General features: G+C 44.5%; 1 protein-coding gene across 1 annotated transcript; it reads right to left on the reverse strand.

Annotated features, from left to right (window-relative positions):
• Positions 1-26,050: 26,050 nt before the first annotated feature.
• On the reverse strand, positions 26,051-53,405 carry ZNF217 (zinc finger protein 217). The gene is given in 7 exon segments (XM_032461403.1): positions 26,051-28,222; positions 30,046-30,178; positions 31,662-33,209; positions 33,954-34,070; positions 37,362-37,638; positions 37,640-39,125; positions 53,306-53,405. Coding segments are annotated over 5 exon segments (3,165 nt in total). The 5' UTR covers positions 38,753-39,125; positions 53,306-53,405; the 3' UTR covers positions 26,051-28,222; positions 30,046-30,068.
• Positions 53,406-72,089: the final 18,684 nt, after the last annotated feature.

A 72,089-nucleotide genomic window follows, 5' to 3' on the forward strand; every position in this document is an offset into this window, starting at 1 on the left:
CTCTCACCACCTAATTGAAGCAGCCCGTGTAATCCTTTCAAAACATAAAGAATCGGATCACATCAACCTCTGCTCAAAACCCTCCGTGGCCTTCATCTCACTCAGAGTAAAATCCAAAGACCGTACCAAGGCTGCCTGAGCCATCCTCCTCTGCTGCCTCCCCTCCCCCCACACCCACCTCTCCTCCCCCGCCTTTCCTCCCTCACACCCAGGTCTTCCCACCACAGGGCCTTTGCACTGGCAGTGCTCATTGCCCAGAACATTCTTTCCCCAGGACATGCCTGTTCCCAGACTTCATTCCCATTTCTGCTTAAATGACAGCTTGTCAGTGATGCCTTCCCCTGTTCTCCCCTTAACCCATTTTCCATGTTTCTTCATAGGACATCTCACCACCGGATGTGATATTATATTGTTATTTGTTTACATTGATGACAATTCGGCCCTCATGCCAGAAGACACTGGGTAATCTCCAGAGACATTTTTGATGGTCAGGACTGGGGAGTGTTGCTACCGGCATCTGATGGATGGAGGTCAAGGATGCTGCTAACCACCCTGCAGTGCACAGGACAGCCCCCCACGGAGAATGGCCCAGCCTCAGGTGTCAACAGCGCCGAGGCTGAGAACCGTGGTTCACATGTTGGTTGTCTCCGTGCAGGAAGGGACGGTGCTTGCCGCATAGTGGATGCTCAAGAGTATTTGTTGGGTGGATGGACTGATGGATGGACGGATGGATGGATGAACATTGGTGGTTCAGTCTGAGAGCTCATCCCTCACCTCCTCGCCCCCAGTTTCATCCATTCTTCAGATCTCTAGTTATATGGTCCTTCTCTGATCCACACACACACGCACGCACGTACGCACGCGCATACGCACTCAGTGAGCTCCTCCTGGATGAACCTTCTGACCGCGCTGCTACTTTCCCCGGTAGCACTCATCCGGAAGGTGATGATTATTCGTTTGGATGTCTGCCCCACGCAGCCTCCCCTGCTCAAGTGTAAATTCCTTGAGAAGAGGGGCAGTGTCTGCCTTTTCACCAATTAATCCCCCAAAGGCCCAGCACAGTAACCACTCTCTACATTTGTTGAAGAAATGAAGATAATTTAGGGAAAAGAGCTTTGAGGTATGGCAGTAAATATATCTGTTGAACACACGAGTTTGTGGAAGGATTATTTATTGAAATATTAATTTGTCTTGTTCATCCTGGTTACAGAGAATAGCAGAAGGCACTTCCGGTGTCCCAGACTCTGAAGGCAGCCTGGCCTCCGTGTCTCGGTATTTAGCTGTGTCGCTGCTGGTTGTTGGGTTGCACCGTGGCCTTACCAGAAAACACACTGAAGTTCTGACCCCTCAGTCCTTGTAAATGTGATCTTACTTAGCAAGAGGGTCTTTGCCAGCGCACTCAAGGTAAGATGAGGTCATTCAGTGGACCCTAATCCAGTATGGCTGGGACCGTTATTAAAAAAGGGAAATTTGGACACAGAGACAGACAAACACAAAGAGAAGATTATGTGAGGAGACACAGAAAGAAGGTGGTCATCTATCAACCAAGGAACACCTGAGGCTACCCGAAGCCAGGAGAAAGGGCATGAACAGACCTTCCCTAGTGCCTCCAGAGGGAGGGTTGACCTGCTGGCATTCTGAGGTTGGCCCTCTGGCCTCCAGCACCATGAGAAGATAAATGTCTGTGGTTCTAAACCACCCAGTTTCTGGTACTTTGTTATGGCAGCCCTCGCAAACCAATACACCACGTAAAGGTAGGATGTATTTGCCCAATTTAGAAGAATAATGAATTATAGACCTCAAACCCAACTGCTGGAAAGCACATGCCTACCTGCTTAAATAGACAGATGGATGGGTGGGTGGATGGGTGGGTGGATGGATGGATGGATGGATGGGTGGAAGGGTGGATGGATTTGAATCTATGAGACATGCCCACCAGCCCTATCCTCTCATCTGCCCAACAACCCTTAATAGCAAGGTCATGATAACATCAAACTCCCTATTTCAGTTGCGTTTCTTGGTTTCCTCTGCCTGAAGCAGAATGGCAAGAGCGGATGAGTGTATGCGAGTGTGTGCATGTGTGCGTGCACATCTTGTTTTTTGCATTTATTGGCTTTCTTAGGGATTCTGAAATTAACCAGGCCTGCTAAGGGACATTAGTAAATATTTGGTCATAAAATATCTTCAGAGAACCATTTTCTGAGTTAACCACACCTGATAAAATCCTCTTGCATCACTGAAAGCCTTGTCTGGCTGTCAGGCAATGAGATCGTTTTATTGAAAAGCCTCATGATGTAGTGAACAAAAGCTTAGGAAATAAACTCTAATCCCCAAAGGAACACTCGCTACAACTCTGCTCACACTAAAATATTCAATTTATGGCCGATATTGAATCCTATGTCTATAATTTACTGCCCTAACTACAAGGGAGTTTTTTTTTTTAATACAAACCAATTTCAATATATTTTACTATTTTCCTTGCCTCTGTTAAAGCAGAAATAACAAATGTAGCTGAAAGATCAGGAGACAAATGCAGACACTTCCAGGAATGCGTCTTCCAATCACCCGGCTTTCATCAGACTCGGAGTACCCAGGACTGTGTTGGATGCCCTGGGCACCCACAGGGGCAGGCTTGTTTTTAGCTGGCTTCCTGGATAATTCTGATAAACGCCAAGGACAATAGCCCTTAGGAAAACTACAAAGTGCTTATTCAATAAATATTTATAGGGCACCAACTATGCACAAGAATCATTCTAGGTGCTGGGGACACGACGGTCAACAAACTAGACAACAAAGTCCCTTTCTTTAAGGAGCTGTCGTTTTAGAAGAGAGAGAAAGTAAACAGATAAGTGAACATACACACTCTAGGGGCTGCTCAGGAGTCAGGAAAGTCCTCCCTAAGAAGGTGAGATTTGGGCAAAGGGCTACAGAACACGAAAGGAGGGAAGCCACTCATAGATCTCGAAGGAAGAGCAACCATGAGGGGTTTGGAGCAGAGGAACTGATGGTCCGGCTTATCTTTCAAAAGGCTCCTCTGGCTACTGCGTGTAGAACTGACTCGAGGAAGATGACAGGTGGAGGGAACTTGGGCAGATAGCAACTGCAACCCTCCCAGCGAGAGGAGAAGGACGTGGACCAGGGTGGTAACTGAGGACATGGGAGGGCATGATTGGATCTGGGATACAGTTTCAAGTTAGAACAATGGGAATTTCTCTTACGTTGGATTTGGGATGTAAAATGAAGACAGGTTTTAAGGATGTATTCAATGTTTTATAGCCTTAGTAACAAGAACCATGACACTGCCGTTTCCCGAATAGAGAAGACAGAGGGAAAATCACATTTGCAGAATGAAGATTAGGAGTTCAGTTTTTCACGTGTCATGTTTGAGATGCTGTATTAATTATCCATTGCTGCATAATAAACTTACCCCAAATTTAGCGTCCCCCTATGACAACAGTTATTACCTCCCAGCGTCTGTGAGTCAGGAATTCAGGAGCAGCTTAGCAGGGTGGTTCTGGCTCAGGGTCTCTCCTGAGGTGGCTGTCACACTGCCATCTGGGGCTGCAGTCATCTGAAGGCTTGGCCGGGGCCAGAGGACCCAGTTTCAAGGTGGTGCGCTCAACACAGCTGCAGGCAGGAGGCTTCAGTTTCTTGCCGACTGTTGGCAGGGACCTCACTTCCTCACCACATGGGTCTCTCCACTGGACTTGCTGCGTGTTCTCCCATCACGGCAGCTGGCTGCCCCCCAGAGTGAGCGACCCAGGAGAGCAAGACAGAAGACACCGTGCCTTGTATGACCTGGCCTTGGGAATCACAGACAGTCATTTCCATGAAATTCTGTTTGAAGAAAGTCGTCAATTCAACTCACCCTCAAAGAGAGATAAATTAAGCTTTGCTCCTTGAGGATGTTGCATCAAGAAGTCATGAACATGTTTTTAAACCATCACAGGTGCCTGGTAGACGGTCCAGTGGAGATATTGTCTGTGCAGTTGGTTATTCAATTCTGGAGCTCAGTGGGGAGGTCTAGGATGGAGATGCAGCCCAGGGGTTGGGGGTGATGGTGTAGGGCTGTTACCATGATTATTACGTTCTTACACCATCGTGGCTGTGAGCACGAGCAGGTGTTAGACCTGAGCTCCAATTCCAGGTCACGCACTCACTGGTTGTTTGACCTCGACTGCCATCTGCAACCTCTTGTGGTCTTGCTCTCCTCTATAAAACGAGGGTAATAACACCTCCCTAGGGGGAGGGTATAGCCCAGAAGTAGAGTGCACGTCTAGCACGCACAAGGTCCTGGGTTCGATCCCCAGTACCTCCATCAAAATAAATAAATAAATAAATAAATAAATAAATAAACAAACAAACAAACAAACAAACCTCATTACCTCTCCCCCCAAAAAAAATTTTAAAAATAAAATAAACAATGTAAATTAATACCTCCATAGACTTGTCGCCACGGAGCTCTGGAAGTCCACCCCGAAACCTGAAGGTGAGGGAGTGAGGGAGGCCAGCTTCCCAAAGGAAAGACAAAAGGCAGCACCAAGACGAGGAAGGAGGCGACCAGGCGAGCCAGCCCTGCAGGGGTCCTGCGGACACTTCAAGCAGAGCAACGTGCTGACCGATCCCTTTAAAGTGTGTTTGCACGTTGGTGTGCAGAACGCTTCTCTGTTTGTCCTAAGAAACGGTCGTTAGTGTCCTTGGTCTCTATTAAGTAATGGAGCGGAGTGGACTTTTGTAGTTTAAAATGCAGGAAAGAAAATATGAAAACGAATGTACGTGTGTATATGCATGACTGGGACACTGCGCTGTGCACCAGAGATTGACACGGTGTAATTGACTGTACTTCAATTTAAAAAATTTTTTTAATAAAATGGAGGAAAGACAGAGTTTCAGGAAGGCAGGGAGGAAGAAGAGGCGGCCCGCTCAGAAACCAGAGACGGAGACGGAGAAGACCCCAGACTCCCTAAATCCCCCACAGGAATCAGCGGACGTCTTTGGGGCAGCTGCGGAGCTGTACAAGCTCAGAGAACGAGGATTTCAAGGCGTTTTCACCTGGATAACAAGGGGCTGGGGGCTCTCTGGCTGCCATCCAAGCTGTCATAACAATGATCACGCTTACCACCCTGTCTCCACCACCACACCCCACAGAGATGAGGAAAACGCACCTGAGTTATGAGCCCCCCCAAACTTCCGAACTATGGTACTTGGATCCAAAGGGTGGGAAATAGGAAAAACAAAAGTCCGAACAATAACCAGGTCCAAGAACTCAAAGAAGCTAGTAGGATGCAAGACAGATGAAATGCAGTTTCAGAGAAGTTTAGGATCACTAAATATGTAGACACAGAGCTATTCTAAAAGAGGTTGGTTCATTTTTTAATAATGATTTTATGAATGTCTGGGTATTTTTAATGACATGTTTCAGATGTATAAAAAGGTGTTGGAGGCTAATAAAGCAAACACCTTTGTTCCTACCGCTCAGTTAAAAAAAAAGAGGAAAAAACTTAATATAGTTAAGAAATTGTGTAAGAATGGTTTGAGTCTTTACAGCTGTGATAAGCATAAAAAAATGAAAACAAGTTTTTAAAAAATTAAACAAATAGTAGACAGAGCAATAGAAGAAAATTTAACTATAAAATTAGTGGCAGTGCCTTATGCGCTCATAATGGACTGGTCTTTAAGCAGCTGTTTTTCTTTAATGAATGAATAATTACATCCAAGCACTTTTTACCGTAGCCCCTGTGAACCTCTCGCCTCTCTGATCGTATTTCCCTCCTTCTCCCCTAAGATAACCACCATCCTGAATTTGGTGTTTTCCCTTCCTTGCATATCTTTATCTTTGTTACATTTTTGTCCCTGTATGACATACAGTGTTCTGAATGCTTTTTAAACTTCATACCAATGGATAACCCTGCACGTATCCTGCACCTTGATTTCTCACTCCACGCTAGTCTTTGAAATGCATCCACACTGATGAGGGCAGCTCCGGCTCCTCCCTTCCTGCAATGACATGACTTTCCAATCTTGGAGGACGACACGACTTATTTATTCGGTCTCTGAACGTTGGACCTTTTGTTTGTTTCTGATGTTGGACGACACAGACACTTTTGCAGTTGACGCCTTTTCCACACGTGTGAGTTTTTCTAGGTAAACGCCCATGGGTGAAACTGCGGAGTCTTGGCATGTGCGCATGAAAATCTCCTTTGCTGCCATCCCTACCAACTTGTGCTTAAAAAATTACATTAAAAATTTGCCAGAGGTGTTTTTTTTCCAGACCTGGGACAAAATCTCATCAAATTCATTCTTAGCAGGAAGTCCAAATCTCTGCCGTCTCCCCAGACTCATTCACTCTCTCACCCCATCAGTAATGCCCTCTTTTCCTGACACCACTGGCACGTGGCTCTTTCTAGAAGCCCCCAGCACCTGTATTTCTTCTTGCTCTTCCTCCTTCTTGGTTCCTCTGCACTGTTGGACCTTGTTGGCCTGGGGTCCAGGAGGAATAAGGCCTCAGCAATCGAAGACGTATTTCCTTACCCACAGGGAGCCTACATTTGAGATTAGCCTCATCCAAGAGAACTGTGTGAGCTGCGCATGTCCTTTGAAATTTCTAGTAGCCCCATATCAAAAAACAAGAAGAACCAGGTGGATGGGTTTTAAGAATATAGTTCATTTAATCTGATATATCTAAAGTATTATCATTTCAACCTGTAATAAATACGAAAATTATAAAATATAGTTTACAGGGTTTTTTAAAATAAATCTTCAAGAATCTGGTGTGTGTTTTGCACTTACAGCACATCGAGTGCTGATAAGCCACGCTGCAAATCCCTGGTAGCCACGTGTGGCCGGTGACTACCGCGGGGGCACAGATCCAGCCAGACTTTATTTCTCCGAGTGTGATTCTGGAAACAGCAGCGTCAACATGACCTAGAAACGTGTTAGAAATCCAGAATCTCAGAACACCCCCCAGAGCTGCCGAATCTGAATCTGCGTTTCCACGAGATCCCAGTGACTGGTGTGCACATCAGAGTCTGAAAAGTGGTCCCTAGGGACCTGACGATCTAGGACGTGTCCCTGCACCCACAGCATTCTTGTTTCCCTCTCTCATTCACTCATCAAACGCTTGTGGGGTCCTGACTCTGTGCCAAGCAGCCGGGATGGGTCACGAGGTGAAACTGGACAGTGGTCCACATGTGGTTCGTGCCTTCGGGGAGGTTACTCTCTGCTGAAAATGGTAGAAAAATCCAATCCAAACTGGTTCAAGCAAAAATGCAGGTGACTGGGTGATGGTGACCAGCACAGGGTCTGAAACGAGCTGACGACTCTTGGGCAACTTTCTTCATCTCTCTTCCTGGGTTCCATATGCTCTGAAAATGAGAAAACTGTTGTGCTGGGCATGGTTGGTTATTGGCCCAGCACCCACTGCACTGTCCTCTCGAGCAGGAGAACTCTGGCTTCGGTTCAGGGTTCATTCCTCTCCTACACTGTCCAGGGGCCCAGGGAAAACCGAGGTTAACCCCAGCTGCCCAGGGCGTGGCATTTCCTGTCCATCGTTCCCGCGATGCCCCTCCCCACCTCGCAGTCCTGGGCACCACGTGGGGGGAAGCCACGGACGGATTGGGATGAGGGGGGCGGGTGCTGCCGAGCCTCCGCCTTTCACGTCGTTTCCTCACTTGCAGACCCAGCAGGGGCCCAGTCTCATCGAAAGGGAGCATTCAGCCCGTGTCTCTTGAGGGAGCCAATGGTCCACACCATTGTCAAGTCACCCACACCTGCTGTATCAACTTCAGTCTAGAAAACTCTACAGGCTCATGGTGAAGCCCACCAGCCCTCCGCCTAGTTGACAGGCTCAGATTCCAGCTCTGCTAAGTATGAGAGATGCGATCTCAGAGGAGCGCTCTGTTCCTCAGTTTCCTCATCTGTCAAATGGGTCGTCAAATCACAGTGCCTTCCTCCCAGGGCTGGGAGAAGTGACTGGAGCGCTGGCCCCAGGGCGGAGACGGTGAGGTTAGTTACCATGGCTCTGGCTCCTCTTCAGACCATCCCACCGAAGGGCAAACAGCTTTAGCTGCTCCAGCCTCTCCACTCAAAGGCCTAGGGGACCGAGAAGCAGCTCTGGTTGTCAAGGCTGATGCACTCAGCAGCATCTTCCCCTCCACAACTGCTAAACTGGACACAATTTCAGAATAATAATAACAATAATAATAATAATACAAACTGCTGCCAAAAAGTGAAAACCTAATGTGTTCCAGCCACGGCTCACAGCGCCCCCCAGGCAAGCGCATGGACGTGCTGTAACAGGCAGTGCGATCGTGGTTCCCTTTTAAAGAGAAGGCAGTGGACCTCATTGAGGTCACGTGATTCGGTAGCATCTTTAGAAGTAAGTGACAGATTCAGGACCTCAGCTCTCCCTGACCCCAAAGGCCACATTTTTCATTGTCAGCTAGATAAGAAGCCCAGCCGTCAGATTGGAAATAATTTATAAGACTAAGGATATTCAACTTCAGCGAGAATTTGGAGAACGTGGTATCGCCGGACCCTGCTGGTGGGCATATAAATGAGTGCATCTATGTTGGAAGTGAATTTAAAAATTCAAATTGGATATGCACGTATCCAGTAACCTGGCAATTCCACCTCTTGGTACCAACCCGAGAGAAACACTGTCATGTGTACACTAGTGAACGAAGCGAGGCCGTGTACAGCACACGTGTGCAGGAGTGGAGAGCTGGACACGACCTCCAGGTACATCAGTGGAAGAAGGAGCACGTGGTACGAATACAGCCACTGGCCGGCTTCCACGAGGCTGTGTGTAAACACGGAGTAAGTCTGGGGAGCTGACACGACACAGCCTCCTATGCGTCACGTTAAAAGCGAAAAATAAGCAAATCACAGAAGAAATGTAAGGAGAACGGGGCGATCTGCATTTTTAAAAGCCCTACACTTCTACGTAATGCGAGGGAAACAGCATGGAAGATACACATCAAATTGCCAGCAGGGGTTATCTCTGAGGAGGGGGGTGGGTGGGGGAGGGCAGAGGATTCAAGAGTGGCTCTTTTTTTCTGCATTATTTGAATAGCTTACAAGACTATTCATGTTTTCTTGGGGAAATTTTGCAGAGCAGCAGGATTAGATGAGGCTGGGCAAAAGGGGGAGACCACCATGCACTGATGCATAATCCTCCTGACAGCTCAGCTCACTGGAAAAAAATGCACATTTGGCAAATCTGTCCGAAACTGCATTCAGGGGTTTTACTGAAAGTGTCCGTGAGACCTGCTGACCCCTGGACTGACACACCGGCAGTGGCAAGGAGCATCGTGGGGGACGAACAGGTGCCACAGGTTCTTCCTGCTCTCCCTCCTCCGCCACGGGGATGAGGGCTCTGATTCCACCCCCTTGGATCCGAGCAGCCTTGGCGATTTGCTTGACCGATGCAACGCAACACAAGGGCTGCTCTGGGCCTTCCAAGGCTACTTGGAAGAAGCCTTGCTTGGAGCTCTGCCCTTGGGACACTGGCTGCGGGGGAACCCAGCCTCTGTGTGAGGATGCTGGCTCCCTGACATCCCTGACCATGGGGCAGAGGCCACGTGGAGCACAGCCTTGCAGCCGTCTTGGCCAAGACACCAGACACGGAGTGAAGCTACCCTGTACCCTGTCCGTCCACCAGCCTCCAAATGATCACATTCAATCCCAAGAGGAGCAGAAAACCTGCCCAGGGGAGCCCCACCCAAACTCCTGCCACCCTCAAATCAAGAGGTACAATGTACTGCTGTGGCTTTAAGCCACTAAGTTGTTTGTTTTGGGGGGGGGTAGTGGGGAGGACACAATAATTCCACCCACACATCCTCTCATTTCAGTTTGGATCATCCAGGCTGCAGGGCCCCTGGACTGTGTCACCCCAGCCCTCCCAGGTCTCCTGTTCCCCCTAGAGTTTAGAGCACAGTCCTGGGGCCTTAGGCCAAGGGGTGGCATGAGGGAGGGAGAATCTGGTCCCCAGCCCTCAGTCAGCACAGGAGAGCACAGACGCTGTCCTTGTCCTTACCTGCACAGGACCCCCAAAGTCACCACGCGACAAAGGTCTGTGGTTGCCAGGCCACCACACTGTCCACCTTCTGGGGCACTGTTCCTCAAAGGCCTTGAAGCGCATGCCTGCTGCAGGGCAGCCGCACACCCCCAGTCCTGGGCAGGAGGCTTCGGGGCTGCATCTGAGAGCAGGGAGCTTAGGTTCAGATCTCCACTTGGCCATTTCCTCGCTGTGCAACTTTGGGTCACTTCCTTAACCACTCTGTACAGTTTCCTCAGCTAAAGAATAGGGACAACAGTGGTGCTGACCTCATAGGAGCGTTGTAAGGACTGAATGTCTGCCTGGTGCACAGCAGTGCCCTGTGTGCGTCTGACACCATCACCACCACCATCTTCATCCTCACATTATCTGAGCTGCCTAGACCAGCACACACATTTGGAAGCCGGCCGAGATGTTTCGTCTGTCCGACGTGTGCCTTTTAAATTTTGAACCAATATATTTTATAAAGGGAGATTTCACATAAATACCCAGGTTTCTGATATCTTTTTGAAAATCTGAAGATTTGACAACGTCGGACATGCTTTCCCAGCTGGCACCGGTCAGGTCTAGCCCAGTAGCCGCTGTTTCGGCTGAGCGGGTCCGGTCCCAGACTGCCCCCGCCCATCCACAGGTGCCCGTGTCCATGCACACCTGAGCCACCTGACTGGCCCTGATGGCCTCGGAGTTTGTCACCTCTGCTCTAATCAATCCCTTCATTTCCCTAGTGAGGAAACTGACGCCCAGAGAGGCTGTGTGGCCCACCCAAAGTCACACAGCAAGTTGCGATGGAACTGGGACTAGACCCCAGGCTTCCTGGCTTCCAACTTTCTTGTTGTCACTAACATACTTATGAATGTGGGACTTCCAGTTCTCCAGAACTGCAGGAAATAACTGTCTGGTGTCTAGGCCACCCAGTCTGTGGTGTTCTTGCTATTTTGTTAGCCCAAACAAGCTAAGACAATCATGTCTTGGAATGCTGGGGCCTTGAGGAATAAGCCTCCTTCTCTCCACATTCAGATTCTTTTCCCCAAAATGAAATGTAATTTTAAAAAGATACTTCTGATTAGAAATGACTAAATAGAGATACTGTATCTTCCCTCATAAGAAAATTTATAGATATATTTCCACATATATTAGATTAAATCATATGTCCTTTTATTGTGACATTTAAAAATTTATGTTCTGCCTCGTTTCACAAAGGACTTAAAAACAGAAATTTGGCCATATTTTATGGAAATAATTATTTAACTCAGGCACTGCTTTGTTACCGTAATATTCAAAGTTCTTTGAGAATTACATTTTTAGGGGAGCCCCCAAAGGTAATCTAAAAAGATGCTAGATATATCTGAAGAAAACAAAAACACTAATTTGAAAAGGCACATGCACCCCAATGCTCATGGCATCACTAGTCACAACAGCCACGATAGGGAAGTAACCTAAGTGTCCATCAACAGATGGATGGATGAAGCGATGTGGTACATTTATAAAATGGACTACTACTCAGCCATAAACACAGTGAGATTTTGCCATTTGCAACAACATGGTTGGACCTGGAGGGCACCCAGCTTAGTGAAATATCAGACAGAGAAAGACAAATATGGAATGTGTGTTATCACTTATATGTGGAATCTTAAAAATAAAACAAACCAACGAATAGAACAGAACAGAAACAGACTCACAGATACAGAGAACAAAGTAGCGGTTATAAGTGGGGAGAGGGGAGGGGAAGAGGGGTGGGGGAGGGGGGAGACAGGGAGGGGACTAAGAGATGCAACTGCTGTGTATAAAATAAGCCACAAGGACGTACTGTGCAGCACAGGGAACACCACTAATATTTTGTAACAACTGTAAATGAAGTCTAATCTAAAATTTTGCATCATGATGTTGTACACCTGACGCTATATGGCACGTCAACTATGGCTCAGCAGAAGTCAATGAGTAAATAAAATAAAGAGATGCTAGGCCGGCATCAGCAGACTTTTTCTGTGAAGGGCCGGCTAGTAGATGTTTTGGGCTTTGTGGATCGTGCGGTCCGGGTCACCACTGCCCAGCTCTGCCACAGACAGCGGGTAAACACATGAGAGTGCCATGTTCTCGTGAAACCTGACTGTGTCTGTAGAAGGTGGATGTTAGCCAAACCTACCGTGTAACCATTCCACAATTTATGCAGATCAAACCAGCATGCTGCACCCCTTAAACTTACACAGTGACGCATGTCAGTTGTTTTTCAATTGTTTTAATAAATAAATAAAATAGTCTAGCCTTGGACCCAGTAATTCTGCTTCTGAGAAATCTAACCACAAGGAACTCTGAAATGTGTAAAAAGCTAAATGCACGAAGATGTCTGGTACAGTGTTTTATACTGTATACAAACACTGAGCACTTGCAGACAGCTCCGTGTAGGTGCTGTGCTCTGTCTGTCTGTGTCCGTCCCAGAGTCCTGTGTGGGAATCCTAGTGCCCAGTGTGATGGTATCAGAAGGTGGGGGGCTTTGGGGTGATTGGGGGGCCCTCATCAGCAAAAGCCCGCCTTATAAAGGAGACCCCACAGATCTCCCTAGTTCCTTCCACACGAGGACACAGAAGTCTGCAGCCCCGAAGAGGGCCCTCACCCTGCCACACTGGACCCCTGATCTCACGCAGGCCTCCAACCTCCAGAGCCGTGGGGAGTAAATTTCTGCTGTTTATAAGCCACCCAGTCTGTGGCACCGGCCAGCTCTGTCTTGTTATAGCGGCCGAGCCGACCCAGACACGAAGTGCAGGGTGGTAAGTACCGTCCAAGTACACATCTCTGCATCAGTGGGCGGTACTACAACCTTCAGATCTGATGACTCCAGAGGATATTGTCAACTGGGGAAAATGCTTTATTTTGTACTGTTAAGTGAGCCAAGGAGGATGCAAACTTGTTTATAACGTTAACCTCAAAAAAACAACCCTTTAAAAAAGAAACAATGAAAAGAACCACGCTCACACATTAGCTGCCTGGAGCCTGGGAGACCACAGGTGATTTTCTTCTTGGCTGGTCTGGTGCGGTGATGGTCGTTCTTTAATTTATCAGGAAACCCATGTCTTTTCTTTCCAGAGTAACCCGGAGCAAGCAGAGAACAGCAGAGCCGAGCTGGGTGGGAGGCCCCGTGGGGGGGGGGGGCGGGGGGAGGGTTGCTGTCACCGCTCTCTGAGTTCAGATATCTGCACCACATCCTCACCAGCTGTCTGCAAGTTACATATGCTCTTCAAGGTCTGGTGTCCTCCCTGTAAAATGGGAATGATAACAGGTTCCCATTTCAAAGGGGAGTCATGAGAATTACATGAGTTGGTGCATAGAATATAAAAGTACAGAATTCCCAGGGGAGGGGACAGCTCACGTGGTAGAGCGCGCGCTTAGCATACGCAGGTCCTGAGCTCAACCCCCAGTCCCTCCTCTAAATAAATAAATAAACAAACCTAATTACCTGCCCCCCCAACAAAAAAAAAAAAAAGTTTAAAAAAATATATAGAATTACCATGTTGTATACCTGAATCTAATACAATATTGTAAGTCAAGTGTACTTCAGTTTGAAGGAGAAAGAGGAAGGAAGAAGGAAAGGAGAAGTCTCCTCCAGTCTGGTGGAAACAGGCAATGCGTTTAGGGAAACGCAGATAAGCTGCTTGCCCTTTGCTGCCTTGTTTCCTGAGCAAGTTTCTCCCAAACGGAAAGAATCAACACCTTTAGAATAAGGTAATGCCTTTCGGAGTGGGTGGGGCAGAGGCGGTGTAGCTCGAGCAGCTCAAGCGTACGTACAGAGCATGCTTAGCATGTGTGAGGTCCTCGGTTCGATCCCCAGTAACCCCTTCAAAAATAAATAAACCTAATTACCTACCTCCCCCTAAAAATAAAATAAATAAAAAAATTTTTAAAGAAGAATAACGCCTCCCCAGTCTTAATGTAGTTTTTGCCAATTTGTTTTTCATGAAAATTTCCTTTTTTGGTCAATTTAAAGGATTTCCCTTTAGTCTTCAGTTGTATTTCTCCACCTGTCTTGCCCTGTCGTGTATGAAAAGATGGTGATTAGTAAATGCCTACTGTATTTTTTCACTCCCTTAACCGGCAAGATCAAAGCTTGGTACCCACTCCCATGATGACACCGTCTTTTCAATGTTATTGGTTAATGAATTCCAAAAATCTGAGCACCCTGCCCCGCACCCATAGGGAAGGTCTTCCTGGACGGTTGCTTTCAGCTGCTTTTGAGACGTTCGTCCTGCACTTGGCTGCCCTCTCGGGAGAAAGACGAGCGAAATCTCTTCCTGCGAAGCGGTGCCCTTTCTTTGGGTCCTCATCTGTCTGTGACAATAAGGACTCGGGGCGCAAACCCGGGCCGCGTCTGGGCGGAGCTGCAGTTGTCCCGTGGGCAGCTGGGAGCGTGTGCTGTGGGCCCTTTCCCTCCCGCGGAAGAGGTGAGAATCCTCGCTGTGATTTTCGGAGCTGATGCCTGGTCTGTGCTGTATCTGTTTACCCAGCGTTCTGCAGTTGCTGATTAATTTCCTAAACTTGGCCTGGACACCCAGCAGCCAGCCTGGCGGCGGGTGACTGCGGCCTTTGTTCCGCAGCCATCGCTATTCTTAGCGAATACTGCCCCCGTGTGGACAGAGGCTGGCATTACCATTGCCTGCAGAAAACCTTTCCTGGGGTGCATTTAAGAAAGTCGCTCTAACGGGCTTTCCTTTATAAAACACAAGCGCCTTCTCTACCTGTGTCTGGGTTCTTCCCAGAGAAAGTAATCCAATTAAGTAGAGACTGCTCTAAGCTGTGGGCGTGAATCTAGGCCCTTCACGGCCTCAGTTTTCTAATCAATTAAATGGAAGAGTAGCCCCCACACCCCACATAATTTGTGAGATTGAGGTAGAAAAACTAAAAACAAAATACAGCCTAAGCTCCTTGGCATGACTCAGGGGTCAATAAACATTCACTATAATTCAGTCCTTGTAGACAGTTATTTGCTCAGAATATATATTACATATATAACAATATATCACATGTCATTAACAAGATTCACCGACAAGCACTGGTAGAAGTCTTGGCGGTGTTTGTCATGAAGGGTTGTCTTGGTGGCTGTCATTCATTCATTTACTTAAAATATATTTATTTAGCACCTCTTGTTTATCACAGTTCCAGGCAATAGAGACTCAATAGTAAAAAAAAAAAAAAAAAAAAAAAGGAGCAATTACCATCATTTAGACTAAAAGTCTGGGGGAGCGTAACACACTAAAAATGGGCTTTCATATTGAAAAAGAAAAGCAAAGCAATGTGTGACACTGTGACCCACAATGACTAAACAATTCTGATCCTAGGTAATATACCCCAAAGAGCTGAAAACAGATATGCACACAAAAACTTGTACATGCAACTTCACAGCAGCACGATTCACAACAGCCAAAAGGTGGAAACAACCCAGATGCCCAACAGCTGATGGAAGATAAACAAATGGGCTCTGGCCATGCTCTGGAATATTATTCAGCCATAAAAAAGGAACAAAGCACTGATTCTTGCTACTACATGGATGAACTTTGAGAATAGGATCCTAAGTGATTGTGTGATTCCATTTGCATGAAATACCCAGAATAAGTAAGTCCATAAAGACATTTACATAGTTGTAACTACTGATTTTTCAGCATTTAGAATCAAGCTACAAAACAACAAGGATTTCTTGTATAACACAGAGAATTATATTCAATATATTGTAATAAACTATAGCGGAAAAGAATAGAAAAAAGAATGTAGATATAGAGTATAACTGAATCACTTTGCTGTATACCTGAAACTAACACAATATTGTAAACCATCCATACTTTGATTTAAAAAAAAGAATCAATCAATTTGACACAACATTGTAAAATGACTATAACTCAATAAAAAAAAAATGTTTAAAAAAAAAAAGAATCAATCTATGTAAGTATGGACAATGTTCTTATGGTTCCAGAACCCAAATCAAGTCTCAGACGTGAAACAGAAGTACGAAGGACGTAAGTAGAGAAGTGGAAGCAGAGATGTGATGAGATGGGGCGGGTACCATCATCACCATCGTTGTACAAGGTGGGGAGGCCAGAAATACTAAGTATAGGGAAATAAAGTCAGACAGCACTAGTTAGAGTTCTGAAGGTCAGCAGGAGAGCAGGGGTTTTCAACTGAAGGAGGTACCACCCACTCAAAGGACAGATCCTCCAGGGGCCGGGGGCAGGAATACTAACGTTCCATCTTGCAGTAAATGGACAGTCCTGCACAACACAACGTTGTCCCACCCAAAATGCCAGCAGCACCTGCCTTTGAGGACCACGGCCACGGCCTAACTAAACTCCCTGGCATAACAGAATGAAGAGGGTTTGAGACACGAGAGCTGGTGGTCCTGTCGCTGGAGGGGCCAGAAGCTTGGCGAAATGGTCGAGCAGCAGAAGAGCAGGACTAGGGCGAGGAGAGGGCGTGCAAGGCCCTCGTTCTCATGAGAAATACTATGTGGTCATTTTTAACCACTTGCATAAATGATATGGTTCATTTTTACATAAATGGCAATTTCAACCATATAGAAAAGGCTATGATACAGGTAAACGCTATCAGCTACAATCTTTCACTTGAATTTTTTAATGTTTTCTAATGCCACATGGTCTTTGGTTTCAAAGGCATATCCAGCTTAGAACTAGAGAGCAGCTGCATGGTTTTCAAGGGAAGAAAACACATCGTTTGAAGCCAGATAATTCACATCTCATCTCAACAAAGGATGGCCGGCATTTCTGTTACCTGACCTCGGGCGCCACCGTGTGGCCATGACGTTTCCCCACTCCTCAGTCCACACTGCCTGAAGTATGTATAAGTCTTGGAGAATTTCAAATTTTGTGGGATTCACACTACTGCAGACTTGGTGAGTGCAATGGAACTCTATCTAAATTTTAGATCTGCATAATTCAAATTTGCATAAAATAAGACCTTGCTGTGTCAGACAGGGGTCCAGTCAGACTGATGTGCTTCTGAAAACCTGCAAACTTCTGAACTCCAGGCCTCGCTTGTATTGTAGGTGAAAGGAGACCATCGAGCTGGCCGTGATTTGTGATTCTTTGCTTTAGATTAATGATCAGCAAAAAGCTATAAAAAGACTCATTAGAGGATTCCATTTTCCAACTCGCTACACTTGCCCGCTCACCTTCAAAATCTAACCGATAATAATAAGGGAGCGTTAACACAAGTTCAACCAAAAGTTCAAGTCTCGAGTTTAACATTGCCTTTCTGCCTCTGGTCGATAAAACTGTGGACCCTGTTGTTCTGCAGCTTTGCACTCTGCAGTGTCTTTCTGTTGGCCACAGGATGATGTGAGACTCCCCAGTCAGCTAACCAGCACCTGTTCAGCCTCTTCAAACCCTGCCCTGGCAGAAAACTCTCTAATCAAGTGGATCCCACCTACTGATGATCCCTGAAGTGGGCCTTGCTGCCTTCAACCTCCAGAGGGAAGCTCAGAAGGAACAGCAAGTGCAAACCCTCCCAGCTCTAAGTGCAAGTCTCAGGTTAGATGGCACTTCTTCCAGGAAGCCCTCCTGATCCTCTTCAGGGGGATCAGATGCGCCAACAAGTAGGGTCTTCCAGGAATGGGAGTCAAGTTCAGCACGGTGGGGTGAGCAGCCCCACAGGGTCTCGGCTGCATGAATGCTCAACTTCACTGGGAGGTGACATCAGTGATTCAGTGACCATGTCCCGGCAAGGTCAGACACCAGCTAGGAGCTGGGGATACAGCTGTGACTAAGTTCAATCATGTTAAGCCCCAAAGTCCCCAATGGCTCCCCATCACACTCAGAGCAAAAGCCAAATCCTTCCAACAGTCCGGCAGGACCCCATCTCCTCTCCCCTCAGAAACCTGGCCAGCCAGCCACCTGCACCTTCTCACTCTTCTTGAGTAATCTAGCCACACTAAGCAAGATCTACTTCCAGAAGTTCTTGACGGAGTCACCTTAGACGGGTGGAAGGAAGAGACGTGGGGAGACGGGAAGGCAGGAGGGGTGCATAGAGAAAGAGGAAGAGGGCAGGTCACAGGCTCAATCAGTTCTCCCTGGAGCCTGAGAGGCCGCCTTCCTCCAAGACTAGATTTCCTTTAATGTTAGGACTTCATTGCCCGCCCTGTCAGGATCATTGCTTTAAACCTTCTGCCCTACCCACATCCTTCCTGCAAACCAGAGGAGGCACCTCCATCCTGCCCTGGCTCTCTCTCAGAAGCCAGCATTTGAGGCAAAGTGGAGAAGATGATGGTGACCAGTTTCTTTCTTCCTTTTTTAAAGATTAAACTGGGTTTTGTTTATTCCTGAAAATCAACACCAAAATAGAAGCAGTGTCGTTCTGCTCCGTGTTACAATCCCTAAGTACAAGGACCAACCAGGTGATGACCATAAAGGTGAGCTCATGGGACGCTGAACTACAAAAACGTTAAATACCCCCCCCCCCAGATCGCGTTAATGGAGTCTCGTATTTCCTGCAGCATTTGAAGTGGCACAAATCATTATTGTTCTGTCTTTGAAACTTTGTCCCAAATAGTTGAACAGCAAAGCTGGCTGGCCGAGTGAAGGCAGTTTGTTTACAACAGCGCCACCTGGTGGCAAAGTTTATTTAACACATCCCCGTGTCAAAATGTCTAGGGTCTCGGTCACTTAGCTCTATGGGGGAAATCGCCTTGAATTATTCAGTGTTCGATTATTGACCGTCTTCAAGAACACACCACTCGCATACCATCTGGCGGCAGTGTATCGTGCTCATCACCTTCCTCATGACTAGAGACCTGTTTGGTGCCAAATGTCATCAAATCCAAGGAACTGCTTCAGCTTAATTCACAGAAATATTCACACTTTTACCAAACTCACGTATAAACTATAGCCAGCTACCCAGCTCTATGTCAAAAGCACAGGCTTAGCTCAACTGCTTTACCAGCCATCGGCAAGTTACTTAACTTCTCTGGGCCTCCGCTTTCTCAGTCAAGTGGTAAGAATAAATCCACCACCTTAAGACAATGCATGTAAAGTACACCCCCCCCCCCCCAGTGCCGTCTCTGACACAGAGTAAATGCTCAGGGCTCTTCTATTAAGCAGACGGGGAAAGAGAAATGTTCCAAAGGTTATCCCATCTCTGGCCCCAGTAATAAATAAACCGTAGCGTGGGCATAAGGAGGAATCAGCAGACATCGGGTCTGAACTATTGAAAGTGGTTGTCTTTACAGGAGGGACGTTTCACTTCCTACACTACAGATGTACGTGATGGTGCTGTTTTATAAAGACACGTCACGCTGGCGTAGTTTTCAGATTAGGAGATGCTGGTGTTGCAGCAAAAATATGCATAGCTCAAAACTGACCACTTTTAAGTGTACAGTTCAGTGGATTAGCACATGCACATTGCCATGCTTCTGTGACCGCCGTCTCCAGAACGTTTTCATCTTCCCAGACTGCAACTCTGTCCCCATTAAACTCTCCTCCTCCTCTGCCCCTCGTTCCTAGTGGCAACACCAGCCTACTTTCTGTCCCTATGGATTCAACTACTCCAAGTGGACTCATACAGTGTCTGGCCTTTTGTACAAAATTAGGTTTTTTAATGGAGCACTGAGGAGGTGCTTGAGCAACACCTCTGTCCCCTGTAAAGCCCTCAGTCACTGTGTTTGTTATTCCGGAAGTCCTAACAGTGTGGTCCAGGGACCTCAGAGGGTCCCCAAGACCCCTTGGGGGTCCACAGGGGTCAAAAGATCTAATACTAGGAAGTTATTCAATTTTCACAGTTTCTCATGAGTGGAGTTTTCCAGAGGCCACATGATGTGTGATGTCCCAAAAGACCGGATGCTGGGCAGTAAGATGCTAGTGAGTAACAAAATAAAAAAAGTGAAACAATGCTGCTTTTCTCATAAAATGCTTTAGCCTTGGAACTCTGCTATTTACCATGAAAAGATATGTTATTTATATTAACATGCAGTGGGTTTATTGTTTTTCCTCTTGAATTGAAGTTTTAATTCTGTTTTAAATTTGAATATGGTAAATATCAATACGCATAACCTGCAGAAACAAAATCTTGTGAGGCCCCTGAAGAAGTTTTAAGAGTCTAAAGCGATTCTGAAGACAAAAGTCTTAAGAATGACCATAGTCTGTCAACCTTTCCAACAACAAATGATGCTTGGGTTGGCACAGACCAAGGAAAGCTTTTTCTAGACACAGGGGACTTGTGAATGGCTAAACTTCTGAGATGGGAATAACCCCGTTTTCCAAGCACTATCCCTGATCTCCAGTCATCTGATCAAAGTCTCCCCCCCCCCGGCCACCCCCACCACTCTCACCCCCTCCCACACACACACCCGGTGAAAAGCCACCATTCTGGTACCCAGACCGACGCTCTCCCTGAGCCTGGCTACCTTTTATTCCCCTAAAATTCCTGTCCCACGAATGCTCCTCTCTGTAAAACTCCCCTCGCTTGGCAGGATGATCTCTAAGAAACAATAATAATAACTACATAACTAAGTAACAACTAACCAGTGGTGACAAAATCAAGTTCATACTGTGTAGCACAGGGAACTGTATTCAAACCTTGTAGTAACTTCTGGTGAAAAAGAATATGAAAAAAAAATACATATGTTCATGTATGGCTGAAGCATTATGCTGTACAGCAGAAATTGACACAACATTGTAAACTCACTATACTTCAATATATATATAGATACACACACACATATATACATATAAAGTAAGAAAAAGTAACCAGTGGTGAGTGTGCTTTACATTTGTTACCATGGATAGATAGAAATGCTCATGTCACGTAACTCAGTAAATCATTTCAAAGGTATGAGGCTATTCTGAGATAATTCTAGACAACCCCTTCTCCATATTTAAAGAATTGGCGGGTTAGGATAAAGCACATATATTATCTATCCATCCATCCATCCATCCATCCATCCATCCAACCTACCGACAAATATTAAGAGTGCCAAGCTCTGCTTGGGCCCCGGGGACACACTGGTAACAAATTTCTGCCCTCGGGGCAGTCACCTTCCCCACTTCAAGGTGATGAAACAAGCACACATAAGACCACAGATAGTGCCGAGTGCTGTGAAGAAAAATGTCCGAGCCAGAGGCTGGGGGGAGGGCTGGGACGGCTGGGGGCGCAGGTGACGTAGGAGTGCTTGAATGCGGATTATCCGAGGTCAACGTGGTGCCAGGTGTGAAACAGCAATGGCACCGCTGGTGAAAGGAAGGCTCCTGGAAGGTTCCAGCGGGAAAAGCGAGTCCTGGGGGGCTGCTGTCATCAGTGAGAAGGGGGACGGGGAACGATGGTCAGGCCCAGTGAGCAGAGCCGTGGCCGGCACCGGGTTTTAGTCTCTGAGTCATACAGGCCATTGGAGGGCTTGAGCGCGGACGGGGTAAAATCCTGTCTACTGTAAGAGGTAGTGCAGGCAGCCACATGGAGGTTAGATGGAAGAAAAAGAAGCCACAGAGGGAAGAGGGGAGACTGGGGAGGCGACGGCTGTCGTCCGGGTGAAGTTGCGTCTTGGTCTAGGGTGTTGTCGGCGGGGGTGATTGAAGACGGCCCTGCGTCTGCGGGTGTTTTGAAGGAACAGAGGGAACGGGTTTGCTCTTAGACTGGATGAGAAATGAGAAAGAGGAGTCCAGGGTGACCACAAGGATTTGGTCCACTCATCGGAGTGAGGAAGACGGGCCGTGACAGGAGGCCGTCCATTCGGGGCATGTTGAGCTCAGGTGCCAGGTGGGGACCCAGGTGCAGATGCGGAAGAGGCAGCTGTGAGCAACACGTCTGGGCTCAGGGGCGGGGACGGGGCTTGAGACAGTCCTGAGTTTGGATGAAGGTGGACAGAGCCCTGACCCCTGGGGTCCTGCCCTGTCAGAGAGCAGGGAAGGTAAAGACCCACTTGTTCCTAAAATCCCCGCGGGGGCCGATGGTGGCCAAGGTGAAAATCCCTGGGCCGCGGACGGCAGTAAGTGGTCCGCTGACCATGATCCCTGCGAGCCGTGAAGCTCAGGGCGTTTAAGTAATCATGATGGTGAGATTACAGCTGCCAGCGTGGAGCTATTTCAGGTCACTTAGAATTCCAAATAGAATGTCTAGGAAGCTTAGGTAATTTCCCGGCCATTGGAGTAAATAAGAAGCCCCCTGGCGTGCTTTGTCAGCATTCAGATTTCTCAGCCCCACTCCAGACCCGGCAGCCAGAACCCGGGGGAGGTCAGGCTGGGAGATGTGCCCGGTGACCGGACGGCTACAGCCTGTAAGGGCCACAGACGTTCTAGAGTTGGATGTGTGTTTAAGGGCAGATAAGAAATGGGATTTTTGTTTTCTTCCTTTGTGCCTTGTCTTAAACTCACAGGTTGGAAATCTTTGTCACGTGAATATGTCCTGTTCGTACTAGAAGGTAGAATCTCACTGAAAGGACGTATAATTGGATTAACATCAGGTCCGCAAGTCCCGAGCACTGGCACAGAGATGTCACCCAGGCGCCATAAAACTGCCTAAGGGAAGGCAAGGCTTAGGTCTAACAAAGTCTGAAAATGAACCTGAGATTCTGCGTGTTCTCTCTGACCCTCGGAAAGAAAGCCAAGGGTTAACGGAAGATTCACCAAAAGATCCAAGCCCGTCCGTCACAGCGCCCCGCAATGTTGTCTGGCCTTGGAGACACATGTGGCCTTCTAGGAACCTCGGGCTCCTCATCCGTCCAACTATAGTCGAGTTCAGCCTCTGGAAGCTCAGCTCTCTCACCTTGACGATGCACCGCCACGAGGGCTCTTGCCTTATTTCTTTTTCAGCACTTGCCCAACTTGAGCTAAGATCCGGTCAGCCTATCCATGCAAAAATTTTGAACTTTAGCTATTTGGGAAATGGTGCAGAAAAAAAAGTCTTCACTGCATAGAAGTAATTAACAGTCACAATTTTTCTGGCTTCTTTTAATCACTTGAGTAACTAAGCACTAAGGAAAGAGGGCACCTAGTTTCACCCCTGCCCTTCTGGTCTGCTCTCCAGTTATCCTAAAACGTAACTCCGAACATTTACAAAACTCCCACTGTGCTTAGTTCAACCTTGAGTCGTTACCCACATTTAATGTGACTTCCTGACTTGCCCAAACTCGTCCTCAGCAGTGGTTCACCCCAGGGGATATTTGGATTGCCTGAGGCATTTTTGGTTGTCAGCATGGAGTGGGGGAGGAGGGGTACCACTGGGATCTGCTGGACCAGAGATGCTGCCACACGTCCTACAGCGCACAGGACAGCCCCACAACAGCAACCTGGTCCCGAAATACAGTACTGCCGAGGCCGAGCCCTGCAGTCTGCAGCCACGCTGGCCTCTGTTCAGATCTTCAAACACATAGAGGCTTCCCGCCCGCAGAGCCCTCCCTGCCTCTAGCCTTATTACAGGCCGCTGTATCAAAGGCTCACACCGCATGGCCAACAACTTTTATGTTTTGGGGTCTCAGCTTGGAACCTGGCCTCACCACCCGGCTCACCTCCATTCTCCAGGTGACTCTCTCCTGGGTTCCCCCACCACTGCAGCACGTCAGAAGTGGGCCTGCGCACCGGCTTCCAGTCCGTATGCAGCACTCCCGCGGAGAGGGTCAGCCCCGAGGGGAGACAACTCATGAGTTCAACTTGGATTCCTGGGTCACACATCCCTAGCACTAAGCACCTAGCACTAAGCACCGAGCTCTGAGCAAAAGGTTGGTCAAGATGTGCCGAGTAATTAAAAACAGGCAGAGGCCACCAACTTCCACCTCTCCAAATTAAGATTTTTTTCTTTGAGTCATTTGATTTTTAGGAGGAAAAGTGTACTCTTTCATTCTTAAGAAAACATTAATGAAACAGCCCTGAAATCAGCCTGTACTAATGTGCACTGTACGCTCCTTTTTGCAGAAGGAAATGTGAATACACTGCCTGGGTGCCTATCTTTTCAAAAAGAAACAATGGAAGGATAAATCAAAAACTAATTTTTAAATAGTGTCACTTTTGAGACAGGAGGGAACAGGGTGAATGGGATGAAAAGCTAGACTTCTCCGAACATACCTGGTTTTATAGCTTTGACTATGGAATTGCATGTTTTGCATAATAAAACAATTTAAAACAAAAAAGCCAAAGCAGTGTCTAAAGACGGAAAACACTGACTCTAACAGCGGGGAGGTTGCGGCTGTGCCCACAGGTTAAGTAATTCCATTCCAGAGCACGTGGCACATCCCTTGAGTGGAAGTTACTCGGTAGAGACCCTGGAAGACTTGACGGCTGGCCCCACCCGCAAAGTTCCTGATTCAGCAGGTCTGGGGTGAATTTCTAATAATTTCTAACAATTCTAACAATTCCCCAATGTGCTATAAGTAAAACTATTTTTTTTTTCTTAACTGAAAGCTTCACTTGGTAATCATGCTGTTAGTGACAATATTGGCATCATGATTTGTTAGTGGAATAAAGTAGGTAGGTCGTATCATCAGGGATCCAGGTGTTCAGAGAACTAAATATAAAGTAGTGAAAATGCTATCTTAAATTTGCATTAAAAGCAGCAGGACAGCTTGTTGATTTTTTCCCCCTTAAAAAAAAGTGTGGGGACAGGGGGATAGCTCAGTGGTAGAGTGCCTGCCTAGCATGCACAAGGTCCTGGGTTCAATCCCCAGTACCTCCACTTAAAAAGTAAATAAACCTAATTACCTCTACCCCTAAAAAAAAAAAAAAGTATTTCCTTGTCCCCTACATCAAAGAGGCCCAGGAGCTGAAGCAACCCAGCTGTAATGAGTACCCCTTACCCCAAATCACCATCCCTAATTGCCACCTCCCATAAGAGGACCCCAGGGTCCTTGGGGAGACCACTGCCTCCAGGGCTGGGGCAGGTAATCTGCAAGATGAGCTCAGAACTCGTTGTCGTGGCAAAAAGCTAAGGGGCTGCTTCAGGCTGTGCCCAAAACATGCTGCGCCAACTTGAAGGAGACCCTGAGCATCAAAGCGACTCTGCAATTGCTTAAAATACGTCAAATGCACGATGACTTCATGACGTGACACTTTCGTGCTCACTCACCAGTCAGGCCTGGAAAACGCAGGGCACAGACTCCCTGTTCTCAAAGCTGGTTCATCAAAGGGGGAATCAAGCTTTATAAACTTTTTTATTCAAACTGTGTATCAGGGTAACCAACCCAGCACAAGGGCGACCTTCTTTACAGAATTCCAACTAGTAAGTGCAGAAGGAATGATAGAACCTCTTCAAAAATCACCTTTTGCAATATTCCTCATGTTCATCAATGATGCTAAAATCCAGACGAGAAAGGTTGGTGGGGAACTGGCTGTTTAGCCCGACATCTGAACCCACCGTCACTTCGGACTGGAAAACCAAACACTACACGTCCAGAGTGATACAAAAGTCCGATGGGAGGAAGAAGCATGCCCTCCCCCAAAACTGAGGCAAATCTGCTTTAAAGCTCTAGACTGGATTCACCCTGTGGAGCCAGAGAAATGGTTAGGTGAAGCCACAAATACGCAGTCAATCCAGACAAGAAGGTGAGAGCTTCTGTGTGACAATGACTCTGTTTCTTCAATGAAATGCCACAAAGTGTGTGGGTGTGTGTGGGCGGGGATGGGGGTTAGATTAAAATAGGCTTAAGGAACCATCAGCTAACCCAAGAAAGTGGACCTTGTTTGGATCCTGACTGCAACTTACCAACGTCCCTGCGACTACCAGGAAGGGCAGGCACGGAGGCTGGTCATGCAAAGTCACTGTGCATCTAGTTAGATGTGATCAGGAAAAGCACTTACCCGTGAGACACACTGAAGTATTTTAGGGATGAAATTAAATCATCTTAAGATTTGCTTTAAAATACTCGGGAAAGGGCAGGGGTCACCAAAAAAAGTGACAGATGTTGCCAGCAAGCACATGGGGATTCATGATACTAATCTCTCTACTATTGTAGACGTTTAAAATTGTATTTATAAAAAATTAAAACAAAATTAGAAACCAGGGACACAATAACGACCAGAGCCCAAGACTGCAAAACACCAAATCTATATTTACATCCACATATAATAACATAACTTTAAGCTGAAATATATCATAAATAAAACAAGTAATGTCTACAGTTTGACAACTTAAGTATCAACAATTAAAATAAATCAAACTGGAATGAAATAAATACATAAACAAAAAATCCAAAGGATTGTACCTCTATTATATGTACTGTTGTCTCAAAGGAAAAAAAAAATACACAAAACCAGTAGTATCCCAATAGTTAATACTGATGGACCAAAAAACATATTTTGGAGTACAAGGGCTGTAGGGGAAAAAAAAAACTGACATCTGTATGCATTCAGAAACGTAGTTAAAAAGGAGAAATTTAAAAGCCCCCAAATTTCAGCAAAACACAAATTGACTTGTTTTCAAATAGATTTGGTGATTTTTTTTTTTAAATACAGATTTAAATTTCAGCCCTCTATTATCATGTATCCACTTTTAGGATTTGTATTTATAGTCACAGCAAGCTGTCTGGAACACTCATTGCATTAGGTCAAGATCAGGTCAATTATCTTGTAAATGTGTTAATCTTCAAAAATAGGCTATAAAAGTGCAAAACTATGAAAACAAACATCTAGATTATGTACATATGGCTCAGCTTGTGGACAGGAAAAAAGTAAATAGTGTACACTTTCCTGATACAAAGCACTTCATCGCGATGCCAGAAGACTGTTCTCCAATTAGGCCTCCCTTTGCCCACGGGAGTTAAGACTTCTCTATCAAGTAGGCGTCATGTTGCATAATGAAAACAAACAAAAAAAATCAGGATTCTTTTAGGACATTACCCTTCCTCTGATGGAGAAGGGCCGGGCAAGACAAATTAACAGTGCAAATTTATTTTGATACAGTTTCTTCATAAAGTATATTTTGTGGTCGCTAAACCCAGGTACTGCTGAATACACTCAGCCGTGGACAGAGGATTAAAGGAACAAAAGTTTAAAACATTTAGTAAGCCAGCTGGTGGCTATCCTCTCTTTAAAAACCCAAATTGCTTGTACACTGAGAAAAACGCTGCTTCAAACCAGCCAACCCTGGGAAGACAACTGAGGTCTCAGAACAGAGTCCCTCTTCCCCGGGCACCACTCCTGGTGCAGAACTGACGTGCCCGTGATTTACTTGAGTGTGTCCACAGTTAACCCGAATGCCAGGTGCACCAAGCCCTCCAAATACAAACCTAAAATTCACCCTCGTTTCCTTTAAAATTGCTTCCAATGTATGTAATTCACCTGTATAGTTTAACGTTTATATTTTTTAATGTACTAATTTAGGCAAACGCCAAAAAAACCCCAAAAAAACCCCACGAATTTTCCAACAGAAATGATTAATTTGATAGAAAACAAATTTAAGTAACTCTACACACAATGTGGTATGTTTACTGAACGTGCAGCTGGCCTACAGAGGGAATACTTCTCTGCAGATACACGCACTTAAAAGTCCCACAAACCACCCATTCACTCAGAAGAGGACGGTGGATCAAGGTCCTTCTCGGACGATGCCCTGAAATTTGCAGTGAAGGGCACCCAGTTCAGAACAGCTGACCTCGGTCACACAGCACGTATCATAGGTCGATGCTTCAGTTAACAATTTTGTCAAAGACAATAGACTGTGGAGGATTTAACATTATACAAATCATTGAATTTTTTTTTTTAGAAACATACATTTTAAATGAAGTAGGACAAACAGCAGAAACTTGCTCAAAGCGATGAGCCACACGCGCGAAAAAGAATACACACAGTATTTAAACAAGCAGGTCTACAACGTATATTTACAGATTTTTACCTGAGGTGCAAGCGTTATATACTTTCTCCCCATCCCACCCCCCCCAACCCAAATGATTTCTTTTCAGCAGCGCTCAAGTATGCAAAAAATTCCATTTCTTATTTGGTCAATTCTAAAAAAAAATATTATTTGGGGCAAAATAGAGATGTCTGGTCTCCATCTGTGTACAACCCAACTGTTTCAACTATAGTTTTTATTGCTATTTGGTACAAAAATTAACAGAACAACTTTACAAAACCGTAGTGTTCCTTATATGTTATATTTACAGTACAATCACAGCTTATTTCAGTAGCTTTCACCATTTGCTTTTTCAAAAGATGAACTAATTTAATTTCATGGAGAGTACACACTTACATCCATCAAGACCTACAGAGGAAAAAGGTATAAAAATGATTAGAATAAAACTGAATACAGTTCAGAAAAATCTTTTAACAAAAAGTATAACAAATAAATAGAACTATATAGAGACCCAGAAATGCAACAGATTCAATTTAAGCTTAAATTTTGCAAAGTCTCAGAAGACTAAAAAAATAGATCAGCTACATTATTTAGGAGATGCTAATATCTACGTAACTGTGATTTACTGAAGATGATTTAACCAAGAACCAGAATTACATCAGTTACAGTTGCCAAAGACAACTGCCACCTCTAAGAAACCCTACAAGTTTACACCTGATGAAAGGAAAACACATGACGTGGACTTAACACAACAAATGACTCAGAAGAGCCTCCTGCATGGGAAGGCTGGTGCATGAGACCCGTGTAACGCGTTCAGTCAGCATCTGTTCGGGAACAGGTACGAAGCACAGCGCAGAGGGAACACAAACAGGCAAGCGCCAGCCCCCAGCCAATATTCTGCAGAAATGATATGTGAGCTGGTCCTGAAGCATCCAAATATAAGAAGGAGGTTGTTTGCCAAGAAGGTGCAGGAAGGATGTTTCCAGGTAGAGGGATACACAAGCAGAGAAGCCCAGAGGCTGCAGGAAGAGGCCTGAGCTGGACAAACAGGGCCGTTCCCATTTGCCGTTATCGACTGGCTGGGACACATAGCGCAAATGACCTGCTGCTTCTAACCCATAAGCTGTTTTCACGTTTCAAGGCAGAGTGGATTTAATCTCATCCCTGTGATGACACCACTCTTGTACTAATGATGTCATCAGAACTGCACCGGCTGACATGCCCCGTGAGCCTCGGGGAAAAATTCTACCCTGGACCTTGAGAGTGTCTCATCTCCATACCAAAAACCAGCAGGCCCTCAGTCAAGAGACTGCTCCATGAGGACGCTGTGGTGGTTTAACAGGACAAGAGTCATCTGAGAGGGAACTGAATCTGTCCAGGAGCCCCAATCTTTCCAACCAATTTAACTTTAAAAGCATCCCAGTGTTAACTCTCACACAGACACCATGCCCTCTGCCCAAACTTGGAATTAACTAAACTAACGTGTGTATGCCTCCCAGGACACTACTGAGACTATTAGGTATCTCTAGTTAGATACCTCTGCGATGTGAACCAAAAAGTCAAAATAAACCTACGTGCTCTGTCCCACTCCCCTCAGATAAGGTTTTATAAAGGCTTTGAACAAGCTCTTAAACTGGAGGGTTGGAGCACAGGCCTTGGACGGTGCAGACCTAGGATCAAAACTAGGCAGAATAAGGCCTTGGACAAGTTACATAATGCAAGGCTCAGTCTCCACATCTGTAAAGTGGGCCCAGAACCTCCTAATCCAGGGGTCAGCAAACTTTTTATGTAAAGGACCAGACAGTTAATATTCTCAGCTTTGCAGGCCATGAAATCCGTCAGAACCTGCTGTTGTGGCACAAAGCAACCACAGACAGACAGTATGTAAAGGAATGGCTGTGGTTGCGTGCCAATAAAACTTTATTGACAAAACGAGGTGGTGGGCAGTTGGCTAACCTCTGCCCTAGAGTCCCCTGCTATAAGAAGAGTAAATGAGTTCACAACGAGCAGTCACTTCATTCAATGCCCGGCACGAAATAAATGCTTAGTAAATTCCAATTGCTATTACTGTTTTGACCATTATCATCACCACTGAGATCCAGACACCCTAAGGACTCTTTTAAAACACCTCAACATTCACATTAAAAGCAATTTTACTTCAGATTATTATGTTGGATAAGCTAGATGGTTTGCTTTCAATTAAATAAAATCAGTATATTACATATGCTCACCTTTCATCCCCAAAATAGAAAAATCAAGTTTTTTTGTCATTTGGTCGATAATGTGCATTCCCAATAAAATTCTCATAGTTCCGCTTTTGTAGCATGCTGCTAGATAAGTGTTGATAAGACACTGGCCTTTTTCCTGATTGAAAAACAAAAAGTGTAAAAGGGCATTTAGAATTAAGTTCAACAATTAGGTGAGAGTGCATGGGTTGTCAGAAGTCAATTTGCAAAATTCCTAACTGATAAAATGATCAGAACACATAAGACAGACACATGTTGAAAAGTTACAGGTGACATATTTTTAAGTCCCATGAGGACATTTCTTAGCACAGCATTTTAAGTCACTAAAGCTAAAATTATCTAAGTTCTAGTCAGTCATTAGTAAGAATTAAAAAGCCAAAAGAAAACAGGAGCATAAAAATTTTAAACCTTCGTGCACCATGAACCAAAACTGGGTGGAAGAAGGAGGGAAAAGACCAATTTACTTGCAATATAAAGCTTTTTCTCCTCAAGCAGACAGTTATGACTCATGTCCATTTTAAGCATCAAGGGGGGAAAGAATGGACGCTTTTAATCAAAAGGCAGCAAAAATTAACTTTTCATCACAATTTTTATAAAAGTCACTGGAGTGTGTGAAAGCAATTGTTTTGTAATTTGCTATCCCTACCAGATCAACTGGTATCAAGCCATCCTTGATAAGACTATCACCACACAGAATCCTTAATTTGAAATTAATACAAACTGAGGAGTTTAAAGTGGATTTGTCCCTTTGGGGCAGACAAACCTGCAGAGCTTCTATCTGGCAAAGGCAGGCATGCTGGTTGAATCCAGTTTGCCAAGTAGGACAGGTGCCGAGGATACTCTGCTCTACCTTTTCACATGCACAGGTAACACCTCTACGAACCGCTGCCGTGAGGGAGCAGGGGTTTTAAGAACACCTCCACGAGGAGACAGAACAGTAACAATGGACAATTCTGAGAAAAACTTCCCTTATAAAATTCACTTACTATTTAACCAAGGCTAAATAAGGCAACATAATTCTGTAGGTCCTAACATCAAAGCTGTTCAAAAGATTGTTTAACCAGCAGTGCTTACACCTTCGGCTCTGGTAGATCAAGGGTCCTCATGGGTATTTACCGAGGACCCCTCGCACCCCCTTGTGTAGGGCAAGTGACAGGGCTCCACATCAAATGTCCATAAAATGCGTTTTCTGCCCTGAATGAGTTCACAGTCCAGTCAGGGTGGAAAGGCATGGACGGAAGTGCCCCACACCTCCCACCTCCCTGGCTGGGCTGGGCTGGGGTGCTGGGCACTGTCTTAACGTGCAAAGGAGAAACGAGACTAGGATGAGGTGAGGTGAGCAGGGTAGAAATGACACCTGAAATTTCAACAGCAAGGAAAGGATCAGGCACCTGGTCCCCAGCCACTCTCCATGACCCCCACCCACCAACCCAAGGAAGGGAGAAAATGAAATTAAAAGGGAGAAATGAAACACTGAGGAATAAGCTTTCTCCTGCGGGGCTGATTCTTGGCGTCCCAGACCACTGTCACATCTAAGAATGTCTGGCCCCTTCAGAAGTCCCCCACCGCACCCCCTCCCCCCGGACGCCCGCCGGGGGTACCTTCCAGCGCTGGGCCGGCCGCGGGGCCCGCGGGGCCGCAGGTGTACAGGGTTCCGGCCCCGCCGTAGGGCTTCTGCACGCTCAGCACGCCGGCCGCGTCGGCCTCCCCGGACCCCAGGAACCTGGGCTTGGGGGGCAGCACCGTGGGCGGAGGGCACACGCACTCCTGGGGCAGCAGCGACGTGATCCCGCGGACCACGTGGTACTTGGGGAGGTCGAAGCCCCTGCGGTAATTGGGGCCGGGCTGGTCCACGTCCAGGGCCGGCGCCCCCGACCTCAGCCTTTTGGGGTGCGGCTCCCCCAGCTCGGCGCCGCTGCTCCGGCCGCAGAAGTAGTCTCTGACCGGGGGCACCCAGGGGCCGTCGTTCTTGGGGGGGTGGTCGGCACAGCCGTTGACGGCGCTGCTGCCCGCGGAGGGCTGGGCCGGGGCCCCCACTGGAGGCTTGAGTTTGGGCTCGGGCCTCTTGGTTTTGTCCGGAGCCTGAGAAATGCTGGTTTTAACGAGTATCTCGGAAGACTGCTGCCTGGTGGCTGTGGCCCCCTGCCCCGTGACACCCTGCTGCGGCCGGTGGGACTTCAGGTTACTCGGGGCTAAAGTGCTGGCGTCGATCCCGGAAGTGAGGGGGGCCCTGCCGGGCCCGGCGGGGCGGGGCTTCGCCTTCTCGGACGGCAGGGCTTTGGGCTGCGCTGGGAGGGCGGGCTTGGGCTTGGGCTTGTAGGAGTCAGACAGCGGGGGCACGTCTTTTCCCAGTAAAGCTGGTGGGCATCCGGTCCGTCTACTTTGAAGTAAAGACTTGTTTCTATAGCTTTTCTGGATGTTGGGGTTGTATTTATGCACCAGTCTCTGGTGCATCGTTAAAACTTCTGGGTAACATGTCTTGAAGGTACAAAACGGGCAGGTGTTACTTGTGGTTGCACTTTTACCCAGAGGAACCGCCGGGCACCCGTGGAGAGCCCCGAGGGATAAGTTCAGCGGCTTTTCTTGACAGTCCACGCCTGGCCTGTACTTGCAGTCCGCGGCGGCCTCCGCTCGCTTCTCCTTGTGGCCGACTTCCACGCCGTGGGCCGCACTGCCATCTGGGTGCGGGGTGACGTCCACTTCTGTTCTACAGATGAGGTTGTTGGCCTGAGGTTCAGCTGCTGATCTCTTTTTTAGCATGTCCAAATAAGCAGGGGCAGGATTTTTGCTCATTTTATCAGCACTGTCATCAGCTGCATTTTTGCTGAAATCCTGAGTATCTCTGTGTACTGGTGAGAGGACAGCGCTGCCCAGAACGTTCTGAAAGGCAGAGGCCATCCCCTTCAGTTGCTTTGCAGGTGGGCTGCCTTTAACATCTTTGGCACCATCAAAACATCTTTTCAAATTTTTGGTTTGCGTACTGTCAGCGGTTAGAAGTGCATCTTCAGTCTCCTGGTTTTTCCCATCGTTCTTGACTTCGGCAGCAACATCGACCTGCTTGTCTTTGTGATGTCTCTCCAAGTGATACCGCAGAGAGGTCTTCTGGGCTGCAGCATAGTCACAAAATTCACATTTGTATGGTTTTTCACCTAAAACAAGAAATGTCACTCTATTATGGAAGTTTATGAAAAGCATCCAAACACAGACCTTTGAAACCAGAAGAATCTCAGACAGAAAGTGGAATTCTTTCCTCTTCCCTTCTTGCCTATTCACCTTCATATCCAGGATCAGTCATGAGTTGATTGTTTTATCACCCTTTCTACACCAAATATTTGAAAATGTGAACGCAGGTCTTTAATTTTAAAAAATTAAAAGCACACTTTAAACATCTCATTTAATCTTCATAACAGCCTTACAGAAGTGGGAATATTACTATCCCACTTTTACAACAAAGAAAACTGGAGCACAGAAAGGTTAAATAATTTGTCTAAAGTTGTACAGCCACTGAGTAAAAGATGCAAAAAATGTCCACACAGCCTGGTAAACACCACGCTGCAGCTGCTTCTGCGAGCTAAAGACTACTAAATACATTCATCCCATCCCAAATCATAAAAACTAATACCAAAAAGCTGTGGTATTAAAAAATACTACAGCGGTTTTAATAAGATGAGTTAGGATAAAGGAATCAGAAATTAAACCAAAAACTTACTTCAAAACAAATTTGTTACAGTGACACTAAAGGAAGCAAAATGACAGCTACAATCAACACACCACATTTATTCTTCAGCTGTTCCAAGGCACTAGCAGAATATCTCACAATAAGAACAAAATCAGACCCAGATCAGGACCCTTTGAAATAATACATGCTGTAAAAAATCTAAGAAGTTCCTTACCTGTATGCGTTCTGAGATGAATATTGAGGTAATAATTTGAACGGAAAAACTTTCCACAATAACTACATTCTCTTGAGGATGTAAGATGCTTTATTTTCCCTCCATCATCATTTTTATCTTAAAACAGAAACAAAAATATTCATGTAAGAAGACAGCTCAAGTATGTGAACAGGGTGAGCTGACAAATATTCTTGATAGGAACATTTTTGGAAAGTATAAAATAATTTTTATATGAGGTGTTGGGGTAACCCAAAAACACTAAGAACACACCAAATGTTGTTCTGAGGTTGTCTGCGGTAGGACAGCATGTGTGTGTGTCAGGTTTTTTTTGAGTGTAGCAGAGTTCACTGTTAGAGATTCAGTTCTTCATTTGCCTCTATCACAAGACTACATAACAGACTGAAATGCTTTCCCAGCAAGTCTGAAATGGGCAGGGTCTGACAAACTCAAGCAGGACCTGCATACAGGCTGGAATAACCAGCTTCATCAGAATAAGTCATTTAGAAAACTGAGCCAATACAAATCGCCAACTTTCCCAACCACCAGAGGAAAAAAAAAAGTTTTTTATTTTAAGATTAAGCAAGTTGCCACTAGAGGGTAGTAAGGACAACTTAATCTTTACATAAAATATAAAGTTTGGCCCTGGGCAAACACCTAGGAAAGTTTGTCAAAATTTAGTAACATTTTGGAAAGCAGATTATATTGTCCACCAGCACTCACACGGGCAAAATGTAGCTGATAAATCAAAATCTGTCCCCAAATGACAATGGTTAAACTTTAAATTTCACTCTCAGCAGGATGATCGGGACAGTGTATCTTGTGTGCAAGGGAGTAAATAAAAGGTCTCCTGGGGGCGCTAATGAATGACTGTACTTCCCACATCAGCCCCCCAAGATCGTCAGAGATGCTACAGTTAAAATACCCACTCCACCACACGAGAATGTTAAGTTCCAGATGAACCTCCACTGATCGCCGGTCACGTTACATACGTTACAACAGAAGTACAACAGAAGTCAGGTCCTCTCTTTAAATTTACCATAACTGGTCATTTTGCCTTGAAAAACTATAATTTCCAACTAAATGACCTCTTCCTGGCTCCTTCCACATTCTGCAGTCTGGATTTATAGATTTTACTGATTTTAAAAAGCCACTTACAAGCAAAACACGGTTAGCCTCCAGGTACAATAAAGACAGGACTGTATAAATCTCGGTCACCCCTAAACATCCCTGAGGACAGCGTATCCACCTCCAAACCTCTACACACACTCTAAAATAGCACAGAAAACCCTGGATCTAAAAAGGTGTCGTGAAGACTTTTAAAAAAACAATTTACAAGAACTATTACTAAACCTATTTATAAAAGTTAAAAAAAAATTATTACTTTGCTTTTTGATCTTACAGGTAAATCTACAGAAAGCCAGGCTGATAATAAGTAACAGTAAAGGAAACCTAGACGAGGAACCACACCATAATGCGAGCTCAGGAAGACCCATTCCTTAACCTGGAAGGAACACCCAGCTCTCCTTCTTACAGTCACACCCAAAGCTGAGTCCGCAGCTGGGTTTGCACCTCACTGCAGTCTCCTACTTCCAACTCTGTGTCACGGTTTATGGGATGTTGCGTCACATCCACGAAGTTACGGAATGCCTTTATTCTAACACAAAGGACATGCAGTGTCCACTCTACCTGGTCCTGATCCTTTAGCATCAGCTTTGATTTTGTAGTGCTGCCCTTTAAAGGGGTTTTTATGAACAGACAAGTGAAATCATCCTTGGGAGGTGGAAGGCAAGGGTCGATGAACTGATTTTGCAAACAGGGAAATCAGGGCAAAGAAAGGTTAAGCAACACGGGATGGCTCACAGAACGACGCAGTGGTAGAACCAGACTCCTGCGAGTCCTGGCGCTCCCAGCTATTCTGGGCTCTTCTTCCCGCCTGCCAACTGAACCTGGGTTTTCCACCCAATTCTTCTGCTCACACCAACTACCCGCAGAATGCAACTGGCCAGCTCATTTCTTTCAGGGCTCTGGGGCATCTCACAGGCCTGACTACCTCCCCATTACTGCAGGTCCATGAACAGAACTGATGCTAAGAGGAATCACTTAGAAGACGAGAGGCTGTGTTTAAAGCCATTTTTATGATGTCATTAAGACACTATAATGCGTTTTCTAGATTTCTAAAAACTGAAGATTGTCAGCATGCTAAGTGCTAGGTTTCCTGTGTTCCAGGAAACTCAAAACATCCTAAATATTTGATATGAAAACTACTGCTCTCACATCCATCACATGATCAGAAAGAGAACTGGGCACTGACTTAAGAGAAGATGGGTTATCTGGGCACATTCATCCTGGGTCTCATACACTGAGTTCTTAGAGAAAACAACACACAGTCAAGTTACAGTGAAAGACAGCATTTGTTTAAACCCAAGACCACTTCTGTAAACGATGATGTTTCTCCAAGACTAATTCATGTGCTCATCATTCACGTGCTGATTACACAGGGGTTTATGAACTCCTCCAGCAGCAGGGTCCTCTATTCAAACAAATTATTACATGGACATGAGAAGCTGCGGTTTAAGTGAAGATGAGCAAGACCTGAACCCCAGGTGGAATCCTCTGCCCGAGATAATGCCCACTGGGATGCAAGAAATACGGCAACAAGCCTTCAGTGAGGGCTTCCACTTCCTATAAATGCCTTTAGTACATTAAAAAATCTGACTGAGCAAATGAGACCTTCTTTCAAACATCTTTGGTATGTTCACATTCTCTTTACTTTACAAACTGTTTGTTACTGCACTGACTGTTGAATACCTGCCCGGGACAGAAAGGATGGGGTACCAGGCAGCACCGAATGGCTTCTCTAACAGTAATGTTCCTGCTCTGGCTGATAATCACTCCCAGGACCTGCTGTGCCCACGCATGTCCATCTGGAATAAACATATGAACGCTCTGGGCCCGATAGGAAGGGACATTTGGGGCCAGGTCACTCTGCCGTGGGGTCTGCCCGGTACACGGGAGGATGGCCAGCACATCCCTGGCCACGACTCACGGGGAGCCCGCACTCACCGACCCAGCCGCGAAAGCCAAAACTGTCTCCAGACAGTGCCCCTCGTCCACTCGGGGCTAAACCGCCCCAGCGAAGGGCACCGCTTTAGGCTGATGCCTGAGTTACAGTAATGAGTGACTTTTGTTAGCAACCCAAGAAATCACCTCATTTTTAGAATGGCCAGAAGCCTTTCAAACTCAACCCTATTGTTACAGAAATGAGAAAATTAAGGCCCTAAGAGGTTAAGTGACTTACAAGAGGGTGACACCAAAAAGAGCCAGTACTCCAACCCAGCTCTGTATCCCCCCCAAGCCTGCTAGTGTTCCCGGGGCGTGGCGGGGGGACACGCAAACAGAGCAGCTTACCCAGGGGGAGCCCTTCCGGAAGCCCGTCCTCGGACCCGTCTTCTGAGCCACCTTCCCGGTCGATGGCTCCATTCTCATCCAGGGTGGGCGGCAGGTCTGGAGAACATGTCCTCGGCTGCCTCCCGTCCACGGACATGGTCGGCGACTCGGCATCGGCCCGCCGGTCCTTCTTGTGCACCCGGGAGTGCAGGACCAGCTGGTGGTAGGTTCTGAAGGCTTTGCCACACTCGGAGCAATGTGTCGGCTTCTCTTTGTTACTGGGTAACTTGGGGTCCGCAGTCCCCGGAAGGCACTTCGTTGGGGTGTCTAGGCTTCTCCTTGTCTTGTGAGAGGCCCGGACAACCGCTTTTACTTGTCTTGGACTTTCCAGAACCTTCAGGATGGCTTTTACTCGCGGTCCAAATTTCTCCCAGCTCTTCTTTGTCTGAACACGACTCATCATTGTCAGTGCTCCCTTCCTGGCCCGGCTGTTCCTTCACTTCCCGGCACACGGCGACCTTCCCTTTGGTGGCCAGCTGCCAGGCCTGGTAGGTGGTGAACGGGTCGAGCTGAGGTATCCATTTGGCCGGCTTCCTCGCGATCTCGGGGTGAGATTTTGGTCTTAAGTTTAAAAACTGCAGCAGCTCTTCCCCCGGAGAAGGCATTCCCTCCTGCTGAGAGTCTGTCTGTGGGTTGCTGGGACCGGAAGCAGTTTCTTTGGTGTGCATCTTCCTGTGATCAATTAGACTTTCTTTATTTGGAAACAGAAAGCCACAAACCATGCAGATCTTGTAAGGAGATGAGATGGTCCCGGCTGCGTGCTCCTGCACCACCTCGTTGATCGTCACCGGGCTCTCCAGGCCTGGCTGCAGTCTGCTCTTGGCCCCTGACTTGCCCGTGTGGGTTCGCATGTGATTCTTCAGAAACCAGGGCTCCTTGAACCTCCTCCCGCACACGTTACACCCGTACGTGAAAGAGTCCTTGTGCTTCTTCATGTGGATCTCGACGTCGAAAGCGACTCTGAACGTCTGCCCACACACTTCACAGCTAAGTTCTTCGTTTTCCTTGCAGTTCTTGTCCTTCAGAGGTTCTGTTCTCACTTGACCTTTATCAAGAGGACTAAGATACTCGGCTTCAACACGCAGAACAGCGGGCTCACAGAGGATCGGCCGATGCTGCAGCAAGACGTGTTTATTGAGGTCTTCTGAACGTGTGAAGGTCTGACTGCAAAACATGCAGTCCAGGGGCAGGTATCCTTCTATCTGGATGATGCTTTTCTCCTGCGTGGCTCTGAAAGGAACAGCGGTGGCCCCTTTTATTGTCATGGCTTCATCTATCTCCATCTGGGAGCCAAGAGAATTGCCAATAACTTCTGGTCCGTCCATGTACACCAGGAGGGATTGAGTGGGCATGTCTCCTGTCTCTTGAGGACTGTATATAAAATAAGGGTCTGGCTGAGGAATCTCTGCAGCTGGAATAAGGCCACTTGTAAAGACTTGTCACTCACACGCCCAGCAGCCCGAGGCTACAAAACTAGAGCAAATATTTGCTATAAAAATTCAAAAGTGTATATTCCTCTAACTTCTTATCTTCAGAAGTCTTAGGAAGCTCAGGGATAGATACTATCACTGGATCTCTCCAGAAACAAGGCAGACAGACTCCCCGGTGCTTTGATTCAAATATGAGTCAGCACAAAGCATTAGTTCTCTTTGTCTTCATCAAGTGAGTGATTCAGTTGAGCAAGAAGTCAATTCCAGCAACCTGGAGACAAGGGATTTCCAAAACCTAGAGAAAAAAAAAAAATAGAAACGGTTAGCTCTGGTCAGAGAAAAGAGAAGGCTGGCCGGTGACTCACAGTGGTCTTGCCCACGTAGCAGAGAAGGGACCTACTGCAACTGCTTCACTTTTAACTAAGCGCATGCAGTTAAATATGCTAGTTAATTCAATCATCAGCATTTTATCCAATCAGCGCCCTTATCAAATGCTAAAGATTCACTCAGTTAAGAAATTTAAAACACGGTGCTTTTATGATTTAAATCTAAAATGTAAAGTTTCAAGAGAGAGACTGGTATATTCAGCTGAATAGGTTTTAATTGCCACTAAAATGCACATGAGTATCCTTACAAACAGCCTCTACAAGTCTGGAGACTGTAAGAATGGTGAAAAACAAGATGATAATGAAAGCACTTTAGGTCAAATGTTAAAAGCCAGAACTTCCAACTGTCTCATATACAAACAAACAAACAAGAAATACAAATGCCTAAAAGCACACATTACGTAGGCCAACAACATAAGCACAAAGAAATGGGAACCTGTCCTAAAATCCCCATTCAAGAAATACACACCACCTCAGAATGGGTGTTCATCTTGGTCAAGGGGAATCCTGATATATTTTAGTTCATGGGATATTCTAAACCTCATTCCACTGCCCAAATCCCAGTTTGCTTTCAACAACTTTCTGCCTTCAACAGGCATCAGGGTAGGGCTTCCTTATCCAAACAACAAATAAGGAAATACATACACAAAGCTACAAATCCTCAACAGAGCTGGTTCAGTATGGCTTAGTCCTCAACCAGGAAAGGGATCCTCTCACTTTTGACCCACCTTCCACAGGATGCACTGGCCAGGTGAAAAATCTGACTTAGCTCTGCAGGCTGACTTAGCAGCTCATTTTCACTCCTGGAGAAGAACTAACCTCCAAAGCCAATACCCTCCATCTTTGCGGCTAGCACAGGGATTGTTCTAAAATTGTCCCAGCTACTGTAACTGAAGTCAGTTAATTCAACCCAAGAAAACAGTACGACATGCAAACTATTCCCACCACAGTCAACGTTAAACTGAAAAAAAAACACAACTTTCCTTCCCTTCTCCCCACTTCCTCAAGAGCAAGGGCCAGCAGGCTCGGAACAGGAGGAAACACTTCTTCCCCTTCTTTACACTCATAAAAGAAAATTCTCATACTCCTTGTTATCTTTAGTTTTGAATAAACTAGATCTTTAAGCTTTTCTAAAGACTGCAAATCAAAGTTTAGGGTAAAGAAAGAATGGACTTAAAGAAAGAATGGACTAAAATGTTTTATCCTAATTTCTTCGTCTTCTGTTGCAATCCCAATGGGCGGACTACCAGCTCGCCTAGCAGAACACTCCAGCGTCCTGAGTTCTGGTCCTGGCTAAGTCACAACCTTAAAGCTGTCCCCCCCCCCCCCACATACCTCATCCTTCTCCATCTACGTAAAGCAGAAGGTTAAATTATAGGACCCCTGCAGTGTTGTGAAACCCTGTGGTTCTAGGGTTAGATCTACATTTATGAACAGACATGCTCAAAAGAATATTTAATGATTATGCTAATCAAGATGGGAAATGGTATTTGGGTATGTGATTGATAATTTAGGTTTCTGTGCAGTCATTCACTCATTCAACAAATATTTACTGAGTGCCCGTGTCCTGAGTAATATTTTAACTGAAGAAAGCAACAGGATATACTCTAGAAAAGTAGTTCTCAAACCCTGGCAACACTATTTTCGCTGGCCAACAGTTGAATGAGAAATAAAGAAATAATTCAATGAGCTCCACACAAATCTATATGAAATAATTTCAGTTTGAATAAAGATTGTCCTTTATTTGAGGTCCTTCCTATTTTTGAATACCAAAGTGCTCTTTTTATAAAATGAAAAAGTGGCAAAAGCAGAGTTTGGGTTTTGTTTTTTTTTTTTATGTCCTAATTTGCAAAATCAAAGTCCCCCATGCCAGACCTCAATATTTACTTTTTTTTTTTTTAAAGACTAGTCTGTGACATTTTTCAGTTTGGGGGAACTCCACTTTTCTATAAATAATCTTCCCCCAAAAGACACCAACCCTAAACTCAGTCTCTGGATTGGAAACATCATGTGGTACATCCCTATTACTCTCCCCATGGACTAACGGCACATACTGGAAATTCCTGTCTTAGAAGAATGACTTAGTTTCAACTTTTATCTCTGAAATGTTCAAACATCTGGTTAAGTAAGTCACCATCAGCTTCCAACACAAGCCCTAAAGGACTGGTAAAGGAGGGCAGTGGGGAAATCTCAGGATAAAGAAGGGCTTCAGTTTTGCCAGAAAGGGTGAATAGGATGGTGACCTGAAGAGGAGAGGAAGGATGTCCTAGGCCGGGGGTGGGATCTTCTAGTTTTGTCACATGGGGCAGAAGGTCCTCCAGGCAAGACCAAAGGACTTCCTCCAGGAAAGTTGCTGGGATGGACTCTAATCATCACTAATAGTGCCCAACTGTCCCCAGCACTAGACTACCTTGGGTCACAGCAATCCCCACTATTCCCCCAAAAGATACTTTAAAGGGATGGCCCATGTCTTTTGTAAGATCCTGGGGGACAGAGACTGTCCACATGGTTCACTGCTGCCCCCCAGTGCCTAGAAGGGGTGCCTGGCACAGGGTTAGGCCCTCAAGACACATCCGGTGGATAAATGAACAGATACCATGTAACCAGTACAGGTGTAGAATGAGTATGTGCACCTCTGGCCGCAGTCACCAACCATAACTGACTAGATATTAAAATTAACTTGAATGTTCATCAAGATTTCTACATGGCTACCTGTGGCTGCCATCTAATTAGCATTTCCTGCAATGCTAAGAGTGTAATAAAAAAAAAATGAATCACATACAACCATACCATAAAGTTGACTAGCACAAGCAACACTACATCACTCGGGTATACAATCCCTCCCCTCACTGACCTACCAAAACAAAAACGCAGGGCAGGCTAGGGAAATCTCTCAGACCAAATGCCCTCAACTCTTGACTTAGAAACTCTGGGTAGACAAAACACTTCCTTAAACTACAAATCAGAAACTACATCACTTAAAACCAATCTGCTGAACAAAAATCAAAAATCTTCAGAGTGACTGTAATAATGAGAACTTCAATAATAACAGAACTTACGAAAACAGCCATTCTAGCCTAATTACTGTTAATAACAAATCATCATTCCAATCGAGGGAAGTGTACGAAGGCACACGGGCTTCCCAGAACCTTCGGCATCCTTCGTGTGAGCACACAGGCGCCAACAGTACACCAAGGGCACTGCTGATAAAGTAAATTGTCTGTCTTGACAAAGAACTGGGGGCGGGGGGGGGGGGAGGGTGGGAACGACAGTGACGACGACCACGACGAGACACACACACGCACACAAACTAACACCTATAGTCTAAATGCTTTTTGTTTGCAGAAAAATGAGCATTCTGAACACACTAAGCTTATTGAAAGGCACTTAGCAAAAATTTTTTCAATGTCTTAAGAAAGATTTTTTAACCTTTATTCAGGTTAATGACAGCACTTAACCATCAGCCATAGACTCCTAAAGCACCTAAAGCAAGGGGTTATTCAGAATAACCTTATATTTTGAGAGAATATTAGGGTTTAATTTATATTGTGATCACTTAAGAAGATACTTTTTTTTTTAATTTACCACAACATACGCTTTGAAAAGAGTAGGAACCATACTGCTCTAACTGCCTGAAACAGAAGTCTGAGGTCCTTTGGGTCATTATTTCTCTTAAGCAGATATTCATTTGTGAGTAAAGTTACTATGAATTCTGCCAATACCTAGAGACCTTGAAATTGGCAAATATTACACATCAGACAAAGCTTAATGAAAAGCACAATTTGTGCTTAAGCACAACAAATGAGAGGTAAATGCCACCTCGCCAGAAACGGCTGTGGCTTGGAAATCCTGTGCTTTATGTACAGCTGTACCCAAACTGTCAGCTTTAGGGAGAGCACACTTCTACTGCAGTGGAACAGCTTATACTACACGTCTTGGTATGGGATATTTATTACTATAGTATGGAGCAATAATGTATCCAAAGTCCTCAAAACCTGTCAAAAACACATAAAAATTCTATTCACAGCCTAGTAGTTTCAATATTCCTGTAACTCTACTCCCCCCACCACCACCCAAGTTATAAGTGTCAAATGATCATTAAAACTTCAGTCTAAACCACTAGTCTCTGGCCAAATCATTTGTATCCTTTAAACTTCAAAATTATCTCCAAGATCTGATTAGGAAACTGATGGGTTTTTCTATAGGTTTCTTGTCTATATTTTACACATAACAATATTACATATCTGACAATGAGAGAACTAACTCTACAGTGGCAGTCAAAACCTGCAACTCTAAACCCTTCATCATTTATTTCAAGGAAATCACCAAGGTCACACCCATTGAGCTAAATGGTCAACCCAACTTTCCTAATATAGCTGTGGAAAGATGTTTAAAAGTTAAGTGAGAGAAAAAGAATAAAATATTCAAAGTTTATATTCAACATTTACAGCCTATTCAAAAGCAAATGATTGTTCAAAGGCAGAGCTTGGGAAGATCCTATAGGACAGAGTCTCATTTTCTTGAAACTGTATGTAGGTGCTCAGTTCTAAATGGGTACAATAAAAATATAATCATACTAGCACACTGGAGTGTCAGGATTAAGAACTCTGGCTGCTTCCTCTTAAATCAATTCAGTTAAAGGACCTAATATGAATTTAAAGCAACACATATCATTTTTAGTTTCAGTATTATCAATATTAACAGATACTGTGCTTTGTAAACTGGCTTTAAAAATTCCATCTTGACCTGAAAAACAGAATTATAAGGGAAATTAATTTTTAAAATTTTAATTAAGATTAAGCGCTCTTTATCAGTGAGTTTATATTATTACTACTTAACCGGCACTACTTTAAATATTTTGAAAAGATTTTGGACAGGACTAACTGCAGAGAGATTTGAATGAACTTAAAAAGGAAAAAAAAACTATTCTATCTTTACCTATATTCTGTAACTCTACAAAGAAAACACTGCACACACACACAAAAATAACTGTATACACACAGAGATACAAATCACTATAACCATTATGTCACTCATTACCCTACACACCTACACCTCTTTTTCCACAAGGCCAAATGGTGAGTGTTATTAATTATACCCAATTTAACCAACTACAGATTATATACAAACATGGGCACTGCCTTTTAAGTCATGAGCTCTTTCTTCAGCCACATTTAATACTCTTCTCCCTATCTCTGCTGAACAAATACTAACACTGTATGTCTGACTTTCAAATCACCTCTTTGCTTTCAAAATTAAGTGGGGAAAAAAGTCTCCTTTCAATTAATAAAATCACCGTTCAGTAGATTTATATACTGAACTGAAAAGCACTTATCCACTAATTTACAAAACACAAAAACACTTCTGGTATAACTGAACTGTTTTGAAGTTATCCTGATTTGTTACAGGTAGGAAATACAAAAACAAGTGTTTCTCCTAATGCTGATTCAAGAACACAAGAACAAAATCTATCTGGACTCTCAATGTCCAGTCCACAGAACTGTATTTTAAATTCAAAAGGTTTCCTGGCACACTAGAAACTAATGAACACCAATACACAAAACATTACATGAACCCACTAAAAAAACTAGCAGCTAACTCTAGGGTTGCTCTTCTGTATCAAGTGGAGGAAGGTGTTGGTGAAAAGCAACTTTGGTATAAAGGTTAAGGAATTTAAGCTAATTCTCTCATACGACTTACTCAGCTGTCTTTTCGGGTTTAGTAATTTTATTTCTCAACTTTATCATAAAATTACCAAACTGGCCCCAAATTTCCAGTAACTCACTTGTGTTGTTACCCTGGGCAGGAAGTTAATGGGGATGTTCAGAACAGTCTGTCAACAAATGCTCAAATACAAAGTTTTTTAATGAGTTATCCCAGAGTTAAACGTAAATGGGCAACTTGTGTTGGCACCTGGCTGACAGGCGCTGCCCCTCCATTTATTGGGGAAAACAGATTTATACAAGAATTGAGCTTGCTCGTCACGAGCTGCAGATTTTAGGAAAGGATGGTCCCTGTCCTGCCACTTCCTCAAAGTCTATCGGCCCTCATGGTCTCAATTGAAAACCCTCTGCCCTACATACCACTGCAAATTTGCCTAACTATAGTGTCAGCTGGAGAAAAATAATCGAGATCACCTCATTCCCAAAAGCCAACATTTCATCAACATCTCACCATTTCAAAAGCTTTTATATTGCCCCCAAAATGAGGCCAGTTGTAAGGATCACGCTTCCCTTACCCAAAATTTAAGAAATTTCCTGCTGTCTTTGTGTAATTCATTCTTTCTTCCACGTGCATTTAAACTAGTCAACACCCCTCCCCCAAAAATGTGGAGATGAGGTGCACAAATCAAGACTTCCACTGCCAGGACTTTACATGCTGTAACTAAACCCTTCCCTACTTAGAATATTTAATATGACTGGGATTCCTTTAATTCCACTTCAGGAGCTGTTCTGTAAATACCTTCCAGGTTTTTATTTTGTAACACACCTCAGTAATTTGAAAACTACTCTTTATGCTCCAAATGAAGTCATTACATTTAACTTAAAATCTCATTACATTTATTTTATTCTATTGGAATGAATACTCATCAGTTTCTCCAATTGTCTCATGTGTTTCACTCATACTGTATATAATTTTAAAGCTTGAAAATATATAGCCATAGTTCAGTTCTTTGACTTCACCTTTCCAATCCATTTATTACACATACTGCTACACAATTAAACTGAAATAGGAAATCAGAAATGAACCGTTTAAAACAAGTCACATCCAGCAACTTCAAAACCCTTACAGGCCATACTGGCATACATGAGCTAGAAGAATCTGAACTCAAAAAAAATTTTTTTGAGCAAACAGAAACAAAGCTTCATGTAAAACATAAAATCACTTACAGTCCTAAGAGAGATAAAAGTCTATCCTTTTTTTTTAAGTAGTAGATTGTGAGCAGTCAAGAGTCATTAAAACTACTCGAAAGTTCTTATCAACCAATATCATGTTCGTGACAACTGTGAGAAAAGAATGTAATTTTACAAAGTGGGAAAACAGCACATCTTTTGGGACCCCTGAGGCTCTAATCAAGCGTATCAGAATTAAGAGTGCTCCGGGTTGGGAAAGCAGCCCTGCTGTGGCAAAAACATGCCATTTCATCATAAATGTTGTTAAGAGAGAGAAAGGTGATTAGCATTTATCTGAAATGAGGAGACAGAGAGACTCTGTCCTTGCCAGGCCATTATAGTCCTTAATTATTTCATCAGTTTGTAAGTGACTTGATGATTAAGTCTTATTTTCAGATTTCCTCTTGAAAAGGACCACTGGAAGGGGCTTTTATTAAAACAGGGGCTGCTATTCCTCCCTGAAGTTCCACTGCCAAAAATGGAGGATTACTAAGAACGCAGAGCAGCCTGCACCTTAAACCTTTACTGGCAAAGTCAAAACCTTCACCCCTCCCTCTTCCTCTCCAACTTGGGGGGAAAAAAAAATCAAGCTGTTATCTAAATCAATTCTTCAGGGTGAAGAGGGGAAATATTTTCTACAAGCTGTATCTAAGTGTATATTAGTTCCTTTTTGGTGAGATTAAGAAGGGAAAAGGAATAACAGGAACCCAAGATACCTACTAAACTTCCATCTCATGTGTTATTAAAAAACAGCAAAGGTCAATGTTACTGAATGTCGTGAAGATAAAATGACTGAAAGAAGTTGGACACCAAAGAAAAAAGTATGTGTCCTTTACCTAGAAGTCATCATCTTTTCCCCCCCTTCCTCCCCCAGCATGCAAATCAATGTGCAATTCTAAAGGAGCAGCCTCCCTCTTCACACCAAATAATTAAAATTCCAAACCATGAGATTATTAACCCTATTCTACCAAACAAGCCAAATAAATGATAAATTTGGCTTGCAGCTATTGACAACTGAATTTCTAAGTAAGTCCCTGTCTCTTGAATTCAAAACTTATATAACTGATTTAAAACGGCAGCAATTTGGGGTGGGGGTCGACTTCGACTGAAACACCAGGATTAAACACCCACACACAACTACAGTCTTTAGAATGCTGAACAAAACAGTATCTAAAATAAACAGGACTTCCCAGAAAAAGTCATCTACCATTAAGGACACACCTTAAAAGTTCTTAGCACACATTAACTAAGCAAGCACAAACTAGTGGTCTGAGTGTTATATTTTTCAGACAAAAAGCAATTAGGTTATTACTCTGCACTTGTCACTACAGACACTAAAGGCTATTTAGAAAATCTAGATCTATTACTCATTCTCAAAGTATTACAAAATTTAGTATTTTAAGTCTGATTTGATATCAATCAAGGCAGTCCATCCATTCCATGGGGGGGGGGGTACAGTAAAGAACATTTTAAATGTACTTCTTGACACATACAAAAGAGAAGGTGAAAGGCCTCCTAAAGACCCCTACCTACTGGCCGGGCCTGGCGGGCAGCTGCTGTTACCCTGCCTTTTCTTTTGTTGAGCTTAATCTCATGTCAACTCATTCAACCAACTCAAAAGCGATGAAGACATAATTGAATCAACCTGAACTAAATCAGACCTAGGCTTCTTAAAACATACAGCTTAATGGTTCCAAACGATCTAGAAAACTAGGAAACCAGCCACTACACTCGGTGGTCAATAACAGAGGACCCCAGACCGGCCAAAGAACCACTGTACCCGCCATGTCTTTAATACACGTTAAGGAATGTTCAAGCTCCAAGCCCTATAGGCTGATCCTGAAAGATAAATTGAGGCTCAAGGAATTTCAAAGGGGAACAACACACCAAAGCCTTAAATTCTCAAGTGACCATTCTTTTCTTGAAATAAAAAAAGAGAGAAAGAAAGTTTATACTGCTCCAAGTGTGAACAGGCTACTTGGGGTCCCAGAAGTGGCCATTAGTGGCCCTTTCCTGCTCCCGTTACTAAGCCTTGCGGGAAACTCCCACCCACCCGCCCAAGAATGCGGCTTCCCGTCCTCGGTGGCCCTACCCAGAATCCTAAAATGTGGGTTCCAACCCGGGACCTGAAGGTCTGTTCCAATCCCCAGGGCGCAGGTACCGGCCTATGCACCCCGCAGGCCACGTCTGGCCTCTTGGAGCAGGACCCCCCGGACAGCCCCGAATCCAGCCTCTCGGGGGCCCCCAGCAGCGCACTCCCCTCCCCATCCCGTGCGGCTCGCATTTTGGGGCCAAATCAAGAGTGAAGAAGGTTCTACATCTGAAACTGAGCGGTTTCGCCACTCAGCGCCTCCTGGCAGAAACTTCCCTTTTTAAAAAAAGAAAGAAAGAAGCACTTTTAGGCTAACACTGCAATCCCTCCTGCCCTTTAGAGTTCCTAGTTCTGCTTCCAGCTGGCTTTGCGTCTCCCACTAGAATTGATAAGGACAGTCTTAAAGCGTTTGAGGATTTTTTTTAAGTTAAAAAAAATCTTTTAAAATTAAAGGGGTGAAATAAAACCTTATCACACACATCCAGGAAACGCTGCCCGCTGCACCGCCTGCCCAGGGATGGGCAGAGGACCTGGACTCCCAGGGACGGATTTGGGGGCGCCCGGGGGGCTGAAGGGGGTGCGCGTCCGGGTTCGCGGTGAGGCCCAGCCCCTCCCTCGGTCCCTGTAGACGCGCCCTCCGCCCGGCCCGTGCGGACGGTCCCGGCCATTGTTTGCGGGGGACGCCTGTTAGGACGCATTGTTTTGGCTGTTTCCAACTTGCCCTGGCCCCTCCCGGGCCATCGCAGGGGACCCCGCGCCGGCCCGCTCCCTTCCGCCCGCCCCCCACGGCCGAGTGGGCAAACGGGGAGACCTGCCCAGGGGAGCCACCCAACTTTTCAGGAACAGCCCCCCACTCACCCACCCACGCAGTCCCCGGGCTCCCTCCGGTGGGCCCCTCGCTCCCATCCCAGGGAAGGGGGCGCTCCCCTGCCCTCAAGCCATCTAGACTGTTTCCAAGAGTGAGTGTTATGGTCAAACACAGTCTGTACACACCGGGGGCTCGCCCGACACCTTCTCGCCGGTGGAATAGCTCAGAAGACGAGTGGGGAGGGGGCGCCCTAGAGGAGCGGAACAGAGAGTAGGGATGGGGGGGCGGGCGGGGCGGCAGGACCATCCGGGGAGTGGGGCGAGATAACGAGCTCCGGAGACTCGAGGGCGGGCTCGCGGGACGCCGGAGGGGCGAGGCGAGGCGCCCCTTGGGGCCCCGCGCGGGCGTGGGGCGCGCCCCCTTTACCTGCGGCTCCGGCTCCTCGGCCATTTCCTCGCTCGGCGGCGGCCGGGACTGAACTGACACCACACGAGCCAGCCGAGGTTTGAATGAGGAGGGAGCAGGCGAGAAGGGGAGGGGGCGGGGAAGGCAAGAGGGAGGGGAGGCGACGGGGAGTTTCTCTCGGCCTTTTGTGCGGACACCTCCCGGATTCCGCGCCCGCACCGGCTCCCCGAAAGAGACGCGGGGCCACTGAGTGAGGGACGAGGCCATCCCCCAGAGAGCCTCGGGGCCTCACGCCTTTAAGACCCCCCCAAAAGGAGCACCCCCACCCCCACCCCAAACCCGCTTGGAGGATTTGGGGGCCGGGCTCACCTCGGGCGCGGGGCTAAGGTGAGCGGGGCGGGGGTGCTCACGGGGGGCAAAGGCGCGGGCGCCCCCTACTCGTCCGCGTGAGGACAGTGCAGGCGCGGGGGGTCCCTAGAGCCGCCGGGGCCCGGCGCGTCCAGCGCAGGGGGACTGTTGGGTCAGAAAGTGCTCAGGGAGCAGCTGTTGCGCCCTCCCTCAGCCCCGCCGCTCGGAGACGCCCCGCCTCCTGCCTTCACCGGCCGCCTGGCCCCGCCCTCAGTCCCGCCCCCGCACCCACGTGATCTGCGCAGGCGCGCCCCGCCCCGCCCACCGCCTGGACTCCGCCTCCTAGCGGACGAGCGCGCGCACTCCCTGTTCTCGCTCTGCTACTCCCGCGCACGCGCGCGCCTTTCACCGCCCCCACACCCCCCGCCTCCCGCCATCCGGCTTAACGTGGCCCGCGCGCGCCCCGGCGGTTCCAGTGACAGGTACGCGGGGAGGGGGCCACGAGGGCAGCGCGCAGGCGCAGTTCCTGGCCTCAGCCTCGCCGCTTTCCCCTCCCTCGCAAGGTGTGCCCAGGCGAGGGGAGGGGCTGGTTGCCCCAACTCCTGGGTCATCCAACATTACTAACAAACAAAAAGCCTTTACACCCATCTGGGTAGGCTAGAAAGCAGCTGTGCACAAACAACATTTTTTTCAGTTTTAAGATCTTTTTCAGAGATAAGATGATTAAAATATTTTTAATTAGTGTCTTCATAAAGCTATCCTTTAATTGTTGCTGTTTTTCTGAAAGGGCTGGGCCTACGCCGCTATAATAACTTGAGATTTCTAAACTTGGCTTAGGTTCCAAGAATCCACTTGGCTTTGATAGAAATCCACATAGATGAAAACCAGGCTTAAAACTGGGGACAAAAAAAAAAAAAAAAAAAACCAGCCCTCCCCCTGCCCCTCATGCCCAACTTATTTAAAGCGTTTTCCAATTATACTTTTTATTTGCTCACAAAAAAAGAAAAAAAGTTATGATTCTTAAGTGATATTCCCCCGTTTTAAGTAAGCCCCAAGGAAGAACCATAAAAGCCAACAATCACATCCACCAAGTTCTCTGCCCCACGATGCAAACGAATGCAAAAGTAAAGGGAGCTTTGCAAGTCACCACAAACAAAATAGCCGAGGTTTTTTTTTTTTTTTTTTTTTTGGTATTGGCCTTGGGTGTATCCAAAATGGAAAAACTTAAAACACATCATGAAAGGCACTTAAAGTATATTTAATAAATCAGAACCAAAAAAAATCCCTACAAAAATGCTCCACTGGTGAGCAGTGCAATCCTTAATAAATAGAAAATGGAATTTGAGAGAGAGTTTCTTAGCAAAGGGGAAGAATTTGCCAAGTGTGATGTTTTGCTGTCATTTTATATATAACTACTAACCCCAAATATGGTCTGGTTAGTCTTTTTTAAAAGGGAAGTGAACCAATTACTCACTCACACTTAATTAATTAGCAGTGCCAGAAGTAGATTCTTAGGCCAGAACTCTTTTTTCTTTTTTTTTTTTTTTCACTCAAGTACACTGATACTGATCACTTCTAGTACTAGAGTTCCTTTTCTCAGGGAAGATGAATATCTTTTTAAAAATAATTTTTAGTCTTATAAATAGTCACATCCCAAAGCAGTCCAAAGGCATACTCTTCCTAAACAAGAAACTTCGTTTAACTTATCAAAACAAATGACTTAGGGCATTTCTACAAAACAAAGAAACTATGAACAAGTGAAACCAAATTGAGTCTCCACATAAGTGTAGCCTTACTCTACATGTTAATGGATAACCTTTGAACTCTGAAACCTTGAATGCTGTAAACACAATAGCACTGATAGTTAAAAATTCTAGTGTCAAAATTGAGCAAAAAGAAAAGTCCAAACTTTTCAGTAGGAATAGGGAAACAATCAAATGTTTTGACAAATAATCGTTTCACTAAGAACAATGAGACTCTTGGCTCTCAGAACTTGTTGCTACTGAATTATTTTCTGAGCAAAAAAAAAATGGTGCTTTTCCCCGTATGCCCTCACAGAGCTACCACTTTGTAAGCATAATAGTATCATATGGTTTGTTAGTTACAGTTTCTCCTCCCCCCACTCCGCAAAAAAAAAAAAAAAAAACAACAAAAAACAAAAACCACAACACCTTATTATGTTGTAGCTTTAAAACTGAAAGATAATTGTATTAACTAATCTATCTGCTAAGAGTTTTATACACGAGCCTTGTGTTTGAGCGAAGAATTACAAAGAACCTTATTCCTGGAGACGTGCCAACAAAACTGGGAAGTCGTTGCAAAATTCTGCCAGTGGCTGAGTGCTGGGTTGCAAACACATACTGTGTTTTTAAATGGACATAGAGTGATCTGAATGCGCCGTAAGACACATTCGCCCCTCAGAAGGCGGAGACTCACACTTAAGATTTATTTGGAAATCATGTATAGTTAAAACAATTAAGAATGGAAACTCCAAAAGCAACAGGAGGACACTGGGAACATTTGGTTTTGTAGTAAAACCTGAGAACTCATTATTATCGCATGAAAAGAAAATTGAAAGTCGAACGTTGGTCTCCATATACTTAGCTCCGCCCACCCGTAATCCTGTTTTGCCATCGCCCCCCACCCCACCCCACCCCACCCCCACCCCCGCCCCAGCGAGACTATCTCTAAAGGAGTCAGGTGCTGCAGAAACGCAGGCAATACAAACAATGGAAGCAGAAATGTCCCTTCAAATGTGAGCTAATGTTCTGCACATGTTATTCGGGGAGAGGGCACAAGACCCCACTTCACCTCTTTTTAACGCGGCAGACATCAGCTACACCTCATTTTTCACAATTATCAAAACAGGCCAGCCCTCCTTAAAATACATTTCCCAGTGTACGCTTATAAAATCGCACCATTATCTCTGATTTAATCCTACAGATAGGAGACCTCTGCCTTTAGCTAACTTCTGTTTCCCTCCAGCTCTTGACTGCCACCGCATTCTCGGATCTAATAACAAAACAAAACCAAAAAAAAAAAAACCCTTCTAACTTGCTATATTTAACCTTCATTGGAATCATCTTTTGGGGCTTAGACTTAATTAGAAGAAGAGAATGCCTGTATGATCTTATTTCGCAAGTATTTATTTTACTGTGGAACTATGATAGAGAAACGATTTGGAAACTGTATGTAAATCCCTGGAGCTGAAATGGAGCCAACAGAGACTTAAAAGAATTCAGTGTTCAGAGCAGGAAAACCTGAAAAACTGCAGTGAGGAGTTAGCAGGAAAAGAAAATGAAAAACTTAGGCAAACCTGCCAGCTTTGCAAACTACAAAGGACATTTGAGAAGGAAACCGGGGCAGCTCTTTGAACAGAACTGAATGCAGTAAGTGAAGTAGGGGATCACCAAGACTCCAGGGAACACTAGACTTCTCTCTTTTCTGTTAAGTGTCTTGATCCCACACAAGTCATCTCACAATTTTAAACGCCCTATAAAACATCATAATAATACATGATAAAAAAAAAATAGCAGAAATTACCTTTCAGAAGTGGAGGCAGGGTCTGGAACCTGGAGACTCTCTCCCTGAGTTGGACAGTCCACCTGACTCGGAACAAAACTGGAAGAGATGTGATTGCTGGTTTTTATAAGCAAACCAAAAAAGGGAGGGGCCAAGAATAAGGCTCAATATAAATAGAGGTTTAGTTGCAATCATGACGTGACTAACCAATCTTGACTGTATCTGTCCCATTGGCAAGTTGGGTGAGTACCCTCCCCTGCTTCACAAGCACAACTTATTTACATCTTCCTCCAATATCCTGGATGGTTTTCCAAGGTTGACCTCACTCAAAATGTAACTGTAAACTTTCTTTAAAAATTACATGGGTCACAAATAAAACAAACCAGTGACTATAACGAAAAAAACACAGATATAGAGAACAAGCTGTTGGTTACGTGGGGGGGAGGGGCACGATGGGGGAGGGGACTGAGGCACAAACCACTATATATAAAATAAATAAGCTACAAGGATATATTGTACAGCACACGGAATATAGCCAATACTTTATAATAACTATAAATAGACCTTTAAAAATTGTGAATTGCTATGTTGTACACCTGAAACTTATATAATATTGTGTATAAACTATATCTCAATAAAAAATGTTTATGGGGGAGGGGTATAGCTCAGTGGTAGAATGCATGACACCCATGCAGGAGGTCCTGGGTTCAATCCCCAGTACTTCCATTAAAAAATAAATTAAAAAACCTAATTACCTCCCCCCATACCAATAAATAAATAAATTATTGTTTATTTTTAAAAAGTGTATATATATATATATACATACATATATATATATATATAAAGTACTAGGGGTGTAACATGCAACATGATTAATATAATTAACACTGCTGTTTGTTATATATGATAGCTGTTAATAGAATAAATCCTGAGTTCTCATCACAAGGGAAGAAAAAAAATTTTTTTTACTTTGTATCTATATCAGATGATTGGATGTTCACAAAACTTAAATGGTAATCATTTCATGATGTATAAATCAAATCATTACTTTGTCCACCTTATACAGTGCTGTGCTGATTACATCACAATAAAAGTAAAAGAAAAATAAAGTATGTGGGTCACGTAAACCTTGGAGCACCTCCAAATGGGGGGGGCTGTGGGATGAGGGGAGGCGGTGGAAGAGGAGAGTAACTGACATCTATTGAAATCTGTTTCTCATCGTCATTTCAATAAATGGAACCATCTTCTATCCACCCACTTAAGCCAAAACCTAGTAGTCAAACATACACACACATCTTTAATCCATCAGCGGGCCCTATAATTTCTATCTTGGTATATATCTCAAATATGTCTACTGACCTTAATCTCTTTTTTTTTTTTTTCAGGGGGGAGGTAATTACGTACCTTGTGCAGGCTAAGCATGCACTCCACCACTTGAGCTATACCCTCCCCCGCTACTCACCTTCATCTCTAACGCAAGGCTACTCCACTGCACCAAGACCTCTCACTCTCTCCCCCAGATACACTGAGTACACAAGGTGTCCCCAAGCTTATTCCTCTCTAGCTTTGCCTTAATGCATTCTCCACCCATAGCCCAAGAGATCTTTTACAGTGTAAATCAGATCATGTCACCGCCCTGCTAAATGGCTTCCTATGGCCTCAGGAAAAAAGAACAAACTCCAGAGCTTGCCTGCCAACCCTGTAGATCTGGCCTAACACTCCAGCCTCAAGTCTTGGCAAGCCCTTCACTTAGGGCTCTGAGCTTCAGCCATTAGGCCTTCTCTGTGACCCAGAGGCTCCAGCCCTGTGGTTCCCACCTCCCTCTCCCCATTATTTCAGGAAGTCAGCTTCTGCTCCTCCTGAGAGCCTTAAACTCCAGGCTCTCTGGTTGGTGCCCTCTGACCAGGTGCTGGAATGTCTTCTCTCCAATAATCCAATACTGGGCTCATATATTCCTGTTCCAACCTCTTGAGAACTGCATTAATCCCAGAGTACTATTTAATCTCTACGGGTTTCAAGTCCTGCTCCATTAAATGGTGTGAAAAAGGAGGAGGAGGGGAGGAAGTAAATCTTTTTAAAATTTTTTTTTCAGTTGAAGTATAGTTGATTTTATCATATTATATTAGTTTCAGGTATACAACATAGTGACTCAAAATTTTTATAGATTACACTCCATTTAAAGTTACTATAAAATGTTGGCTATATTCCCTGTGCTGTATAATATACCCTTGTAGAAGAAAGTAGATCTTGAAAGTTCTCATCACAAGGAAAAAAATATTTGTAACTCTGTGAAATGATGCAAGTCAACTAAACTTACTGTGGTCACCATTTCAAAATATGTGCACATATCAAATGTGCTACTCTGTGCACCTTAAACTTACACAATGCTACATGTTAATCATGTCTCAATAAAGCTGGAAGAAATATATACAATAATATAATTATATTATCTACATAAATAGTATTTCTATTTATGTAAGACTCTTTGAAGAATTGAGACACACTGTGTACAGCTTGTAAACCCAGAGTCTTGGGGGGGTTCTGGCACTGTTCTCGGCACGGTAAGCAACACAAATGAAGTTCTTTCCCCTTTGGAGCGTATCTTCTAGGGGCAGATGACATCAGGGTCACTGGAGATGGGAAGATGCCTGCTGTTTCTTTGGATTGGGGCTTCTTGAGGAGCAGAGACTGCCAGGAAGTCGGGTGACAAGGCATTCAAAGATGGGGAACAGAAGGTGAGAAGGTTCGGAGCAGAAAGCTTGGCTTGGGGAAGGCTCTGCAAGGCGACCAGTGCGTCGGGGCCCAGGGAGTGAGGACAAGGGAGCAAGGAAGTACGACAGGACCTCGTAGAGACAGGGGCAAGGGCTGGGTTTTGACTCCGGTAGCGAGCTACGGTAGGGTATCAAAGATGGTCAATTCTCTGTTCTCATTTTCTTGGCTACATCTGGAGCACCTGACAGAAGGAATCCTTCCTCTTCCTTGAAACACTTTCCCCTTTATTTGGGACACCACGTCCTCCCGATTTCCCCCAGTCCTCACTGGCCGCTCCTTCTCCATCCCATCTGCCGAGTCTTTTCCCCTGACCTCCAGACTCTGACGTGCGCCAGCGCCCAGTGCTGGAGCCTGGTCTTTTCCCAATTCATTCCCTAAGTATTTCATCGGGTCCGATGGCTCAAAATACCATCATCTATAAGGCTCCTAAATTGAAATATTTCCCACCCAGACCTCTCCCCTCAACTCCCAAAACATACTTGTAGCTGTCTACTCGAGCTCCCTTTCCAAGGCCAGAAATTATTTCTAGGTTTCAATCCCAGACCTTCTCCCACAACCTGCCACCACTAACGCATATTTAATATTGTGGAATTGTATGAGACTCTCCAGGAAGGGACTGGACATGGAGAAGTAGAGAGATGGGTCAGCAACTGACATTGGACCCTGAATCTCTGCCAGGTAACCCACCGAGCTCAAACCGATGCAGTTAACTCTCATCACACATCAATTATTCCTGCCTGGCCTCTTCCCACTAGAGTCTAAACTCCATAAAAATAGATGACACTGTGATTTATTCTCTGCTATAGCTCCAAGTCTTTGCATGACGTCTGTTTATAGCAGAGATCAATATATGTTTTCAAAACAAGTGAATATAAAAATAATATTAATGCATAGAACTCAGCTGTAGGAGATCCAGCCAGAAGGGAACTGAAGTTTGGGTGTTCAGGCCAGTCACTGGGGTCTTGGCTCAGTTTCCTCATCTGTAAAATGGGGTTTATAACCTCTACTTGGCCTGCCTCATTGGACAGTTGGGTTGTCCACGTCATAGCACGGGGAAGCTGCGTGTTATATAACAGGAAAGGGTTGTTTTTATAGTGACTCTTGTGTCTACGGAGTATTCACTCCACAGAGGACTCCACTTTTGTGTGGACTCATGCTTGAACACACCTGGAACTCCAGGCCCAGCCCCTGGTGACGTTTCCATCAGACCCAAAACCCAGAAGGTTCTGCAGTTTTTGCTAGAGCATTCAGGGTCTTTGAATGCACTTTTCTCCTCTTCCTTGACTCTTCCTTTTGGATGAGATCATGGTGTAGTGAGTGGAATGTACAGTTGGTTGGTCGGGAATTTTACTTTTTTGGTCTGAATCAGACCGGTAACTCCATCAAGAGCAGGGACTTGTCCAAACTCACCCCCAGCGGTGCCTCCTGTGTTTCTCTGCCTGGGGTGGGCTGGGTGGACTCCAGCACTGATACTTCCAAAAAGTTCTGTACAGAAGCGGGGCCCGCATGCCGCAAGGCTCAGCTGAGAGCACTCAGGTCTACTGAGTCCACCCCAGGGTGCCTTTCACTTTGTGACTCGTTTAATCCAGGTGACGACCCTGTGAGGTAGGGTGCTTATGTTTCCATTTTTATAGGTGAAGAACCTGGGCACAAAAGGGATTCAGTAGCTTTCCCAAGGCCCGCCAGTAACCAGCAGCAGTGCTCGGAGTCTAAATCGAGCACCTGCCTCCAGGGCCTTGGTCTTTATCCACAGATATACGGCCTCCCTCAGCCCAGGGCCCTCTGCCTAGGTCCCCCCACCCCGTGCTATCTCCCCCTCTTCCCTCCCTCACTGCCCTCCTTTGCTGTACAGACACTGGCCAAGCCTCACCCCAACACCTCATGGTGTATCCCCAGGACCTTGAACCATGCCTGGCACAGTAGATGCTCATTAAACACTAGACACAAAATGAGGGCGCATACTGGGTGCCACACACTTGCTGTCTCTTATCCCATGACACGCTCCTAGCCACACAATGAAACGGCTTTCCCTGGTGTTGCTTGAAATGCAGATGTTAAACACGTATTCAGCCAACAGAACGCACACCCACTAGGGGCCCGCGTTTCCCCCACGTGCCAGGGAGACGGGCTGTCCGGAAAGTGAGCTCCGTGTTTGCAGGGCTACCGTCCCAGCAGAGATGCAGTCACACCTCTGTCACAGTGATCTTTTCAAAATCTGCATTGATCTTTTCAAAAGGCAAAAATCTGATCACAGCAGGACCCTGCCCCAAACTCCCTCAGAATAAAAACAAAAGTTCTGGCAGGAGCCGGTGTGAAGACTTTGGGTTTTATTCCAAGAGCACTGGAATGCCACTGAGGGGAAAAAAAAAAAATAGAAGTAAAACTGAAAGAACTATTGAACATCAAGTAAGTGTTTCTTCCTCGAGAGAGATTATCTCTCAAAAGATCTCACCCTGGTTAAACAAAGGGGCCACGGCAAATGTGAACTCAGAGTCCTTGTACTTCAAGCTGAAGTTTTCCCCTCCTTATGCCCAGGGCGGGATCACAGAATCAAGGCAGTCTCTGATAACCACGCCTAGCACCCGACTAGCTGTAATCTGATCAATCTTCACCCCTTGAATCATTGCTGCCTTTCCTTTAAAAAGAGGAAACTGAGGCCCAGGATAGTTAAGTAGGCCGGTGGGGGTCACACAGCTAACAATTTGTTTGCTATCTTCCAGACTCAGGCCAATGGGCCAACTGAACCCAGTGTCAAAGCTCAGCCCTCACTTATGTCCTCACCTAAATGTCCTTACTTCTAAAACTCAACACTGATGCGCATTTCTCGACACCCGATTTCCTGAATGTTCAGCAGTCAGCCATGTATGGCTCTGGGGCAAGGTTGAAACATTCTCACCCAGTGTGCCTCCCCTCCCCCCATCCTGGAACAGACCTACTTCGCTTGGTCGCCCAGGGGCTAGTCCCCTCCCACCTCAGTCCCTCCCTTGCGTTCCTGGTGTACCTGTGTACCCTGCCTGTCTTCCCCAACAGATTGCAAATCTCCTTTGAAGGTAGGGAAGAAAGGTCATGCAAAGTATGTCCCAACAGCAGTTAGCAGAGTGCTTTTCGCACAGAGCTGGGAGGCAATGTATGTTTGTAAAATGAAAATCTCCTAGACCAGGTCTTTACCTTCCCTGCCTTCCTTCACATTGCCCCTCAGAGCTAATCGGTTAGTAAATCTTACACATCCTATCACCTGAAACCCTCTCAAATGCACCCTTTTCCCGTTTATTTCCACAGTCCCTGTTTCTTCTTTCATTCTGATCTGTGTCATAATCTCATAACCAGTCCTCCTGTCCTTGTCTTCTTCCTCACCCAGGGTACGTCTTCCTGAACTGCACAAATGACCATCCGGCTACTGCCCTGTGCAAAAATCTCCAATTTTCCCCAAATAAGTCATTGGTCCCTCTCTTAGGATGCAAAACTACACATGGGCCCAGCCAAGCTTTCAGCCAGATTCCTTCTATAAATTATTTGTTGGGACCCCTTTTTTTGTCCCAGGCACTTGGCTAGGTAGTAATTAAAGAGTGAAGTAAAAAACCAATTGGATTCCTGCCCTCATGAAGCTTACATTTTAATAGAAATAGACATTAAACAAATTAAGACATAAATAAATAGAAAAGCAAAAGAATTTACAGTCCCTACCCTAGAGAAATAATCACTCAGGAGCATCAAGAAGCTTACACAAGGATGTTCACTGCAGCATTGTTTATAGCAGTGAAACATTAGAAAAAACCTACATGTTTATCAAAAGGGAAATGGCCACATAAACTGTGGTATATCCAAATTTAAGCACTCAGGCAGCAGTTGGGAAGAATGAGGTAGGCTCCACGTACTCATGTGACTAGATGGCCAAGACAGGGTGGAGTGAAAAAAAAAAAATACAGCCACAAAAAGGTATGCCATTTTTGTTCAAAGACACACACAATAATATATTTTATAAGGAAATACATGTATATGCAGATAATACATGTATGTGTGTGTGTGTGTGTGTGTGTGTGTATATATATATATATATATATATGTATATATATATATATAAAATATACATCCGTATGGGGGAGGGTATAGCTCAAGTGGTAGAGCGCATGCTTAGCATGCACAAGGTCCTAGATTCAATCCCCAGTTTCTTCTTGAAAAATAAATAAATAACCCTAATTACCTCTCCCACTAAAAAAATTTTTTTTTAGTTTTTCCATATGAACATATATACACACGGAGATCATAAGACATATGTGTGCTGATCATATTGCAATACACCCAAATACTGAATCATTATGTTGTACACCCTGAAACTAATATAATGCTATATGTTAATTATATCTCAATAAATAAATTTATATATATATATATATACACACACATATGCAAGTACAAAAATAAAAGCTGGTTAATTCTCAAGCGTGGGCAAGGACCCAGGACAGTTTGGTGGTAGCTGAGCATTTTAATCCCTTTACATGTAAAGCATACTCATACGCCTACTCGTAAGAAATGCCGAACTGGGGTACATACCCTTGGAAATAAAAAATAGAGAATAAAATATGTATTATCTCCATCTATGGCTTTTTGATAAACATGCGATAAACCGTTCTCCGCTTACCCACCTCCTTACTCTACACCAGTCCCGCTCTCACTAGGAATCTCTCCAAAGCCATGTGCCCCCTATGTGCAAAAATCAGTCTGGAGCCATCCTCCCCAAGGCCCCCTCCAAATGCCACCACCCTCTCTTTGTTCAGTCACTCTCTGTTTGTTCAACACCTCCTTTGTGACACTTGCAGGACTCTGCCCACCCTGCCTGAATGGGCCACAGGCCCCTTGAAGGGAAGACCAGCTCCCCCCCCCCCCCCCGTCATGTCAGCTGCCGGCACAAAGGAAGTGTCCCATATTTAGCCATTCTACTCAGTCAGGTAACTGTGCCCTCTGGATTCTTTCATTCACTCATTTACTCTCTTACTCAACAGGTATTTATTAAGCACCGACTGTGTACCAGGTCCTGGTCTAGGTGCTGGGGCCACAGCAGGAGAGCAAACCAATCAAAATGACTGTGGAGTTAACATCCAGTATTAGTGCATGAAATCAGTGTTATGGAGAGAAATAAGTGGGGCACAGGAAACAGAGGGGGCGGGTGGGGGCGATTTAAAGAGGCTCGTCGAGGAAGACTTCAGAGGTGGAGGCATCTGAGTACAGCTCTGAATAGGGAGACAGTGGGAGCCGTGCAGAGTTCTGGGGAAGGAGCATTCCAGGCTAAAAGATGGCCTGCAAAGACCTTAAGACGCTGTGCCCAGTGATTCAAGGAACAGTAAGGAAGCCAGCATGGCAGAGTGGCTGGGGTGGAGTAAAAAGAGACAGATCAGAAAATGAAAATGGAGGAGATGCATAGTGATTGCCTGGGAACTTTAGGGCTTTGTAAAGATGGGACTTTATCCGAATAAGCCAGAGAGCCACTACATGGTATGAGCAGAAGAACAGTGACCTGGCTTGGGTACTGAGACTTATGAAGGCCGGAGGTTGGGGGTGGGTAGGGTGTAGCTCAAGTGGTAGAACGCATGCTTAGCAGGCACAAGGTCCTGGGTTCAATCCCCAGTACCCCCTCCAAAAATAAACAAACCTAATTACCTCCCCCGCCAAAAAGAAATAATTAAATAACATAATAGTGAATAATTCTTTTAAAAAGAGGCTTGTTAAACATGATAAACCCAAGAGCACTTCTAAAATAGTACTGGAGATATTCTCCCTGGCTGAAATCACTCAGATATTTAAGTGCGTTTGTATTTTCGGCTACTTTTACAACAACAACAGGACAGTGGTAACAGGAGAGAGAAGAAGGGTAATGAAAACAGGAAAAATCAAGGAATTTACTGAGCCCCTGCTGTGTGCCAGAGTCTTAGCTCCACATCTGAAGAATCCAGTCGTGCTGTTACTTGGTGCTCCTGATAAACCGATCTCCATTTACGTATATATATATATATTTATAAATATATATTTATATATAAATATATATATGTATATATATATAAAAGTTATATATATATAACTTTAAACCTATGTATAAATGAAGTATATGTAAATTCATTTGACAGATGAGGAAACTGTAGCCATCAGAGGTTAACTTGCCCTCTGCCTCACTAACTCCTCTAAATTCCTTGAGGTTCTACAAGAAGAGTTAAGTGGAAGTCTAGCCCAGTCTAATTCCAAAGGCCATGCTGCCTCACGCCATTCTTCTCTGGTCCTAAGTCTTGAACTTGGCCTTAGGCAAACAGAGAATAACAATACAGATCATCGATTAAGTACTTATTATAGGCCAAGCACCCGGTACCCAGGCAGTCAGTACCCCTTTCGCCCAGATTTGAAACGTGCTGCTCCCAGGGGTGATATAAATAGTGGTTAAAAGGCTTGAAATCAGCTTTCTGGGTTCAAACCAAGACTCTGGGCTACCCAGCTCTGCAGACTCTGCCACCTCACTGGAGCACTCTTTGCCTCTGTTCCCCCCATTTTACAGATGTAAGAACACTCACTGACAAATGTATTTAAGAGGAATCAGTGAGTCCTCACCTGTAAAATGCTTTGGGGGAGAATTTGGCACACAGTAAGCACTTAATTAAGACACGCTATTATTATGAATATCGGTGCCCACAGTCCCAGAAGCACGTGCAGTCACCCACTGCACGGCCCTGCCAGGGCACTTATTCATGGGCTGGAAAAGAGAAGTGAGTGCATTTATAGCAGGTAAGGGATACAATCGGATTTGGACCCAGATTTCTCCTCTCCAGCACTGAGTCACTCTCAGTCATCTGCTAGACCACACAACGTAGACAAGGCAAGCAGAATTCTCTGAAGAAAGATACCTCAGTCTGGGGGGCTCCTCATGGAAGTTCGGAGACAACCCACCTTTCAGGGTTCCTTGGGCATCCTCTTCAAGGTGGAGGTCAAGGGAGGCCTAAGGGACCCCTGAAGGAAGAGGTCAGAAGTGAGTGGCAGCAGGAAAAGATGTGGAGCAGAAGAGCTCCAACTCTCCTGACTTTAGGTGTGCCCTCGGAAGCCACGCCCTCCACCAGGACACTGGATTGGGGGAAATGCTGGAGAGGAGATTAAGGTCGGAGCCACACCCTTAACAGGCTGGCGTGACCAAAAAAATCCAGAGTCTAGACTAAAGATCAGACAGCTGCCCTAAATTTCTGGAGTGTAGATGATCCCAAGCCAGCTACTACACCACTTCACCTTCAGCTGATGGACTTTTGCTCAGCAGCTCCCAACCCCCAACACAGCAAATTTTCCCAGAAACCGGAAATGAATAAAACCCAGTCTTCAGAGCCTTCCTGGATCCCAATCCTGACTCCACAGCTCAGCTGCTGGGAGACCTCAGCCCGATGATTTAGCCTCTCTGCCTCATCTGTAAAATGGGAATAATAATGTTGTCCGCTGCAGTAGTGCTCATTTAAGGGTTAAATGAGCTGGTGGAGAGGAGACGTTAAGAACCTTCAAACTAACTCAGGAAACCTCAGCCAAAATGACATTAGCCATTCTTTTCTCCGGATGGCTCCCTGTCCTAAAACAGCCCTTCAACTTAACTAATCCCCTTGGCTTCTTCAACAACTTTTTTTTTCAAACGTGGTTAGCACATTTTGTTGACATATTTTCACAAATACCAAGCCTGCATGTCCTCTTAAAAATATTTTAAGAGATTATGTTTTGTTCCCACTTGCTTTGAGGAACGGCTTCAGCATCGTTAAGTGAGATGAAAACAGTATAAAACAAATGAGGGTAATAGGACCATCTTTCCTGAACTTTTTCAAAAAGAAAAAAACAACAGAAAGAAAAAGCAAAGAATTAAAGATTCAGATGCTGGGCTTTTAAAGACCATCTTGTTAAGTATTTTCTTATCAAGTTCCTTTTTTTTTCCCTCCCCCATAAACACGACAGTAATGAGTTTTTCTTTCTCCCTGCTTCAAAAAAAAAAAAAGTGTCACATAAATTTCTCCAAACCCATACAATCTGAATTTTCTACAAGGATTTATAACTGATATGCTATATCCTTTAAAGAAAAGAAGAATGCTATGAACAGAAATAAACAGTTTCTGAAGCAGTTTTATTTGAAGTCAAGGAATAAGAACAACTGTCCCCAAGGAAACAAAGTAGAATTTGGACTCCAAGCTAAAATGGCTCTGCCTTAATCCTCTGTTACCCGGTAAAATGGGGCTGCGTTTACAGGAAACGCCTGCCATCAGAAGTTTTCTGCTAGTTTTCAACCCGTTTTCAACCGTATTTTTGCATCATCAACTCAGCCATATGGAAACAAATAAAAGCTTCAGCTTTAAAAAAAAAAAAAAAAAAAAAAAAAAACGTAAAGGAAAGGAAGAGATTGCTGACCTGTTCACTTCTACCTTCTCCAGGATGGTAGAAAGGCAAGAAGAAACGCAGGCTCCCCTCCCCCTCCACGACTGGGCTTCCCGGCTGGGTGGAAACTATCTCATTACCACATTTTCAACCAGCAGACCGGTTTCCTCGTTTAATCAAAGTTAGTTTGTGGTTGTTTGGCAGTCTGCGCATGCCAGGTTTTTATGGCTATAGAAAATGTGTATTTATTTATTTTGGGATGGCTTTGACCATATGACACATGAGCCAGTCTTAGCCAATGATTTATAAGAGCTCTGAAAAGCACTGCCTTTAAACATTTTAATAGAGGCTCTCTCATCCTTTGTAAGTGGAAGTGTAAATTGGTACAGTCCTTTTGTAAACAACTCAGTGAGGCAAGTCAAGGGCCTTACAAATGTTCGTACATTTGGGTGCAGCAGTAACACCCCTGAAATCAGTCCCAGGGAAATAGCCCGAATCAAGGGGAAGGTGTTATGAACAAAGACATTCATGGAAACAAGATTTACTATAAGGGGAAGAAAAATACACACACCCCCTCTCTCTCCACGTATATGTGGAAACACACAGAGGAAGCGCTAATCATCCAAATGATGCCCCAATTTTGCACACAAGCCATTTTGAAATTAGAAGTTTTGAAAAGCCGAGTCATTGGGAAATAGTTATAAGAGCAACTGGAAAAAAGATCAAGGTGCAAAATCCTATTTTTAATAAATGTCTTTTTATTAGTAAGCAAACAGAAAGAATATAATGATAAAGCTGTTAAAATTGGCTTTCTTGTCAGGGAAATTCTAGTATGGACTGCACATTATGTGATACGAAGGACTTCTTGTTAATTCACTTGCTCTGATAATGGCATTATTAGTTACTAGGGGGAAAAAAGGTACATATTTTTTAGAGAAATATACCGAAGAGCATAGGAGGAGAATGGCATGGTATGTTGGAATTCGTAATACTTCAGCAAATTCTAAAAAGGAGAGAATTGAAGCAAATGTGGTTAACACCCTGAAACTGCAGAAGTGGGTGTTGGGCCTGGGGCGGCGGGGGGAGTTCATTTTTACTGTTCTCTCTACGCTTATGTTCATTTCAAAGTTTTGGTTAAAATTGTTTAAATGGCTGTTTTCTGATCATTGGGATATGCATGACCTTTTTCTGCCTCCTGTTTTTCTCCAGTGATTTCCTATAATATGCCTATATCGCCCTGGGAAATAAAACAAACTAACATGTATTTTACCAAAAAGAAATGAAAAATAAAAAGAGCTGACAGTCCCACAGAGATGTTTTTATTGCTGTGTAATAGCAGTGAATCCTCAGAATGCCATGATAAGCCGTGGTACCTCAGAATACAAGCCCATAAATGGTCCAGATCCTCCCTCCGTGGGATAGCAGCGGAGTCTGAGACGACGCTGTAAATATGATCAGCTGATAAAAAGGCCAGCTGCAACGAGCCATTTTAAAGATTAGGAACCATTTAAACACACACACACACACACACACACACACACACACAAACACCGCCTCCTGGCTCTTAAGTGTGAAGTGGCAAGACACTCTGGTTTTATTTCCAAAGTTTCATGCAATAATCACCTAAGCGGCAAGCAGCGCAGAGTTCCACATACCGCCAAGCTGACTCAGAAGGAAGGGTTCCACATTCCTTAATTAGCAGCATCAGAAAAGCACCACTTCCTGCAGTGGAGTTTCCCATTTCACCAGGCGACTCAGCTGGCTCAACACACCCCACAAGTTCACGCGGAGGATTTCCACAAAGTCTGGAAGCGTAGATAGTGTTACTTAATTTACCTTGTTAATTTACTTTCCTGTCTTCTGTTTTATTCTATTACACTATCCTATTATTCTCTTCTGTGGTGTTCTAATTTTTTGCAGATTGAAGAGGTTCATGATGAAGTGATGCATTTTCGCCTTAGTTTCCAGGCTTCATGGACACCCCGTAAATACTGAGATCAAAGCTGGGGGCAGAATAGGTAAACAATACACCAACTTGAAAATGCAGTTCTCTTGGTTATTAATAGTCCAAAGATTCAAAGTCCTGGGCTAGAAGTTTCTTTTTCAGTACCGTTACTTAAATTAAGTTTTTGATTCATATTAAAGTTCTCTGGCAGAACTCTTACAGGGTACAAGAACATGGGGAAGGTTTCCAAACAAGATTACACGGTTTTCCAATGTGATATATTTGATCATCTTTGAAAAGGCAGGGGCAGAACTAGCCCAACCCTAATTGAAATGTCAAATTCTCAGGAAAACAGTCTCCTTGTAAATATTGGATTTAACCTTTGTAACAATTATTTACTTTGAACTTCAGAGGTTTTGAAGAAATGTAAAATAACGTCGAGCAGGTGATTGACAGATTTGACAGACATTTAAAAAAAAAAAGCTATTTGGAAAACATTTTATTTTGCACTTTGAGGGATCTGAAGTCTGTTCTATAATGCATTATTCCATTTTTCTCTTTTAGACTTCTTCCTTAAACTCTGTCATTTTAGAGACTTCTCTCTGAGCACTAGGTTGATAGATTTATATTTAGTGTTTAATTCAGAACCTTAGCTGTAAATATGAAAACAGACAAGAAAAGCTCACAGTCTTAGACTCCAAAATAAAGCAAGTGTTTGCCTTCATGGCAAATCTGCCTTCTCAGGGGTCTAAAAGGCAGCAGAGAAGGCCTACTTAGGAATTTTATTTCTCCTGAAGACATCTGGCATTTGAGAATGTCTGAGGCTATTTAGTGAATAAACGAACCCTCGACTGGGTCTCTTAAGAATGAAAGCCTTTCCCTCTGACCCCAGAGAGTAATGAATTCCTTCTAACACTATATGATAATGAGGATGAAAAATATTTTTAAAAATTCATGTACTTTAAATAACCATTATGTCAAGCTGAGTCAAAAGCCAAGGGCACTGGCTTCAATTAAATAGACTGTGGGTTTTTGGTGTCCTTGGATCATGTCGGAGCTATAGTTTGAGCCTATTCCTGACTCAGGTTCCCTCTCTTTGTCCCAAGACATCAGGAGGTGGATGGAGGGTGCCCCAAGATATGATGGTGTCTTTTTGGAGACATAGAGATGTCATGGATTTTCTGTGGTTGTTTGTTATCTTGAAAACAATGCTTATAAAACAGTACTTTGTAGGAGGGTCCTGAACCCAAGAAGCTGTCTGCTGTCACCTTTAGAGAAATCAAGATTGAAATAAAACTGTCCTTATTAATAATTTAGGGAGATTATTCATACCTAAGTGAGTTTTGCTTGTGAAAAACGCTGATTACCTGAATTGGCTCTAAAGTCTTATCTCCTTCCATTTCTGTATATTAAAAACAGTTTCTAACCACAAGGACCTCCTGTAGAGCTCAGGGAACTATATTTAATATCTTGTAATAACCTATAATCTGAAAAGGAATATATACATATAGATATCTGAATCACTTTGCTGTATACCTAGAACTAAATCAACTGTACTTGGTTGTTAAAAACACAAATAAAAACAAACAAAACAATTTCCACCCTCCTCTTCAAGTTATTAAAGATTTTTTTCTCTTTTTTTAAAAATTAAAAAAAAATTAAATTATAGTTGGGGGGACGGTATAGCTCAGCAGTAGAGCATGTGCTTAGCATGCACAAGGTCCTAGGTTCAATCCCCAGTACCTCCACTAAAAAATTAAACTAAAAAATTAATTTAAAAATACATAAAGAAACCTAATTACCTCCCGCCGCCAAAAAAAATATATATATATAGTTGATTTACAATGTTGTGTTAGTTTCTGGTGTACAGCATAGTGATTGGTTATACATATATATATTTTTTTTTCTTTTTATAATAGGTTATTACAAGCTACTGAATATAGTTCCCTGTGCTATAACAGTAGCACCTGTGGTCAAGGTATTAAAGATTTTATGTCTTTCTTCATTTTCAAATATCCAGCAAAACACTGTCAATTCATCAGAGAAACACTGGAATTTTAACTTGTCATAATTCAAAGCTTCTGCTTTGAGCACAGGGCACGCACCACTCATGTATATTCCATTGTATTCTGGTTACATAGAATCCAGTATCTGGTTGCATAGAATTGCCTTGTATCCTGGTTACACAGAATGATGCCCACCCGGAGTTGCTGAATGGGCATAATCTTAGCAAACTTGCAATGGTCTGAGCACAAGCACTGCCCCGCACCATCGAGCCAGGCCTGTTGCTGGTGCCACCATCAGTTAGATAGCGACTTACGAGGCCTCCTGGCCTTGCAGATATTTCTTCCCCTATCAGTGGATCAGAAGTTGGACTATTTCCTTAGTCACAGAGACTGGCCGTTTGTTGGGATGTTTGCAGTAGGAACTACAGTTGAAGATAACAAAATTAAACATGAATGGGGAAAAATACATAATTCTTCTTTTGGGGAGCTTAAGATTGTTTTGTTGTTTTCTGATTCTTAAACTATTAATTGTTTAGAGTAGAGATCTGATTTCTTTCTTCAGCTTTTTCCTATGGCATTTGAATGGTGAAGTCTTTTGAAAATATTTACCTTTTCTGACCAGCCAGCAACGCTTAGTCTTTTCTATAGTTCCTAAGATTAAGAAAATAAGAGAAAACTAGAGAGACTTGGCAAGCAAGTATGTAATAATCTGGCAAGGAAATTCTTGAGCAAGAGTTTACGGGTTTGGGTTTATTGGAACATTTGAAAGCAATTAAAATGTTTTTTTTTTCCCTCAAACTTATTTTTGTCCTTTTTCCTTTAAGCACACAGGCATACAACTGAAAAATAACATAACAATACAAATGAATCATTAAGTGGATCAAGCCCAAAAGCTACCACTAGGGATCTTTAGAGAATATTAGATGGAGTGTCTGTAAGCCATTCTCAGGCTTATTATAGGTGTCGAGACCAACCCTTCAAGAAAAGTTGACCAGATCTTCAGGCTTCAAGTCTGACTTCTATTTACTGACCTGATACAGAATATCCTGTGTAGTGTTAAAAATACCAGCTTCCCAACTGTGGGGATAGGCTCTGAAATGTTATCTACACAGTTAAACTATATGTAATGTATGTTGAACAGATGTAAATAGGACAGAGTCCACAGTAGATGAATCAGAATTTTTCGAGGTAACTCCACAATAAGCTAGAAGAATACTGTTATTAGGTCTACGCACCTGCCATGTTTTAAATACCAGAGTTCTCAGATTTTACAACATCACTGAGAAGAGATCAGAGGATACATTCTAGCACGCCATATACAACCCATAAAAGATACTTTTTGATTTTTATAGTAAGAAAGCCTTACTGTTCATTACAGAAAATTTGAAAACTGCAGAAAACACCCACGAACCCAATACATGACACTCAGGAACAACCACGGTTCCTACGTTGGTGTGTTTCCCCGAAGCTTTTTAAAAATGGCATAGTACTTGGGTCTACCTTTTTATTTATTTATTTTTTTTGCTTGATCATTACAATGAAGGTTTTTCCCATATGTTAAAAATAATGTTAGCTTCTTCAATCATGCCTTGTTTTCTTTTTCTTATAAAAATTTATAAAATCCAAATGCTGTACTGGCTCCCCCTACTCCCACCCCCAACTCCCGCCCAACTCCTTTTGGCCCACAGAATGGTACTGAATATCTCTGAGAAGTGAAACAGAAAAAAAAAAAAAAAGGTTTCACTGACAGTTAAATTAAAACCCTAATAGGTAAAAACTATCATACCACTGAAACTCTTTTTTCCTTTTGTATCTTAAGATATTTCAGAGAAAATTGTCCAAGAATAAAGACCACAAAAGAGGTATTCACATTGTAAAGGAAAACCAAATGGACAGGGTAATTATCTCCTTTTAAAAAAAAATCTTCACTCTGGATCACAGTGGTGACCTCTAGGGAGGGGACCTGGGAGGCTGGAGGACCACGGTGGGAGGGGGACAGGCTTTTTCTCTGTGTCCCCTTTGTACTTCTTGTTTGGTACCAGAAGCAGGTATGAACTTAGTAGGAAGCTAGACATGTAGGTTTTTTGAAGTACAGTAATACATACGTCTGCATCACATTCCTCCGGGACCAAGCTCATTAAAAAGAAGCAAAGCACCTCCGTTTCTCAGTGCCTCAGCTTCTCACCATTCCTCCCTTTCCCCACTTTCCACTTCAGAATCAAACTTCACGGTGGCGGTGGGGCGGGGTGGGGGTGGGGGGTGATGCACAGGAACTAAAAATAGGACACCTGCTCCATCTTGCCCAGGAGTGCATTGTCAGAGCAGCCTTGACCACGCCCCCAGAGCTGGATGAGCTACCCAGGTAAAAATAAACAGCCGGAGACGGTTATGAAATGAATCTTTACAGCATTTGTATTTGTTTCTCCTCCAAACGTTTTCTCACGCATTCCCTGCCCCTGGAAGGTGAACGGATGTCGGATTCGCTCGCTGAGGTCCAGAGGGAGACATGCTGCCTGCGGGGGGTGGTGGGTGCCACACGCCATCAGGGCATCTCCCCGCTCCCTCCTCCTCCACCGCGGGTGTGAGTAATTTCGACATTTTCTGAAGCTTGAAATCCATTCTCTTCCTGAGTCAGGATGGACTTTGCCTAATCTATTTCCTGGAAATATTTCCACACACCCCCCCCCCCCGCATGGATGAGCAATTGCATGGGAGCGCAGTTTCTTCCGGAGCACAAAATGGATCATATGTGCTTATACAGATGTACAAAGATGTACAATTTGAGCTTTTCTTGCAAAGTGAGGACATGTGATTCTGGCTTTAGTTCACGGAATTAAACGTTGCAAGATTTGTGATTGATACATAGCGTGAGAATCTGCTCGGGGGCCCCTCTCTTGGTTTCTCTTTATTCTATTTCAGTGTGAGTGTCTGTCTGGCTTGGAGAACTAACCAGGGACCCACGCAGTGATCAGCCCAAGCCACTCGAACAGGGCAGACTCCTGAAACCCGAGTAGTAAAAGAATCAGTCCTGATCTAACACACCAGATGTGAGTGACAAAAAGTTTGATTGTGTCATTTTCTCAGTAAGATGACCTGAGGCCAGTCCCTTGTTTGCTTTCTACATTCGAGAAAATGTTTCTTATGTGTTTTGGATTCTTCCACACTAAGCACTTTTTTTTGCTTGTTAAGAGGGCCTAGACCCCTGAGCCTAATTGTAAGATAGTATTTTGAGAACCTGTGGTGAAACTTGGGATTTGTCTCTCCCTCCTCTTTTTTTTTTTTTTTTTCCCTACTGCTTTAAAAACAAGATAAGCCTGTATGCAAATAGAGTCCGCGGTAACCACAGTAACATTCTCAACCTTATTTATTGAATTGCAGAGTCTTCCTTCACCGATTAAGCGCTATTTGCATACCTTTAACATTAGAAACATTAATTCCAGTAATGAGTCATTCAGGACGTCTTCTGGGTTTGTAGCTCTGAAGCTGGATTCAACTGTACTAATGCTGGAATAATGGGTGTCTTCTGTGTTAAAACTTCAGGATTTTTTCTGTGCAGAGAGAGAGGTTTTTATTGTCTCGTTTTTTTTCAATTCTAAAACTGAAATGTGTCCAAATGAGTTAAAGATAATATTTGAAACAGATTTAGTTATTTATTTCACACACTAAAGCAATATACTGTATGACCTTTTCATTCTATGAAGAGATAAAG

The sequence above is a fragment of the Camelus ferus genome, chromosome 19, assembly GCF_009834535.1.
Source record: "Camelus ferus isolate YT-003-E chromosome 19, BCGSAC_Cfer_1.0, whole genome shotgun sequence".
Classification (NCBI taxonomy): Eukaryota; Metazoa; Chordata; class Mammalia; order Artiodactyla; family Camelidae; genus Camelus; species Camelus ferus.